General features: G+C 34.7%; 5 protein-coding genes across 5 annotated transcripts; 1 reads left to right on the plus strand and 4 right to left on the minus strand.

Moving 5' to 3' along the window:
- Nucleotides 1-21539: 21539 nt before the first annotated feature.
- LOC107609154 (uncharacterized) lies at nucleotides 21540-28114 on the plus strand. The gene is made up of 13 exons (XM_016311002.3): nucleotides 21540-21984; nucleotides 22078-22151; nucleotides 22366-22449; nucleotides 22623-22703; nucleotides 23015-23095; nucleotides 23588-23680; nucleotides 24649-24828; nucleotides 24972-25039; nucleotides 25140-25191; nucleotides 26954-27007; nucleotides 27094-27186; nucleotides 27350-27416; nucleotides 27540-28114. Exons 1-13 carry the CDS (start codon nucleotides 21843-21845, stop codon nucleotides 27629-27631), a joined length of 1161 nt encoding a protein of 386 aa, XP_016166488.1. The 5' UTR covers nucleotides 21540-21842; the 3' UTR covers nucleotides 27632-28114.
- Nucleotides 28115-29915: 1801 nt separating this feature from the next.
- Nucleotides 29916-31834, minus strand: LOC148552800 (uncharacterized). The gene is made up of 5 exons (XM_088492759.1): nucleotides 31806-31834; nucleotides 31307-31382; nucleotides 30337-30902; nucleotides 30167-30230; nucleotides 29916-30056 (listed from the first exon to the last, which is right to left on the minus strand). Exons 1-5 carry the CDS (start codon nucleotides 31832-31834, stop codon nucleotides 29916-29918), a joined length of 876 nt encoding a protein of 291 aa, XP_088348885.1.
- A 7444-nt stretch (nucleotides 31835-39278) lies between these two features.
- On the minus strand, nucleotides 39279-46352 carry LOC107607329 (uncharacterized). The gene is made up of 10 exons (XM_088494723.1): nucleotides 46096-46352; nucleotides 45694-45787; nucleotides 41392-41541; nucleotides 40829-41096; nucleotides 40601-40697; nucleotides 40358-40479; nucleotides 40155-40239; nucleotides 39740-39872; nucleotides 39464-39618; nucleotides 39279-39333 (listed from the first exon to the last, which is right to left on the minus strand). Exons 1-10 carry the CDS (start codon nucleotides 46350-46352, stop codon nucleotides 39279-39281), a joined length of 1416 nt encoding a protein of 471 aa, XP_088350849.1.
- A 1683-nt stretch (nucleotides 46353-48035) lies between these two features.
- LOC110265069 (uncharacterized) lies at nucleotides 48036-51840 on the minus strand. The gene is made up of 9 exons (XM_088494182.1): nucleotides 51254-51840; nucleotides 50787-51054; nucleotides 50587-50683; nucleotides 50331-50452; nucleotides 50134-50218; nucleotides 49639-49793; nucleotides 48595-48724; nucleotides 48278-48466; nucleotides 48036-48194 (listed from the first exon to the last, which is right to left on the minus strand). The coding sequence occupies exons 1-6, from the start codon at nucleotides 51410-51412 to the stop codon at nucleotides 49775-49777; spliced, it is 750 nt and encodes a 249-aa protein (XP_088350308.1). The 5' UTR covers nucleotides 51413-51840; the 3' UTR covers nucleotides 48036-48194; nucleotides 48278-48466; nucleotides 48595-48724; nucleotides 49639-49774.
- Nucleotides 51841-54765: 2925 nt separating this feature from the next.
- On the minus strand, nucleotides 54766-58219 carry LOC148552801 (uncharacterized). The gene is made up of 8 exons (XM_088494724.1): nucleotides 57856-58219; nucleotides 57234-57760; nucleotides 56505-57125; nucleotides 56135-56382; nucleotides 55758-56042; nucleotides 55644-55668; nucleotides 55279-55590; nucleotides 54766-55245 (listed from the first exon to the last, which is right to left on the minus strand). Exons 1-8 carry the CDS (start codon nucleotides 58217-58219, stop codon nucleotides 54766-54768), a joined length of 2862 nt encoding a protein of 953 aa, XP_088350850.1.
- Between the last annotated feature and the right edge of the window lie 2729 nt (nucleotides 58220-60948).

Consider the following 60948-nt stretch of genomic DNA (forward strand, 5'->3'; position numbering starts at 1 on the left):
TTTAAGTGCCTGAATTTCTTCCTGCATTGCTTACTGCCAATTTGGATTGGTAGAGGCTTCTCGGAATGACCAAGGTTCATGATGATGAAGAATAGTAGAAAAGCAGTGATAATCAAGAAGATGAGGAGGTGGATTTCTTACCCTAGAAGAACGAGTGGAGGAAGGAGGCATGACAGCAGGAGCAGGAGCATCGTCCGGTCTGGAATCATCGGGAGATAGAGAAGATGGGAGAGGAGGGGCTTCGAGGGATGGACTTGGGGTAGACCCTGTAGTATCATCACTAAGAAAGAGATCAACATCGGGGTTAGTAAAAAATGGTGATGGAGTAGAAGGGATAGACTCAAAAGAGGAAAAACGAGAGAACATGTGATGCTCCCATAAGACAACATGACGAGATATACGAATGCGTCGAGAGATAGGATCCAAACAACGATAACCCTTATGTTCAGAGCCATAACTAAGAAAACAACACATGCGAGCCCGAGGTTCAAGCTTATTGTGTTCATGAGGTTGAAGAAGGACAAAATAGACACAACCAAAAACACGGAGAGAACTGTAATCGAGAGACGTATGATAGAGATGCTCAAAGGGAGTAGTGTTACCAAGAACAGAAGAGGGGAGTCTATTGATAACATGAACAGTAGTGAGAACAGCTTCACCCCAAGCACGCTCAGGACAAGAAGAAGAAATAAGCATTGCACGAACTGAGTCAAGAATATGACGGTGTTTACGCTCAGCTTTGCCATTTTGTTGAGAGGTACCAGGACAAGAAAACTCAAACAAAGTGCCCTGTTCAGTGAGAAAATTTAAAAGTTTGGAGTTACGATATTCCATAGCATTATCCCGTCTAAAGATTTTAATGACCTTTGAAAATTGAGTTCGAATCATAGTGGCAAAGTTAATATAAATCTGAGGCAGCTCATGACGATTAGTCATCAAATAAACCCAAGTAAAACGTGAATAATCATCAATAAAGACTACAAAATATCAAGCCCCTCATAGAAGCGGTGGGAGCGGGGCCCTAAACATCAGAATGAATAGGATCAAAAGGAGAGCAAGCAATTGAGAAATTATTATAAAAGAATAAGGCAAGTTATTTTGTAGTTTGACAAGAAATACAATTAAAAGACTCATTTTGAACTTGACCTAAAACACCTGTAGACATAAGAGGATGCAATTTTCCTAAGGAACTGTGGGCAAGACGACGATGCCACAAATAAAGAGTAGATGGGAGGAAACAGTACAAAGATTTGACGTAGAGCAAACATGAAGGGTCTCGAGCTCAAAAAAATAGCCGACCTTACAACCACTCCCGATGATCTTTACTGTCCGACGATCCTGCACACGACAACCAGAAATAGAGAAAGTGACATCAAAACCGAGGTCAACGAGTTAACTGACAGAGATAAGATTAAAATTCAAATTTGAAATAAAGTAAGTATCGGGAAGATGAATATTGGATTGTCAAATAAACCCTTGATGTGTTGCATGCAGGAGGGAACCATTAGCAGTGTTGACAGAAGGTGCATTTGTGGTGGTAGACAATGATGAGAAAAGATGACGCAAATGAGACATATGACTAAAACAGCCAGAATCAAAATACCATTTAGAATTACCTAGAGGGGTGGAAAGAGCAGCAGTGGTATTACCAGAAAATGAGAGAAGTTGCTTAAGAAGAGATTCAATATCTAATGGAGAGACAGAAGGTGTATTGAGAGAGGTAGATGGGGTGGAGTCAGTAGCAGCAGTAGCAGTAGAAACAGGCACATGCGGAGAGCGGTTGGGACGAGGTTGATACTTGTTCTTATCTGAATGTGGTGATCTAGTAGGACAGGTAGTAATCAAGTGACCCGAAAGCTTACAATAATGGCAAAACAGTTTCGGGCAGTTGGACCCAATGTGACCCTTTGTTTGCACTTACGACATTCAATAGAGGGACAGTCGGAGAATGAGTGCCTAGGACGGTTACAGTTTCGACAGATTTTGCCCTTTCTGTCGGTAGCAGCAAAGACAGTTTCACTCTTAGAATGAGTCAATCCCAAGCATGTTTCTTCAGATTTAAGACGAGGAAGAGCATCCTCAAGGCTAGGCAAGGGATTCTGATGAAGCAGAGAAGCCCTGACTGGCTCATAGTCATCAGTAAATGCCATCAGAAATTGAATGAGACGTGTCCGGTTCCGATAATCCTCATATGCCTTAGCATCAGTGGGATTTTTAAGAACAGGCTCACAAGAGGTCAATTGATCCCAAATAATTTCTATCTGAGCAAGAAAATCAAAAACTGCTTGGCCACGTTCTTGCTTAAGGCTATAAAGCTCTTTTAGTAGTTGATATTGATGAGAGAGATCAGAAATAGTGTAACATTTTGCCAAATGATCCCATACCTCTTTAGCAGTTTCAAAACGTCCAAATTGTAAATGAATGCCAGGAGTAGAAGTGTTGCGGAACCAAGTGATAATATGGTGATTTTTACTATCCCAATCTTCTAATTTCTCTGCAAAGTCCTTCTCAGCATCCTCCTTGGATTTGGAGGTCCCATCTTTGGAGTTGTCAGTCACAGTTGGCTTAACAGGACAAACAATATCACCAGTCACATATCGCCATAATTTTCACCCTTTAAGAAATCCTCACATTGCTTCAACCCAATGAGTATAGTTGGAGCCATTAAGGATAACAGGAATAGGCTGAAAAACATCCGGTTTCTCCATAATAACAGAAACAAAGGCAAAAAGGAGAAAAAACTACAACTTCGGGGCAGAAAATGAGAAAACGGATGGCAAAAACGGAAAGAGCTCACAAAAAAACCTTAAGGGAGGGTCTCGCCGTCCGCCACGTCAGCAGCCACGTCGGATGACACGTCAGCTGCGTGATTGGACACAGATGACAGGTAGGCGCTGACTGGGCGGGGCGAACATGTGGGTTGGAGAAGCGGTTAGGGTCGGGCATGCGGGCCAAGCGCAGATCCGTCTGGCTGCTTGGTGACACGTGGCGCGTCTTGGAGTCGTTGATCGAGGCGCTGATCCAACGGCGCTGGAGGCGTCTGGAGGGAGGGCTGCTTCAACCGGACAGTCAACTTTGACCGGCGCGTGGCGGCACGTCTGGTGGCGTAAGGTGGTGATTCTGGTGGCATTCGAAACTTCGCAACAAGGAGAAGGCTAGGGTGGCGGCGGTGACGAACCAAAGCGTTAGGAAGGAGTCGAAAAGTGAGCACAAAGTACTGCCGGAGGAAACAAAATAAAAGGACTAGAAACCAATTGTTGCTGAAAAGAAAAATAACCTAAACTCTTGATACCATGTTAGAAACAAGAGACTAAACTAAAGAAAGTGTTTTTGTGTATTGTTCAGTGTGTATTAAAGTACAATGTACAAGGGGATATATATAGCTGCTAGAGGAATCAAAGTAATAAAAGTATAGAATCCTATAATTAATATACAGATACGTTATAGAAATACAAATGATACTAATTAATCTAATTTGATTCTAATTATGCTCTTAACAAGAAAAAGATAAAATTGAGGAAAAAATGGTTGAAAAATTAGAAATGGGATTCAAAATGTTGCTGCCAACAACATATATATATATATAGCTCGTGCTCAATTAAACGAAATAAAAGATGCTAAGTATTTTTATAATTATTTTTTAAATTATTTATTTTAATAAATAAAATATTTTTCATTTATTTAAAAAAATCTATGCTTAGTTAAATGTAAAACAATCATTAAATTTCTGACTCGTGATAGAAAATAGTAAAAAAGGTGATAGATAAATTTCGTGTATCACTAATTATAATGCATCTCCAAAGCAGCAAGAAGTTAGGAAGCATGAAATCTTTTGAGAAATGAGAAATGCAAGTTTAAGCTAAACTTTATGAATGAATGTATGCATGAACTCCATAAGCAGGATAAAGCTAGAAGAATGCACATAGCATGAACAATGACACCCTATTTGAGAGAATTCACATGCTAAAATTCCACTCACTTAAAATTCTTTATTAATATATATATATATATATATATAAAAGATAGAAAGATAAAAATATGTTTAAAGACATTAAATTAATATGTTTTATATTTATTTTAATAAAAAATATAAAAACATTAATAAAAACATAATTTATTTTTATTAAACTTTTATAATTATATTTTTTTTAAATTTTTTGAATAAAAAATAAATAGTTTTTCTGTAGATATAAGGTAGTCAAACAAGATCTACATATAAACAGTCTCTCTGTAAATATGATACATAACAGAGCTTAATAACATCGTTTGATTTATGTAGCCGATCCCACCTAGTAGAACAAGGCTTTATTGTTGTTGTATAATTTATTTTAATTTATCATCAAATAAATTATAATAAGGTGGTCAAACAAGATCTACATGTAAGTCTCTCTGTAAACATAATACATAACAGAGCTCAATAACGTCGTTTGATTCATGTAGCCGACCCCACCTAGTGGAACAAAGCTTTATTGTTGTTATTGTATAATTTATTTTAATTTATCATCAAATCTATAACAATATATAATGGGAATACATGGAGTTTAGTATCCAATTTTCTTTTCTATTTTAACCCTGCCAACATAATTTAAAACTAACTTTGCAGTTATGCATTCCACTAACTATTATAAAAAAAATTCATGCATAACTTCTTCAATCATTCACTCAAATAATGTACTTTTTTTTCACTATTTTTTTATTTTTATTTACTTCTCTTGTTCAACTCTAATATTTTTAACCTTTGAATAACTTTTTAGATAACTTTCTAGAATAGATGATGACTATACCAAATGTTGATTTTCGAACGGAAAAGAAGAAAAGAATAATTATGATAAAGGAAAGTGTTCAATCATCATGAGTGTGATAAGTAATTTTTGGTAGAACTTATTATATTTTGAGATATTCAATTAAATTATATTTTGTTTAGTTTTATGATTATTTTAGTTTGTATCATTTTATTCTGAGTACATTATATTCTGATCGGCCATTTAGTTTCACTCTAATTATTCTATTAAAGATTTTGTTGTAATTTCTTAAAAAAAATTTATCATTTTTGTATTTCGATGGATGTCTCTTTTCTCCTTTCTTTAACACTCTCAATTGAATTGCCTCCATCCTCTTCTATTACCTTCTTCCGCTACAGTTACAAATTTTCTTTTTCTTCAATTTAGTTATTCCATCTATATTTTCAGTCATTTCTCTATTTTTTTAAATTTATTTCCAATTTTTTACGTAAAAAATTAGCGCTATATCTTTTTTTCTCATCAATTTGATTTAACAAGAAAATAGTTTTTATATATATATATGACATGTCTATTTTTAACTATCTATTAACAATGGGATGAAGAAATTTTATAAATACTTTTTAAATATTATTTTTTTTAACTGTTTTGTATAGGATACTTTTTTTATTTTCTAAATTATTTATTATGTAGAGTATTGTATTTAAAATTTGAGTACATAAATATTTAATTTTAAATTAAATTAAATTAAATAAATCATATTACAAAAAAGATTTATTAATTTTGTCTTTTACAATATTATTTGTTTGGTATATTGACTAAGTTATTTAATTGGCATATAAAATATACAAGAAAATTCAAACCTATCAAGTGTTCCTTAAAACATTAGTATGCTAATTTTTTAAACTATTAATTATTTAGAGTACTGAATTTGACATTTAATTATGTAGAACATTGAATTTGCTATTTATTAATTTTTTAAAATATATTACAAAAATTTAAAAATTAATTAATTTAATATTATTCGTTTGACACATAACAAAAGATTATTTGATTGATATACAAAGGACACAAAAAAATATACACATACCAATGATAGAATGAACAAATTCTATATAACATTAAAATGTGACCAGATAAAAACTTTGTTAATAAATTTTGATTTTTTAAATAATCTGACAACCCAATAAATATCTATATATATTTTTCATTATTTCAACATTCATGATTATTTTTTTCTCTTTTTTTTATCTCATGGGACAGGTAAGTTTTAATTTATTATTTTTCTTATATATCTTTTATTTTTAATTTATTTTATTTTATTAGGCATTTTAATTTATTTTTTTTTACTTTGAAAATTTTAGGGTATAAAGATTTTCTGTTTAAACGATTCCAACTGTATGATTAAAAAGTGGTTCAAGAGAATAGATTTGAATTTGGGCAATTCAATATTTATTAATGAATAACTACTAAAAAAATTATTGCATAAATAACAGAAATGAGTTGATAATATATAGGCTAATTTGGACAACTAAAAGAAAGTAAAATATGTAACAAAATAAGATATAGACTTTTATATTTTATTATGTGGTACAAAGATAATATATAATATAATATAATAAACCATAATGTTCTCATATATAAGAACGTGAAACTTAATATTACCATTTTATATTATTCTAGATTTTTGTCTTAAAAAAAACTACCATCATTTAATTTTAAATTTTTAGGATAAATAAAAAGATGTGATATTTTATACACTAAATAATTTAAAAGATACTTATTATATAAAAAGTTAAAAATATTCTTATCTAAAATTGGAGAGAGTATGTATGTGTAACACCCTAATATTCAAATTCTTATGCTCGAGTCATAAGTCAATGATAATAAGGTGGATTTTTAATACATAGTTTATAAGTAAAATTGAAAGGAGTATTAAATGAGAAGCCTGAAAAGGAGTAAAAATAAAATCGCAAATTCGTAGCACTCATGTATCGACAACTAAAAGATAAAGCGTGAAGTCGAAAGCGATATACAGATAAAGGCTTAAAAGAGAGTAAGAGAAAGACGGTATGTAAATATATAACATAAGTAAATAGCCACTAGTCGCGACCCGCGAAATTTAGGCCGGCTAGGGTACAGTATAACAGTAGTTGACAATAGTATCTCCTAATCTCTCCCAAAAGAAACATAAAAACCTCTATAGGCAAGTTCAAAAGAGTTCAATACATAATATAGGCATTTCAAAATAAAGATGGAGAGATTCTAAGTAAAATATAAAGTGGAGAATATAAAGATCTTCGCCATCTCTCAGATGAACCACAACTCACTTCTGAGCATCTGGTCCTGTATCTGAAAAATAAGAGATATATACGGAATGAGAACCCCCGACCCATGGGTTCCCAGTACGGTAAAAGTGCCAAATAAATATAATGCATTGTAATAAAAACTCACTAAGCATCCTAAACATCCTTTCACCCAATATTCATCCTATGTTATCGCTAATCCATGAATATGCAACTGTCATAAGGGAATGCTAAACCTAATTCCTCTTCCTCATGCTTCCCAACTTTTTAACTCTCCAATAAATCAGAATCAGAATCATAAGCCAAACTATCACCAGTTATTTTGTCTCAGCAATTCTATATCAATACTTTATATCCTCACCTGGAGCAAGTGAAATCACTTCACTGCGTCTACCCAGGGAACTCAAATTACCTCATTAAAAAAAATCATCATTTTAAATTAATCACATCATTACTCCATCTCAACAAGAACAGCCCTCAGTGTCAACCGACACCAGCATGAGGGACCTCTCAGTTGTGCAAACACTAGCAATACAGACATGTAATACACAATTAAGGTACAAGTAAAGCAAGTAGCATTTAATCAGGTAGCATAGCATATATGTACAATTTAGCAATCCAAAACAAATAGGCAAACCCATACAAGTCAAACATATGAAAATGATGAATGTCTGCCCTATGACTGATGATATCATCTGTCGGTTACATAGCCAACCCAACATGTCCTGGTAGCTAAGCACTGGACAGTCCCTGCGAGCGCGCATCCCCAAACTCAAAATCATAATCGATCAAAATAAAATATCCATGGGGGAGAGCTCATCCGGAAAGGTCTAAGTGTCCGACCACATCTTACGACGCACGGTCAACAGAATCTCAGACCTCAACCTGGAGCAAGTAGAGCCGACCCACTGCATCTAACCAAGGAAATCCGAAACTCAGATAGTTTCACAAATCTCAAATCAACCTCGACTGGGAGCAAGTGGGGGCTAACCACTGCATCTACCCCAGGAATTGCAAACCAAACCCGAAGCAAGTGGAATCAATGCCACTGCATCAACCCAAGCAGGTATATCTCACTACATCCTGGAGCAAGTGGATCAATGCCACTGCATCTACCTAGGCAGGTGTTTAAAAGCTCAACCTGGAGCGAGTGGAATCACCACTACTACCGCTACTACCCAGGCGTCACCATCTCTAACCTGGAGCAAGTGGGACGAACTACAACCCTTGCTACTACCTAGGCATCTGAAACATACATTCATTCAAAATCCCATAGTTAAACCCATTTATCATAATCCTCCTTTCCCATCTCATATCCGGAGCAAGTGGACAACGCCACTGCCTACTACCCAGGGTCACACATCACATTCAACATTTTCCATCATTATTCATTTACCACATTTAATCATTAATCATATACATATACATACTTAGCCATAATTCAATTCTTATCACAGCCATTCGGCCCATACTATACACAACACTTTCACCATCATCCTCAACAACTCATACAATCATCATTACTCATCATTCACCATTGATTCTCACTTTACTTCATCTGCAAGTCACCACATGTTCTAACTTCTTTCCATTACTAGGTATACTATAAAAATTTAGGACTTAAAGGATGAAAATAGAGGCTTAGAAGTCTGAAATTTGGCTTTAAAAACTCAAAAATCAACTTTTACTGAAAACAGGGTCACGCGTGCGCGTCGCCCACGTGCACGCGTAAAAAGCGGAAAAAGGAAGTAACGCGTGAGCGTCATCCATGCGCACACATGGGAAGCAGAAATGTAGCTCGACGCGTGCGCGTCAGTCACGCGTGTGTGTGGGTGCGTTTTGTGCTCCTCGCACAAAACCAGCACAGTACCAGCGCAACTCTCTAGATTTTCTACTGAGCACTTGCATCAATACAGCAACGTGTACGTGTCGGCCAGGCACATGCGTGAGAGAGTAAAAATCGTAAGTGACGCGTGCGCGTCGGAGTATGTTTTCTTAAAAATTTTACTAAGTATGAAAAAGTTGCAGAATTTCATTTTTAACCTCAAACTTCCGCCGCACATAACTTCTTCTAATAAATTCCTTTTTCAACCATTTCTGAACCGTTGGAAAGATCGTTGAATAAACTTTCATAAAAATCTGGTTTTGAAGAATTCCTAACTCCGAGGACCGAGTTACGAACTGCCGAAGTTGTCTAAAAGTCAATTTTTACCCAAAAACAGAAATTACCATTTTTTTTCCAATGTTCACAAGCCGAATTCATTTCCACCCATCCAAATGACCACAAGCCAACCACATTCACATAATTACACTCAAATAAAACCAAAGCTACCTCATCTATACAATTCAATTCAACTTCGTCACCTTCCACTCCCAAATTCCTAATTTCTTATTATTCCACACTCGTCCCATTTATTCACACACTCAACATTCAATATCCATTCAATCTCATATGACATCACACAATACACACATTACTTACCTTCCTTACCTCTTTCCGGCCTCCGGCCCAAGATTCACGGCCTCCGGCCCAAATTCTCAATTTAAATGCATATTCCACAAATCAATATTCATTTTCCAATTCATCAAATTCTCAATACAACAAATATACAAATTCACACAATTCTCAACCCAATCATTAATTTATATTACATATCAACTATACATATTAGTACCAACCATTTACAGAATCCAAACTTAATCCTAGGGGCATCTAGCCTAGGAATTCTCATCACACCACACGATACTTAAATAAAACTTAAATCGTACCTCTTGGAGCCAATCCAATTGAGTCTCTTCTTTGCAAGTCTCTACCAACATTAACTCCAAGCCTCACCAAAGCTCCACAAGCAAAACCAACCTCCCAATCGTGCACCAAAATCAACGAATACTCTAACATAACCAATTTCACACTTACAATCAACCTAGGGTTCACGAAAATGATAAATCACAAGGGTTAGAGGGTTTTTTGCCTTAACCCATGGAATTGGTTGATGGAACTCACCAATGGCTCATACTAGAGCACTCTTAAACAACCAAAATTACAAGATTTCCTCATAACCCAAACCAAATTTGAATTTAAAGAGAAAAACAAAAACCGGGCAGAAGACAGTGGAATACTGACCATAAAACTTAGATAAAATTGTAGAGGATGAAAAAAGCGACGCGTGGTCGCAAACGGCTCGTCAATCAGAGTTCAGGAGAGAAAGTTATGGTGATTTGAAGTTTGAAAAGCTAGATTTTCTTTCTCTCTTCTCTCTATCCCCCCCCTCCCTTCTCATTTTTAGGGTAAATGAGTTGAAATACTCATAACTAATGTTTATATATGTTGGATCTTGGGTCCACTTGGGCCCGGTTCACTTGGTTTGGTCCGTTGGCTCAATTTTGGGCCAAAACCTCTAAGATTAGAGTTTTAAATCTTATTTTAAATATTTCTATCTTCCAAAATTATAAATTCTTATTTTTTAAAATTATTCACTTCTAATTAATTTTCTCAGCACAGTACCGAACAGATCGCAGCCGGTACTGCTGGTCAAATTTTCAGTGCGCATTTTTATTCAGAAAACTATGTTTTCTGACTCAGAAAAATTCACTGAGTCCAAATATCATATTTAAATCATCAAATTCTGATTGCTAAATTTTTTAACCATATTCACTCCTATTTAATTTATTATTAATTAATTACAGTTTGACCGGGTTTTACAGAGAGAGAGAGATGAAACTTTCTAACTAATTACAAAAAATTAGAATCATCAACCTATTAAATTTGAGTAATATCAAATGAGGATTAAAAAAGAAACTAGAACGATGAATATAAAAGTTTTCTGTTTCTCTTTATGTAATGTTTCACTTTAAGTAACTATTTTTTATGGATAATATTCAAATGACAAACAAAATATTAAGAAGGTTCACATTAGATTATGAAAATTTATCTCACCTTTATAATACGATGACATTATTTTAAAACATGCAAAACAGAATAATAAAGTACAGTTTAATTAATGTGTACAATAAAGTAAACATGAAATTTATATAGTAGTAATCAAATATGGATAGCAATGATTACCTTTTGTCCAAGGTACTATATTAAACTGCAACTTCAATTTATAATTATTAGTTAAAAAATTAAAATAATAAAAATATAATTTAATAATTTTAAAAAATAAAAAATTAAAGATAATTCTAAAAATTGAATAATAAAATTAGAAAATATTTTTTAGCAATTAAAATTAGGAAATTCACCAATATAAAATTTTTGAGTTTCAATATTACCAAAATACAACTTTTAATTCTTTGATACGAAAATGCAATTTTTCAGAACTCTATATAATCCGTGAAAGGGGTACCACAGATTATGAATGCATGTAAACCGTGCGTGGGTTCCACGGTTTACGTAGAAAAAGGAAATACATAGAAATCGTGGTAGGGGTTCCACAGTTTCTGTTGGATTGTGCAAATAGGCATAAACTGCGGTAGGGATTCAGCGGTTTATGCATGGACCTATTTTGCCTATAAATACCCATCCAGGAGAAGTAGCGTGAAAGGTGTGCGTCTCAGGACGCCACCTCTTAATGAATGCGCTGACGAGGGGTTCATCCAACCAGAACCACCTCGTGTTGAGCCTTGCCAGATGGTACAGATCTGCCCTCTCCAGATACGGTATGATCCTGTCATGCAGAGGCATGTTCTGTTGCCTCCGGACACTAGTGATGCACCTACTAGGTTGTAACAGGTGAGATGAATAACCAAAACCAAGTGAGATTGCATCACTCACAACCATTCTAGGTTCAAATTAATAACGCTATAATATAATAAACAAATCTTTAATTCAACATAAGCAAATACTAAACATAACATGATATAATCTAAATCTTACGTTCAAGAATGCTAAAAAACAACACTTATAATTTTTTAAATTTAAGAATGCAAATTTAACCATGACGTTCAAGTTACAAAATTTACTCTTTAAACCTACATGTTTAAAAGTTCAAATTTCAAAACTTTGTTTTCAAACATGAACGCTTAGGAACAACAAATTTGAGTTTCAACCCTATGTCTTAAACACGAGAAGAACATCACCCTACTTAAACATTTGGACCTATCTCCTAATTTTAAAATCCTAATCCAAATTAACAAATCCATATCATAAATAACCCTCATCCTATTCCTAAATAAGCCTAATCCTCTACTACATTTCTCTGTTATATAAAATAGAATGAATAAAAGATAGCAGGCTTACCTCTTCGTTGATGCTGCCTGCTACATGCGAAGTACCGTTCAGACGGTAAAAGCTGTATTCGTTTGCCATGATCCCGGTGATGCACGAAAAACTTGTCTCTCAACAAATCTCCCTTCGGCAAGTGTACCGAATTGTCGTCAAGTAAAACTCACAATAGAGTGAGGTCGAATCCCACAGAGATTAACGGATTAAGCAATCAATGGTTAATTGATTATCCTAGTTAGACGAATCATAATGGAGTGATAAGTAACAAGGAAATGTAAATTGACAGAAAAGTAAAGAAAGCAATAAAGTGCAGAAAAGTAAAATGACAAGAAAAGTAAATGTAAAAACTAAAAATAAAATGAACATTGTGATCAAGAGATATTGCAATCCTCCGGATCATGTTCATTCTCATCTCTTCCTCAATCAATGCACTCATTGATCTCCTTGGCAATCTTAAGTGATTGAATTACAATTTCTTGTAATTCAATCTCTCAAATCTTGATCAATAGCCAATTCCTTGGTCAATTGCTCATGAGAAGAGATGAAGTATGGTCACTGATTATACCACATGCATTTCCCAAATCAAGTATTGAGAGGATTATAGTCACATATCCATCCATACCCAATTTGGTCTAGTATGAGAAAGCATTTCTAGCTTGATCTCTTCATTCCTCTTCCAAGGTTCAGAAGAAATCCAAGTATGAATAGTTTCTTTTCCAAGATAACTACCCAATTGGATGAAGATCGAAAGCTTTCAAGTAAAATCAAGAGAAAAAAAAGAAGAAGAAGAATAAGAACTACAATTGATCCATTGAATCACAATAGAGCTCTCTAACCCAATGTAAAGAGTTAGTTGATCATTGCTCTACAAAAATAGAAAAGAAAGAAAGTGAAGAAAAGTAAAGATGAAGATTGAAACTGAAATTGAAACTTCAAAATTCATAAATGAAAATTACAACTAAAATGAAACTACTCCTAAAGAAGAAAAGAAGAGAAAAGGAAGAAGAGTGGTTGAGGGGAGGGGTCCGAAGACCCACTCCCCTTGGAGTGTGCCAATTCACAGAAGTTCGAATTGGTCTTCACTCTCTCCCCCTTCCTTCAATTCTCCAGAATTCCAGAATGCCTTGAATGTAAAAACTAAGGCCTTTATATAGGCTCTCCTAAATTACAAAATGAAAATAAAAGCAAATTACAATAAAATGAAAATTTCTATTCTAGATGCTTCTTGTGGTCTTGATTGGTTGACAATTGTGGGCTTGCTTGCTTGAGCTTTGAAGTGGACTTGAGAGAGAAGTGAGTTAAGTTGAGGCCCAGGTGCTAAAGTTAGTGCTAAAGTTAGCCACACTAACGCTACAAGTGTGGCGTTAGTGGTAAAGTTATTGTGGCTAACGTTGCACTTGCTGCCCAGTTCGTGTTTTTGAGGCTTAAAAGATGCCTCTTGTTTGTGCTCAAATTTCATGCCCACTATAGAGTATTATATATCGTTGGAAAGATCTGAATGTCAGCTTTCTAACGCAACTAGAATCACCTCAATTGGATCTCTGTAGCTGAAGTTATGCTCCTTTGAAGTGGACATGGTCGCTGGCATATATGCCAACGTTACTGGAAATGTTGATTGCCAATAACGCTAGCGATCAGGGCTTCATTATTGCCAGTTTCTGAAGCTCAAACTTAGTGTCCACCCCATACTATTATTCATTGTTGGAAAGCCCTGGATGTCTACTTTCCAATGCTTTTGGAAGCGCATCATTTGGAGCTCTACAACTCGAGTTATACTTCTTGGAAGGTGAAGAGGTCAGTTGGCCTTAATACAGGTTGATACCATGTTCATCATTGCACTTTCGGGGCAGGTTTTCTCCCTCAAATTTAGTATCAACCATGTAGTGTCATATATGCTTGGAAAGCTCTGGAATCCTACTTTCTAATGCCACTAGAATCACCTCATTTGGAGCTTTGTGGCTCAAGTTATGCGTGTTTGAAGAAGGCATGGTCAGGGTGCCAGGTGGGACTTTTGCCCACGTTAACTACCACGTTAACTAAGTTAACGTGGGAGTTAACGTGGCTCTTTGTGGCTTGTGTTGGCAACATTATCGACAACTTCTTCTTCTTCACGTTAACTTCCACATTAACTAGGTTAACGTGGGAGTTAACGTGGCTTCTTGGGGATAGTGTGTGTTCATCCCAACGTTAGTGACAATGTTCGGTATCACTAACGTTGTCGACCACTTTGTTTCCTCACATTAGCTTCCACGTTAACTAGGTTAACGTGGAGGTTAACGTGGCTTAATGTGACTTGGCCAACGTTAGTGATAATGTTGAATGTCGCTAACGTTGGCTTCCCCCCTTTCTTCTTAACGCTAGAGGCCATGTTAACTAAGTTAACGTGGTAACTAACGTGCCCACTTATGAGCTTGGTCCAACGTTAGTGATAATGTTAAGTGTCACTAACGTTGGCTCCATTTCCTTTCTTCAAAGTTAATGCCACTAACTTTTCCCACTAACGTTGGGGCTTTCCTTCCTTCCACGTTAGTGCCTACGTTAGTGTAACTAACGTAGCCACTAACGTGGCTCTTCTCTTCTTCTTTTGGCCTGAAATCAATCAAACAAAGTGCATCAAAGCCTTGCTCTTAATCATGGGATCATGCATCATCCAATTTATCATATAATTCATGCAAAATTCTCATGAAATCATGTAAAGTGCACAATGTATGCTTGAATCAAGATGTAAGTGAATATCCACCCAAAACTAGCTTATTTCCTAAGAAAATGCATGAAAGTACCTTAAAAACAGTAAAGAAAAGGTCAGTGAAACTGGCCAAAATGCCCTGGCATCACAACACCAAACTTAAAGCTTGCTTGTCCCTAAGCAAGTACTGGAACAAGAGAATGATGAATGAAATGCCAAGAGAAATGAGTCATTCTTGTGGAAGTCATTTCCCTGGTTTTATGGTGGTTTCATGCATAGCAACTTAGGTTCATTCCTGGCTTTCAGACCTTTATCATGTCCTAGAATACTCACTGTGATTGCATCCCATGAGACTTTTATTCATTGATCCTTTTATTGTCATTTCAGGGCTTATTTTTGTTCTTAGGCTAAGTGCTCTGTAAGGGGGCAACTCTTTAAAATAAGCTTTCAGCCAACACACCCGAACCAGTTGGTTCAAGGTGCTAGGTGTTGAAGCACCCCTAAGAACTTACTTGCTCAAGTCTCTCCCCCATACATACACACCACAGGCACATAGTTTATTTGTTTTCTTTTCTTGAGACCTTGGTGTCCAGCACCTCTTTGGGTTACTAAATGCTCTGTAGTGAGGGTTACTCTTGATAGTGGACTTTCAGCTGATAATCCCGGGTTAGTTAACCCAAGTTACCAAGTGATAAAGCACCCCAAAGAGCTTATTCATCCAAGTAGATCCCTCACACAGGAGCACCACAGGCACATGCTTCAAGATTAACACCATTGGTGCCTAGCCTTATTGCTTACTTTTTTTCTTTTATTCTTCCACTTTCATTGTTCTTTCCCTCTTTCTTATTAGGATCTTCTTATTTAGCTAGTCTCATGGGGTGTGTCTCAAGCATAGTATTCATGACAGATAGTTGTCTTCCCACCCTTGTGGTTGAACCAACTTAGCTAACTTATGACCACACCACAAACTCATGAACTCATTCCATAGTATGAACTCTACTCTGGTGTTTTAAAAACACTCATTCTCCTTTCATTTGATTCAAAAGGACAAGCATACAAGTAAGTAAGGAGATGATGCAGTAATGACATTCAGACTAGCAAACACAGCCCTAATCAACAAAAAGCTTTAAAAGACAGAATTGACATGCTTATTCACAAGGAGAAAGCACACATACATACAAAGAACATAGAAGACAATCATGCAAATTAAAGTGCTGGAAATAAGTAAGAGGAGAAAGGAACTTTACCACCTTGTATTTTGTCTTCCTTGTTGTTGCCCTTTTCCTCCTATTCTTCCCCTTCCCCCCACCAGACATAGAATGATTACTTATACTCAAGCAACAATTAAAACAGTGGTGACGGAGTTTATGATGGATCATGAATGTCTTAAAATAAAGTGTGAGTATGCATGTATTTTAGCAAGCAAGATTATGGATCACAACAAAAGCACAAGAAGTAAAACAGAGACAATGTGATTGCATTAATAAGTGGTATTGGCATGGTACTTTGCTTGAAAGTTAAGTGGTAACACCAAACTTAGTGTGTCACTGTCAATTTAGACTGTTGCAAGTACCCAGTGAAGATTGGAAATCAGATTGTTGCATGGCAACACCAAACTTAGAGTGCAATCATATGCCAAATTATTGAAAGTAAACTAAGCAAAGCAAGAAAATGTTACCTACGGTTGGGTTGCCTCCCAACAAGCGCTCTTTTAATGTCATTAGCTTGACAAGTTGTTCACGACTTTCTTCCTCTTCTTCCAGTTTGTTAAGAGGAATGTCCTCAAGAGGAAAGATGAGCCAGTTAATGCCCCTTGTTTTGAGTGCCTCTCCCCAGCAAGCCTTCTTCTGTTGTTAGCTTGAGTAAACTTGCTTGTTGGGGTAGGGGTGGGATGGCTTTTGGTTGACCTTTTCTTCTTCATGAATATTGTCCTTCTTTTCTTGGTCACCATCCTTTTGTTAGTGTTCATGTTGATTGCCTTTACCACCTTGATTTCAGGACTTGGGTATTGTATGATGGTCGGAGCATCCTCTTCATCAAGAACTTCTTGAATTGGTGGTTCAATGAACTCACCCTCTATGCAACTCTCTGTTTCATTGGAGTGTGGGCTCCCTTGATTGACTTCCTCCCTTTTTCTTGACCTTTGAATGAACTCCTCTGTTTCTGGAGAGAGTGAAGTGGTCTCTCTTTGTGCTCTCAGCTCTTCAATGAATTGTTCTTCAGAATAGAGTTGTGCATTCTGTCTCAATTTTTCTTCATGGTCCCTTCTTGCTATTTTCTCCTCTTCATTTGTCTTTATTATTTCTTCAAGGAGGAGCTCTATCCTAACGAGTCTCTCTTCTTCTCTACTTCTTTTGAGCTCTTCCATGAAGAGTTCCATCCTAGCAAGTCTATCTAAAGGTGGTTGGGTAGGTTGTAATGGTTGGGCGGGGTTGGTTTGTGAATGGAATTGGTTGTTTTGTGGTTGTGTGTTCTGAAAGTGGTATGACTCTTGTGGGTAGTGGATTGAGTTTTGTGGATGGTGAAATGAATTGTATTGATTTTGGATAGACTTTTGTGCTGAGGCATACTCAAATGATGAAGGATTTAGGCATGTGAAACTTGGAGGTGAGGTTGTATAATTGAGAGGTGATGGCTCTTGATGAATGGGGTATGAATGAGTGAAATCTCTTTGACTTTGATCTTCCCAGCCACAACTTGAGTAGTGATCAAAGTCATCAAAATATGGACCATTTTGTGACCCTGGGAAGCACCCCATTTCATGTTCTTGATACTTCCACCCACCATGAGCATAGTAAAGTGAATCATTCTGTGGTGGTGGAGAGTTTCCCATGAAATTTGATTGACTAGAATATGATGGATGCTCCTTTCTTTCCTGCAGAAAGCTCTGTCTCAAACAATAATCACCAAAAGAAATTGGAATCTCCATTGTCACAGATGAGGAAATTTCCAGTGAGGCAATATCACAAACAGTTAGTTAGCAAAAGAAAATAAAGAAATAAAAGAAAACAAAGACAAAAGAAAAGTGTCTAATCTAGTAAATCAATCAACCGGTAGTTTGTTAATCACAATTAATCCCCGGCAACGGTGCCATAAACTTGATGCACGGAAAACTTGTCTCTCAACAAATCTCCCTTCGGCAAGTGTACCGAATTGTCGTCAAGTAAAACTCACAATAGAGTGAGGTCGAATCCCACAGAGATTAACGGATTAAGCAATCAATGGTTAATTGATTATCCTAGTTAGACGAATCATAATGGAGTGATAAGTAACAAGGAAATGTAAATTGACAGAAAAGTAAAGAAAGCAATAAAGTGCAGAAAAGTAAAATGACAAGAAAAGTAAATGTAAAAACTAAAAATAAAATGAACATTGGGATCAAGAGATATTGCAATCCTCTGGATCATGTTCATTCTCATCTCTTCCTCAATCAATGCACTCATTGATCTCCTTGGCAATCTTAAGTGATTGACTTACAATTTCTTGTAATTCAATCTCTCAAATCTTGATCAATAGCCAATTCCTTGGTCAATTGCTCATGAGAAGAGATGAAGTATGGTCACTGATTATACCACATGCATTTCCCAAATCAAGCATTGAGAGGATTATAGTCACATATCCATCCATACCCAATTTGGTCCAGCATGAGAAAGCATTTCTAGTTTGATCTCTTCATTCCTCTTCCAAGGTTCAAAAGAAATCCAAGTATGAATAGTTTCTTTTCCAAGATAACTACCCAATTGGATGAAGATCGAAAGCTTTCAAGTAAAATCAAGAGAAAAGAAAGAAAAAGAAGAATAAGAACTACAATTGATCCATTGAATCACAATAGAGCTCTCTAACCCAATGTAAAGAGTTAGTTGATCATTGCTCTACAAAAATAGAAAAGAAAGAAAGTGCAGAAAAGTAAAGATGAAGATTGAAACTGAAATTGAAACTTCAAAATTCATAAATGAAAATTACAACTAAAATGAAACTACTCCTAAAGAAGAAAAGAAGAGAAAAGGAAGAAGAGTGGTTGAGGGGAGGGTTCCGAAGACCCACTCCCCTTGGAGTGTGCCAATTCACAGAAGTTCGAATTGGTCTTCACTCTCTCCCCCTTCCTTCAATTCTCCAGAATTCTAGAATGCCTTGAATGTAAAAACTAAGACCTTTATATAGGCTCTCCTAAATTACAAAATGAAAATAAAAGCAAATTACAATAAAATGAAAATTCCTATTCTAGATGCTTCTTGTGGTCTTGATTGGTTGACAATTGTGGGCTTGCTTGCTTGAGCTTTGAAGTGGACTTGAGAGAGAAGTGAGTTAAGTTGAGGCCCAGATGCTAAAGTTAGTGCTAAAGTTAGCCACACTAACGCTACAAGTGTGGCGTTAGTACTAAAGTTATTGTGGCTAACGTTGCACTTGCTGCCCAGTTGGTGTTTTTAGGGCTTAAAAGATGCCTCTTGTTTGTGCTCAAATTTCATGCCCACTATAGAGTATTATATATCGTTGGAAAGCTCTGAATGTCAGCTTTCTAACGCAACTAGAATCACCTCAATTGGACCTCTGTAGCTCAAGTTGTGCTCCTTTGAAGTGGACATGATCGCTGGCATATATGACAACGTTACTGGAAATGTTGATTGCCAATAATGCTAGCGATCAGGGCTTCATTATTGTCAGTTTCTGAAGCTCAAACTTAGTGTCCACCCCATACTATTATACATTTTTGGAAAGCCCTAGATGTCTACTTTCTAATGCCTTTGGAAGCGCATCATTTGGAGCTCTACAACTCGAGTTATACTTCTTGGAAGGTGAAGAGGTCAGTTGGCCTTAATACAGGTTGATACCATGTTCATCATTGCACTTTCGGGGAAGGTTTTCTCCCTCAAATTTAGTGTCAACCATGTAGTGCCATATATGCTTGGAAAGCTCTGGAATCTTACTTTCCAATGCCACTGGAATCACCTCATTTGGAGCTTTGTGGCTCCAGTTATGCGTGTTTGAAGAAGGCATGGTCAGGCTGCCAGGTGGGACTTTTGCCCACGTTAACTACCACGTTAACTAAGTTAACGTGGGAGTTAACGTGGCTTTTTGTGGCTTGTGTTGGCAACGTTAGTGACAATGTTTGGTGTCACTAACGTTGTCAACAACGTCTTCTTCTTCACGTTAACTTCCACGTTAACTAGGTTAACGTGGGAGTTAATGTGACTTCTTGGGGATAGTGTGTGTTCATCCCAACGTTAGTGACAATGTTTGGTGTCACTAACGTTGTCGACCACTTTGTTTCCTCACGTTAGCTTCCATGTTAACTAGGTTAACGTGGAAGTTAACGTGGCTTAATGTGACTTGGCCAACGTTAGTGATAATGTTGAATGTCGCTAACGTTGGCTTCCCCCCTTTCTTCTTAACGTTAGAGGCCACGTTAACTAAGTTAACGTGGCAACTAACGTGCCCACTTATGAGCTTGGTCCAACGTTAGTGATAATGTTAAGTGTCACTAACGTTGGCTCCATTTCCTTTCTTCAAAGTTAATGCCACTAACTTTTCCCACTAACGTTGGGGCTTTCCTTCCTTCCACGTTAGTGCCTACGTTAGTGTAACTAACGTAGCCACTAACGTGGCTCTTCTCTTCTTCTTTTGGCCTGAAATCAATCAAACAAAGTGCATCAAAGCCTTGCTCTTAATCATGGGATCATGCATCATCCAATTTATCATATAATTCATGCAAAATTCTCATGAAATCATGTAAAGTGCACAATGTATGCTTGAATCAAGATGTAAGTGAATATCCACCAAAAACTAGCTTATTTCCTAAGAAAATGCATGAAAGTACCTTAAAAACAGTAAAGAAAAGGTCAGTGAAACTGGCCAAAATGCCCTGGCATCACCCGGCCCAAGAAAATTTCAAATCACTCCACTTTTTCACCTCCTTCTCTCTTTAGAAACGCCACTTTCTCTCTCTAGAACTTGGAAGTGTTTGAAATGAATAATCCGCTGTACCACTTCCGCATATTTATAGTAGAGCATAAACCGCTGGATCCCTTCCACGGTTTATGCTCATTGTACACTCTAACAGAAACCGTGGAACCCCTACCACGATTTTTATGCATTTCCCTTTTTAACGTAAACCGTGGAATCCCACCCACGGTTTACATGCATTCATAATCCGTGGTACTCATTCCACGGATTATATAGAGTTATGAAAAATTGCATTTTCGTATCAAAGATTTAAAAGTTGTAATTTGGTAATATTAAAATTCTATTATTTTATTTTGGTGAATTGTCCTTAAAATTATGCATAAAAATAAAGAATACTTTAAATGTAATTTTTTTATTTCTGATTCAAATTAAATACTGTTAAAAATAAATAAATAAATTTAATAATATTTATAAATATTTAATTTATAAATAATATTTTTAAATTTTTATTTTGATTTTTTTTACATGTAATAATAACATAATAAAATTTTTAATATTTAAATTATTTTATTAATTTTATAAATTTAAAAATAAAAATATAAAAATTAATTTCTTAAAAATAATAAAAAAACGCTGGAACGCTAGTAAATTATAAAACGGCTCTATTTTTTATATCTTAAAAAAACCAAAATATCGTGTCATTTTCAAATGAAAACAAAAACATAAAAACCTCTCAGCACCTAATGAAAACAAGAGTCAGAGGTCATAGGTTCGTAGAAATTAGGGGAAAACATTGAGAAACTGATTCCGATTGAAGACGCCCCGAAACAAATCCGAAATCGGAAGAACATTGATTCAACGGGGTGTTTAACTCGGAACAAACAATCACCATTGTTTTCCTTTTCACACCTATGACCTTTGGATCTTAGATTTTTGGTACTTATTTCGAAAAAAAAGGAAAGAAAAAGTCGAAATTGGGATCAGCAATGGATAGCATAATGAGCAAGCTTCGTAATCTTGACGCTTACCCTAAAATCAATGAGGATTTCTACAGCAGAACACTTTCCGGCGGCGTCATTACCCTTGCTTCCTCCGTTCTCATGATCTTGCTCTTCATCTCCGAGCTTCGTACGCCGTTAATTCCTCCATTAATTTCTGTGTCCTTTTCTTTTTCTTTATTTAATGTCACTGGATTTTTGTTTTTATTGTTTTTGTGTTCAGGATTGTATCTGCATGCTTCAACTGAGACAAAGCTTATTGTGGATACTTCTAGAGGTGAAACGCTGCGTATCAATGTAACGTCCTTTATCTCTTTCTCAATACCCTTCATTTTTTTTAGGAATGTTTGTTCTCACAGGACTGTTATTCTTATCTTTTGTAAATTCAAGTGCTTTGTTCTTTTTGTTTAAATTTGACTTATTTGGTTGTGTAATGTGAACGTAGTGTTAGGTTTGTTTGTTGCATAGAGTAATTGGTCTCTTCGTTTTTTTTTTTTTTTTGGACGTGCAGTTTGATGTTACTTTTCCTGCCCTACCGTGCTCGATGCTCAGTGTTGATGCAATGGACATTAGTGGAGAGCAACATCTCGATGTAGTAAGTACCATGAAGAAAAGAAGTTGTTTTTAGTTTAGTTTGTTAGTGCTTGCGCAGTTAAGGTTTTTCACTAGACTAGAGTAACGAATGTTGGGTTATCAGTTGTTTAGATGTCATGCGCTGCCTCTTGCTTGATTTCTGACAACTTTATATGTCTTTGATGTAACTCACAGAGACATGATATAATCAAGAAAAGGTTAGATACTCAAGGCAATGTAATAGGTACAAGGCAAGATGGAATTGGTTCTCCCAAGGTAAGATGTTTTATTGTTCATATTTTGATATTGGGTTGTTGATAAACTTAGGGTCTTTCAGTTTTATTTTTGTGCTTTCTTATTAAACAACTTGCTAAGCTTAGCAAATTTTAACCATCCCATGTGGTCATGCCTTATCTCATGTTCGTTGTTGACTCCATAAGATACATTTTGCTTTTTAGGATTTTCACTTTTCTGGATTACATTAGTGGTGGTGCCTTTTGTTTTTCTTAATTTATAGTAGTTTATAAAAAAGATATAATTCTTGAATACATTTCTACTACGCTTTCGTATAATGTTTATTTGCGCAGATTGAAAATCCCTTGCAAAAGCATGGAGGCAGGCTAGAGCACAATGAGACTTATTGTGGTTCCTGCTATGGGGCAGAAGAGGTATGCCTGATTTAAAATTAGGTGTCCGAAGTTATGGTTTATAAGGATGTCGTGAATTTAATGCCTTGTTTTATGTATTGATTATTGGACTATAGAGTGGAGTTTTTGTTGGCTAGGTCGCATACCAAGGAATCTGTTTTTTTTATTTTATTTACTTTCAATACTGTATGCTCCCAAAAGTTTAGGGGCATCATATGTTTGTTCTGGAAAAACTGCTTTTAATTAGGCAGCTGAATTAAGGTCAAGTCCATGCAGTTTTCTTCCCATCTTATCCTAGGTTGCGAGGTAAGCCGTTACAAAACTTGGAAGGTTGTTGCCTAGAGACAGCCTTTCTATCATCTCTAGACCCTCACTCTACCGGGATAGAACCTCATGCACTAGGCTGCTATCTTAGCTTAGGTTTTTCCAGTTCAGGTTTCATATTGTTTCGAAATGTTCCTTGCATCACGAGTTTGATGATTCCTTAATCTTGGACTCTATTCGTATTTGCAGTCAGATGATGATTGTTGTAATTCCTGTGAGGATGTTCGTGAAGCATATCGGAAAAAAGGTTGGGCAGTCTCAAATCCAGATTTAATTGATCAGGTTTGTCTATATGAATGCATCAACCACAATTATGTTCGCCAACATCCATGTAAACGGCAAGTGGCATTGTTCATATTTTATATTTATTTGTATATATTAGAATCCCAAATTTCACATTTCTTCTGGCTGCTTGCATTATAGAACAGGCTTTGTAGTAATAAAATAATGGAACTCCAAAGCTGTGATCCATTTGTGATGTTGTGCTTATATATGTTGTATTTGGAAATTCCAATTAAAATAGTTTCTACAGCTTGTGTTGGAGGAAGTTAAGTTAACAGCATTTTTATGGAGATGGTTCACTACCTGGTATTCATCATCAAATAAACTGCATGTCCTAACAGATCTCTTCTCTCCATTGTAATTAGATGCTTACTGTGTTGTTTGGAATTAACTGGTAACTGAAAATTTATAAGATGAGCTTGTTCTTGAACCTTCCATAGTGCGGTAGTCATGTCTTTTATTGATCACTATACTTCGGTTTGGGTTGTAACTTGTAAAATATGTGGAAATGGTGAATATGATAACCAAAATGGTTATGTAAACATTCCTTGGCCACAGGCATAAAGCTGTTTGATAAAGATGATATCCAACAACTAGTTTTGCAGTTAACATCCTGTGGCATTTTGTTGGAATCTGCATTATTCCCTGATGTTTATACTCTCAGAACAAGGTCAAGGCACTAGTATACTTAAGGACAGATATTGTTTTCCTTGGTGACTTTCACCTTGAATTTGTGAATAAATGCCATGTGTTCATTCAAATTAACTTGCTCCATGGATGCTACATAGTTTTCCTTTTATTTTCCCCTTCTTCTAGTATTTAGCATAAATATTTTATTGTATTTCTCTAAGCTGTATCTTCAACAATGATCTGCATTTTATGAATTTTTTTTAGTTCAAATAACAATTCTAAAATTAAATTGTTAATTTAGTTTGGTGCTTATTTGTTGTATGTTGTACATTACATAGTGCAAAAGGGAAGGATTCTTGCAAAGAATCAAGGAAGAAGACGGTGAAGGATGCAACATATATGGCTTCTTGGAAGTAAATAAGGTGGCAGGTAATTTTCATTTTGCTCCGGGCAAAAGCTTTCAGCAATCTGGTGTACATGTACATGATCTGCTGGCTTTTCAAAAGGACTCGTTTAATGTAAGAGCTGATCTGTTTACCTTGCATACTTTTTGGTGAACTAATTGCAATTTATACTACGCATGATCTGGAAATATAATTTTTTTTAATCAATCATGACACTTCATATTTCAAGAGACTAAATAGTCTTACATGTGATACAGTTAAGTCACCACATCAACAGATTAGCTTTTGGTGATTATTTTCCTGGTGTGGTGAATCCTCTTGATCGGTGAGCTTCTTTTGTTCTGAAAAAAACCCTCAAATCCTATTAAAATTTTGTAAAAATTGACTTTTGAAATTATATAATTTGTCACCTTATGAATTTTCAGTGCACATTGGACTCAGAAAACACCAAGTGGGATGTATCAATATTTTATTAAGGTTAGATTATATATCTGCGTACTCCTAATTACTAACTTCGATTAAGATTAGGGTTAGAATAAATTGTCAAATTGCTATGTGGAGTAAATCAATATCCAATATACTTCATCATTGTATTTCCTTGTGTGCTTTATGAATGAATTAACTAATTATTTATTCCTGAATTCGTTAACTCTGGAACCTGGATAGCTTTTAAGTAATGTATACATGTGGACTTCCCGTGGTTCAAAATTATGCTTATCCCTCACGTTATGTGTGATGTGGCATGTTTGTAAAATAAAAATGAATGGAACAGAAATTCAAAGTTCAGAAGGCTGTTATCTGTTATGTTTATCAAAGAAAGATGGAAGTTTGGAGTTTTGTTTTTTTTATTTTTATTTTTCTTGGAGGGGAAGAAAAAGAAGGGGGGGGGGGAGAGGGGAGGTTTTTGTAGTTGAAGCTAAGGACAAGAAGATTTTCTCTGATAGCCTTGAAATTGTAATTTCTTGTTAAGTATCTAAAGAAAGTGGGAAACTGCACTTTAAAAAAGCTAGCTATTAAAGGAGAAGCACCACTTTCTTTAGATACAATATCAAGCATCCTACACTACTGAATGTGGGACTTTGGGCACCCATAATACCCAAGTTCCTAACAATACACTGCCCCTGGAGACTGGAGAGCCAACATCCACAACGTCTTCACTCTCAACGCTGACCCATTGGTAGCCACTTTGCTACCGGCTATTAGTATTTGGTATTCACCTTAATCCAGACTATAGGTAGCCCTCTCCATGGTGCCGACAACCTTGCTCTGTTACCATTGTTAAGTGCTTAAGAAAAGTGAGAAACCACACCTTAAAAAAAACTAGCTATTGAAAGGGAAGAACCACTCTTTAAATATAACATCAAGCATCTCATACTACCCGATGTAGGATTTTAGGCACCCCATAATACTCAAGTCCCTAACAGTTCGTCTTCTATCTCTGATTGGGGGGAAGGCATGCTATGTCCATTCCCACTTTTTTTCTCTACTACCTATTTCTTACCTACTTTCTAGTTCCATTCTATCAATTGGCAGCATTAGACCTCCCGATTTAGGAACCCTATACTACATGAATGAAAGCAGAGTATGTAGATGCAATTTATCGGATATTAAGATATTGTAGATTCTTGGACTGGACCAAGATAAAGCTTAGGGTTAATGAATGGACTCTATAAGATAGAACTGCTTTGAGGGGGTGTACTCACATTTGCTTTCTGGAAGTAGCATAATCCAAATGTTACTTGGGCAGGAACATTGATGTATGTGATCAAATCCATCCGATAAGAATATAAATGATGAACCTGTCCTTGTCCAATATAAGGAAGAAGAATATAATGCATGAATGAATCTTAGAAACCTCAACCAAGAGCAATTTATTCTTGCTTCTGTTTGGGAAAAAGAAAGCAGAATTGTAACATTCATTTTTACATCAGGATATGGTACAAATTGATCCCCCCCTTTTTTTTTTTTTTTTTGGGGGGGGGGGGGGGGGTGTTGATGCTGCTTATATTCTTACTTTCTTAGTATTTTCTCTTTAATTACATCAGCAAAATGGTGTACTTGCTGTATAATGGAATCAATGCACAGTTTATATGTTTTGTTTGCTGAATATTGTCTTTTAAAAGGGTACTTGATTTTGTTATTCTTGTTGCAACATGTGAAATATTGCATAACCAGTGTCTTTTTCGTTGGAAACTTACCAAATTTTGATTCTTGTCGTCCCTTTCATGCTGTCTCTCAGGTTGTGCCTACTGTTTACTCTGATGTGAGAGGACATACTATCCAAACAAACCAGGTTATTGAACTTATAAATACCACTTTTCACTGATTTTTGCATTCTAACAAGGAAAGCATAATGAAAACTAGAATTTCTTCATGTAGTTCTCTGTGACAGAACACTTCAAGACTGGGGATGTGGGCCGATTCCAGTCCCTTCCCGGAGTTTTCTTCTTCTATGACCTTTCTCCAATTAAGGTGGATTCATACAATATATTATAGTTAATATTAATATTATATCTGTTCAACTGAAGTTGAAATATGTTATATTAAAATCAGTGGTTGCAACTAGGCGCTCTGTTTTTCTCAGTACTCCTCACCCTCTCTGCATTCCTTTGTGTTATCTTTCGACATGTTGTAGGTTACCTTTACAGAAGAACCTGTCTCATTCTTGCATTTCCTTACTAATGTCTGTGCCATAGTTGGAGGTAAAAACAGATCTTCAGCTACTCTTCTCTACTCTTGTATTTTAAAATACGTTCAGGACATGAATAAAATAATTTGTCGGGATCTTGTCACATCAATGCTTTTTGTTCTCTTTTTCCATTCAGGTGTTTACACTGTATCTGGAATACTAGATTCGTTTATCTATCACGGTCAACGGGCTATCAAGAAGAAGATGGAACTTGGTAAATTTAACTGATAAGCACGTCCCTTAAATGTTGTATCACCACTTTGCAGTGCATGGTTCTTCCCAAGACAATCTATTGCAGAGAAGATCAACTGTTGAATAGAATTCCCCTCGGGGTTCCATGAGTACTCACTTTCAGCAAAAAGGATTTTGCACTTGGATCATGTCATCGGTTGAAATGCAATGCTTGAACATGACATGTGCGGCAAATGCCACATTGCCAATGAATTATGTCTTTCTTGAAACAGCTGTGATGATGTGAATAACTGAATATTGCATATTTTGTGGAAAGTATTGGGGTTTATACCCGGGTTGTTTTGAGTTTGGAGTTCCGAGGGAGGGGAAGGGAGGGAAATAGCCAAATAGGGGGGTTGGCATTCTTTTATCTCATTTTCCCAAAACAATCTAATTCAATCAACCGTCTTTGGAAAACTATTAATTCAGCATTGATGATCTAAAATGAGGAAGGCGGTGAAGCCTGTTCTTTCATGTGTACATCTGGACTTTCACCCCCCCCCCCCCTCTTTTCCTTTTCTCCTGTTTCCACCTTTATCTCTTTTCCCCGCTTCTCTCCTCCTCGTTCCCTCCGTCGATTAATGCATACAAGAGTTACCTTTCAAATGGGTTTAACGATTCAAAGTTGGAGGGAATCAGAGTTTTGTAAGTTTGAATGAAACTAGGGATATTAATGTCGTGACATTTATAAAAATTGTTTCAACCTATTCTTAGATATTAGAGAAAAGGGTAAATAGGTCGTTGATTTGGGTCTGTCAAACCCAACGAAAAAATCAAACGTGATTTTTGTTGTACTGACTTTGTTGATACAGATGTACATTGAGAGAATTTTTAAAATGGGACAAATTAGATTCAGAAATTGATATGTCTAGATTTTAAAGAGGTCTGAGACTTAAATGTTCACAGATCAAAAAGTTAGGTTCGATTTGTCTTTTTTTTTAGATATTAAGTTGGTCTATTTTAGTAAGTTTAAAATAGTTGGATTAATATTACTCCCTTAACTATCCTCTGTATTTTAGGGTTTTTTTTGTATGGTAAACCAATAAAAATGTTTTCAAATGATCAAATTGCCAACAACAGGTACAATATAAATTTACTAACAACAAAATTATTTTGCCAAAAAAAAATATTTACTTGTTAAATAATTCTCAAAAGAATTTTAGAGGTTTAATGTTGATACATTTTTTCGTAAATATTATTAGAAAAATACAAATTTTATTCTTAAAATTTGGTAATTTTATGTTAATTGAAAATTTTTGTGATTACTTTTGTTAATGAAAAAAATATTTTTGAGAAATAAAAAAAAATCTAAAAATAGATCCCTTAATCTCCAATCTAATCTCAATCTTATACCACCGTTATCTCAATTTTCAAGTCTTTACTGTTAACATTCAAATGTTTTTTCATCCAACTCTCATCTCAGTTACTACCATGATTACTGTCATTGTCGTTGCCACCATCACCGTCGCCCCCTTCTCTAACTGCATTTGTTTTCCTTTTCGACTACAATTTTTTTCTTTTTCTCTGAGTTGTTTCAGACAAAAAGTTGAGGTGTTCAAAAAAATTGAACGTGCATTTTTATGACTCAAATCCTAAACCAAGCATACCTTTAGTTATTCTCCAAGTTAGTCAAACTTGTGCACAAGAAAGGTTTAATCACTGGTAGCAACTCGGATGGAATGCTTTGGAGTATTACTAGCGTGATAACCCGTGTAATGCACGGGATTCACGAAATTTAAACCCTTTTAAAAGAAAAATACTAAGAATATAACTAAAATGTATTCTACAAAAATAGACATGTTGTATTAATTTTGAATAATTACAAAATTATCATTATACTAAAATAAAAAAAATAGAATACAACAATTATTCAATATGTCAATAAATGGCATAACATATTTTTTAAGATAATAAAAGATAATAAGATATCCAAACAATTGTTAGACACTTAAAAAACAGGAAAAAAAAAGTCCAACAAAGATGTAGTTTACTATTATGTATTATCTTAGAAACACATAATGTCAAGATACCTACTGATAACAAAACAAAATATATACAACATATATAAATTTGTTCATCAAACAAAAGATAAAATATGTCCAAGACAAATTAACATATAATTCAAAATATCCATCAAATAGAGTTATACATAGGAGGTCTAATGTCGCTGGATCGATAACTCTATCTGCCGTCTAGCTATCGAGCCGAGTTTCAAAGTAATGATATCACCCTCCTTTAAGTTGTATATTCTACAACATTTCCTCCACCCAACTCCAAATTTTCATTCTCCACCTCTTCCTCCACTTTTCAGTAAGTGGAAGAAGAAGACATTCTTCTCTACATTGGAATCTGGACCAGTGATTGTCCAAATTGAGCCATCTCCACACAGTTTAAGATACGCAGCAAATTTTGAAGCCAAATACTGCAAGGAATAATTCATAGTTAACACAAACATAAAAGATTTAGGAAGAACATCCAATCAGCTTGCAAGAAAAAAAAAGATAAGAAAAAACTCTTTTGAAATCAAGTTACCAATCTAGGTTGTGCAACATCCGAAGCTTTGATTTTCTTTTCATAAGAAACCTCTGGAGAGTATCTAATTCAGGATAATACGAATATGTTAGTCGCCACACTGAAAAATAGCAAGCTATCCCATGATATTAAAATCAGAAACACAAAGAAAAAGTTACATCTAGCATTACCTAGGATCAACCAACTCGTTTGCCGCGTGACTTTGTTCATTAACCTCCAATGATAAACTACTTCCACTAGACAAATCTATCGGATCATTGGGATTATCCCCTACCAGTGCCCCACCTTGATCATTGTCTTCATCAGCATCTGATGAAAACTGATCATCCGATGGTTCAGACCCGGAGAGAACAATCACATCAGCTGATGAGTCATCATCCATCCTGGTGTACTTTATGTGGAACAATCTTGATACATTATCAAGTGTCTCTGAGTCCATTAGCTCAGGAACATAGAAGTCAGGATCAAGGTGAACTCGGATGGGTTGGTTATCCTTATCCCACAATGAAATAAAAAAAATGCCAAAACCGACATACCTAAATTGAACAGATGTCCCTCTATCGATAAAATAGAAAGTTCTAATCTGTTCAAGTGAGGAGTCAGTTATGAGCAACTGATCATTCTTTCTTATCACCTCCAGCACTAAACAATTATCTAACTCGTCAATGACATAGAACATTGGCCCCAATCGTTCCCCATGAGTTGAAACAAAATTTGGGAGAAGAGCTCTGTCACCCTATATTCAAATTTCTTCCCAAAGTTAATTCATGTGTAACAAAACATGCTAAAAAAGCTTCACATAATTTTAACTAATTATTTAGCAAAGAGAGGTATTTTAAATCTACCATTATTACCAACTGAGCAACACAAGAGAACAATAATCACGTAACTGAACTAACATTATAATGAGAAGAAAGTTTTAGCATAAATAAATGAGAACATTGTAGTTCAGTAAATAGCTCAATGAATTTAAACAAAATATCCATAGAAAAGGGACAAAAGGGCAAAGCAATCACTCCCAGACATGTAGAAAAGAGTAGAAAATAACAAATTCAAGAACATATAGTCAAATCAGGAATCTAATTAATTGAGATTGATACCACTGCCCAAAACTACACATTGTCCATTATGTTTCGTTACCTGCTTATTGAAAACGCGAAATCTAAAAACCAGTTCTTTTCCGCTGGGCCAGTATACCTGGGTTGCTAAAAACCTCCTATTAGAACATAATGGTACAATTAGAATTTAAGACTGAGGCTTTTAATCAAGAAAACAACTAACTAAGTATACAAAAAAAAAATAAAAAAACAGTAACATACTAAAAGCACATTAATAAAAAATAACCAAGAGACAAAGTTGGAAAACTATTACACAACATATTTTACATATTACAACAACTTTTGAAATCTGGCCTACATATAGATGAGGAGCCAATAAAATTAAATTACAACATGAAAAATATCTTAGTAAAAATTAAAAAAAAAAAACTATACATGCCATAACATCAATATCAATATTTAATTGACATTAACATTTTCAAAAGTTAATCTGAAATATATTGAATGAAAAAATAAATGAGATTTCAATCAAATTGAAAATGAAACAAAGAAAACATCTTGTCTAATGCTCAGCACCATACCTGTTTGGATCTTCTCTATTGGCATCCATGGCCATTGAGACTTATCAAATAGATAGACTTGCTATAAAGATTCAAGAAGAAAGAATAGATATTGTCTCCTACTGCAAAAGAGAGTATCATAATAAAGTCAACCCTACTAGGAGATTTCAACAAATTCAACAAAAAACAGCTGATAAAAATGAATCGAGAAAAATAAAGAACAAATATAAAAAATGAACAGCAACCATTCATAAACAAAAGATGAAATAGACGAACAAAAATATTGTTATTAATTCTAGTAAATTAAATTTCTACTAATGCTAATTATAATATTGACAAGTTACAGAAAGGTTACCACTACTACTAATAATAATTAAATGAAACAATCATGAATTATGAATTTTTTAATTAGAATATGCATTACAAACGATATGAAAGAAAGAAAATATACAAAAATTATATCAATCAATATTAAAATATAAAAGACCAGAATCAATATTAAAAAATTATAAATACGATTTTATTCTTTTTACTCTTAAAAATGTTTTCAATTATCTGCTTAATATTTTTTCTTATTGCATACAATATAGCAATACCAAAATTACTGAATTTCACACGGCCAATACAACCTCACTGAAACTGAATTAATTAACTTGCTAAAAAAAATTAACAAAAAAAAAATAATAGCTTCCTCTTATTATCCTTCGAATTTCTCTCATGTTAATAACTTACATTATAGTATGTAACCTTAAATGTAGCTTCTAATCATGTTGATTAACAAAAGTAGCAGCTACCTACGTGTCACAACCTGCGAACAGGAAGCATTAAAAAAAAGGACTTAATAAGAATCAGATGTTGGAGATATCCAAGTATCACAGATCAGTAGTTTTGGAAATCAAAAATTTCTTTCTTTCTTTTTAAATCGGAGAAGAACGTCTCCTTGAATGATACATGCATGCCAGTAGCAAAAGAAAAAAAGTGAAGAGAAGATTATGTTGGGACTGCAACAGTTAGGGCAAAAGCTTAAATTGTTATTCTATTGTCAGAAAATTTACCTGTTCAAAGGAATGGAGACGCAGGGAGGATTGGAGCTGATGACAAACTTGTATCTTGTAGGATTATTTGAGGTTTAACGATGCAAAAAGTAGGAAGGTGTCTTTCTGGATTGAGTGAGCTGAGACCCCAGAGGGAGAGGATGCACAATGACGACGTTAGGTCATCTTTCTGACCTTTTTTTTCTTCGCGTGTGTTTTGTTTGTGAACTTTCTTTTTTATTGTGTGTCTGTGTGGGGGTAGGGAGGGGGGTGGGAGAAACCAGAGACACCCTTGGTCTTCTAATCTTACCTTCTTAACGTTAAAGAAGTAAAAATATTAATAGAAGATATAAGATTACAATTAAAATAATCTAGATAATTCATTAAAAATAAATGACACTAAAAGAACGGTTATGAGAAATGAATAATTAGACAATACAATTAATTTAACAATTAATAATCAGAAAATTTTTTAATACTTAAGAAAGCTAAAAATAACTAAATATTGAGAAAAATATATGGTAAATATAATTTTTTCTATTCATTTAAGAACTTTTGAAATCAATAAATTTTATGTGTCCCAAAGCTTAACTAATTTTCACAATTTTTTATATTTTTATTTTCCATTGATAATTAGAGAAAGAAATGATGGAAAATCACAGGAAAAAAAAAGAAAGAAATAATTACTTAACAAAAAATGTAAGCAATATAAAACAAATTAACATACAAATTAAGAAATATAAGTAAAAAAATAAGTAAGAATGTATTTTTTTTAATAAAAAAATATGGTTCTTCCTATTAAATATGAAACTTGTTAAAAGAAAAGTTAATTATTGTTAATAATGTTATGAGTAAAAAATTTTTTTAGTAATAAAATCTCCCAACCAATTTTTTAAAATAATATTTCCTTTTTTCTTATATCCACAGAATCAATCACTTTTATAACATTAAAAAAAAAGTCAACTTTCTGTAGATATTAATTGTTTATATGTACTGTAGAATAAAGTTTCTAATTAACCCACAAACCAAGAAAAAAAGAAGAAGAAAATTAAATATTAAATTTAAAAATTATCTTCAAGTACAAAATGAAATCTAAAACAGTTATCAAATTAAGATGACATTTGAAAACTTAAAATATCCATTTCTCCAAAAATAATTTTATAAATAAATTGAATCCTGTGAGAAGTAAAATTATAATTTAGCCTAAAGAAAATATATAGTTATAATAATAGTATAGGAATTAGGAATATAAAAAAAATTCATCAAACCATGTTAAACAAAATCATTAAGTACAAACCGGTTTAAAAGAAGCCTAACTTTCAAAATTATCTGAACATAAAATAAGAATGTTTCTTTTAATATCAGAAACGATAGCGAATACCCATTTCAGCATCCATAACAACGCAATCTTAAACTAACCTAAGGAATCGGTGAGAGTAAAGTTGCTCCAATCTTTTTGTATCATAAATTAGAATTTATAACTGAAACAGTTAACGGAAAAAGTAAAACAGTTCTGGTCATGAAAGGGGAAAAAGATCATCTAAAATGTGGAGCATCGGAAAACTGGAAAAGTAAATTTCTAATCACCTTTGAAATTGTAAGTTTTATTATTTGTGAGCCCTAGTATCTTATTTCAAGGTGATTAAAGACTTACTTCATCACTTTACCTCATTGTCACTCAGCTCTATAACATGCGGTTGATATGGTGCTGCTGGCTCGACCTGCTATGCTACAGAGATCCTAAATCCATTCGATTCAGCTGGCTTAGACACCCCATTACTCTTCAATGCAAACTTTAATAGTTGTTCTGCCTTAGACACACCATCATTCTTATGTACAAAGTCTATTAATTATTCTAGCTTAGACACAACACCATTTTTATATGGAAAGCCTATTAGTTGCTCTGGCTGCTGTTGATGATTTTCTGCGAAGACAGAAATACTACTGAAGTATACAATGAATAAAACTTAATCAATTCTAATAGGCAGAATTAGTTTGATATGAAATAGTTATTCATAAGCAAATTCACATAGAGCTACAAACTCATTTATTTCATTTTCTTCTTTTGCTGTCTAACCACACAAAAGCAACCTCATTTAGCCAGAAAATTAAATAGAGAGCATCATGGAACAGAACAAACCTGAACAAACTTAAAAAAATTCTAGATATCACCGGACTCAATGTAGCATCAGGAAGACTCAATCCATCATCAGAACACACAACTAACTCACAACCAGAAGGGGAAAAAAAGCATCAATCCAAAAAGGGAAATAATTTGCCACTTTGATAATATAAAAATAAAATTTTTTATTTTCTAAAATTAAAAAAACCATCTTACTTAACTTCGCCAAAAACCATCTTCTTTGAACCCAAAAGCTGCTGCACAGTTAAATAACGGGTAACTAAAAAAAGGCAACAAAACCAAATTTGACTCTCAATCACTTTGCATGTAAAATCTTTGGGGAAAAAATTAAATTAAATGTTAATGATAATTGCAAAATCAACATGGACCTCACATACAAATAAGAATCCCATTAGTTATCCCCACATAAACAAAAAAGGAAAAGAAAAAACCAATATTTGAAAACATTAATTAGGGGTGCATACTTGAGTTCATATTTGCTTCCTTCAAAGGACACAAGTCACAATAATGCAATTAAAAGGAAGCACAAATACAAAATACACTTTACCCTAATACACACACAACTTAGAAAATAACCACGAATAACATACAACAAAACAACAACCCACCCTACTTACCTGGATCGGGTATGTTCAACTGGCCTTTCCAATTTCTGACTTTGATAACATGAGCTGCAACGAACCACCAATGAAATTAGATTAGTTTCTTTGGCATTAAATTGAAGATAACAAAAATGAAGAAGTTGCAACCACTGAAAATAATATACAAACCATATTGTGGAGATCAGAGTTGAATCCCTAGGATTTGGGAAACATGGTGAGAGAAAAATTGTCCAAAAAGCTTTGCGTAAAATAATAATCTAATTGATTTTAATACAGTTATGAACTTTCCCATATCAGGAAAAAAATTTTTCAAAACCACACAAAACAACACACAAATATAATTTAAGTAAAAATATGCAAGAAAAAATATCACATAACTTCATCAAATAGCTCTTTCTTCCAAGCGAACAGCTCCTTGACAATTGAAAAAGACGGGATAAAAGATAAAAAAAGTATTTTAAACAGCTTCCAAATAAAACTCAAATGGTGTACACTTATATATAAAATAAGGCACAAAGGTAATTTTGACTCTCAAGACAAAAAAAGGGCACAAAGATGAATTTGACACTCAATTTGGTTGTGACAAATAACATCAGAAAAACATAAAAAAAGAAAATAAACAGTAGTAAGGAAACAGGTAACGACATCTCAACATACACAATGAGGAAGGCAGCAATTGAAATTGAACCGTATCAAGCCACAAGGTGAAAAATAAAATGAAAAATAACAAAAAACAGAATAATATGAATGAAGAGTCATACCTAGTAGTGCCACTGTCGCCACTGCAAACACCAGAGCAGACCATCAAAAGCAAATCGTCATCCATCATGCCTATCACTCATAAAAGAGGGAAACAAAATATGCATTGATACAATAAGTACCCAAGAAAATAAAAACAAAGATCAGAGAAACAACAACGAATAAAAGTAAACAAATCCTGTTAATTGAAAGGAAACTTGAGTATCAAAGTAAACAAATATTAAAGAATATGAAACAAGTCATAACCACTACATACCTACACCACATGATGGAAGGGGACAGAGAAAGACAGGACCGCCGGAAAAATTCCCACCTAAGTTGTTGTTTCCCAAGATAAGAGAGACGCAAAGTGACATGAACCCTAGGCTGATTTCCTCTTGAGAACTACCACCGATCTTTAAATGAATCTGACAAATCAGAACAAAAAAAATTTGTTCCCATGATCCTTTTCCATGAACCCTAATCACACAGGCAGTTATATCAAAGAGAGAGATCAAGAAATAGATGATAGGCATAATATTGAATAAAAAGATGGAAGAAGACACGGTTTGAATTCGAGGGATAGGGAGCCATTACCAATCGACAAAGAAGACGCTTGAAAAGATGATGATTGGACCTTTGTAGCTGCAACCACCGTTGCCGAGGAAGTGGGATGCGATTCCTCAGTTGCCTTGAAGCAAGCCGCCGGGATAACGCTCTTCGTGAGCATGTGAAGCCCACAACAGAGCTCTCAGTCTCTCAGCATCGCCGGCATCTCTCCGCTTATCTCAGTGGGTTAGGGTTTCCGGATGGAGGTTGACAAAAACGATGTTGAAGATACGGCATTCGGGAGAGAGAAATATGCATTACGAAAATGAGAATTTAAGAGACAGGGAGAGTGATAAACAGAGCGTGAATGGCCAGGGATTATCCGGAGCAGCAGAAGTGAGTTGGCTATCTATGAAAAAAAAGAATGGGAAGGTTGGATTTAGGGTTTCAAAAGAAAAACAGAGAGGACGGCAAGCGTTGAAGCGAAAGAGAGATAACAGAAGGAAAAGATGAGGGAAGAATGCAAGGATATACTTAAACTCAATTAAGAAGGTGCAAACATACAGTTTTGCATATCCTTTAAGTCCTTAAGCAAGTGCTCTATCATAAAACTTTTGCACACGCCTACGACTTATAAATCTGTCACCTATCTGCAAACATAAAACAGGTAATATGACATCTAGTTAAGATAGCATATCGGGAAAAACAAAAAATAATTTAAACTTTCAACAAAACCTCATCAATTATATCAAAGAGAAGAATATGCACAACAAAATTTCAAACCTGAAACACATATAACTTGTATGCTAAAGCCTAAAAGAACAACCTTAATACGAAGTTCAGAATAATTTCTATCATGTTCCAACGCTTCCATACCAAAAATATCTTTAACTTCACCCGAAACGGCTGTCTCCCTTTTCCCAATCATTTTCAATTCAATGTTAAAAGAATGAGAATAATTATATTGGGTCTAACTTCAGAAGGAGCCTAAATTACAGTGATTTTCCATGGCATGATATTAGTAGCAGCTCACACCATTAAGAGTCCGAGGTTAAGGAATCACTTTCAAATAAAAAAGTAATAACCAAAAGGTCCCAAGGAGAGCAAATAGCTACAGCCCCAGCTACAGGAAGATTCTGACCCTCCTCACCAAGATACTTTACTTGAAAATAATTTTTCAAATCAAACAGTGGAGTGCAGAAACTAGCTTCTTCCCACAAATAACACAATGTAGAATAAATCAATCATAATGTAAACTCCGACATGAATAGTAATTCAAAAGTAGATAGAGTATGTATCAATGATCATAGCATAGCATAACAACAATCTAAAATTTTGAGCATGATCACCCTAACCAATTTGATAAAGTAGGAATTATCAGGATAGGTCATAGTTTGGAAGAAATATGGACCAATCTGAAAAGCAAGAAATATCAACAGTAATTCAGTTGCTCCTAGATCTTTGGTATAAATGGCACTAGAAGATGCATGTCATTATTTGAAATTTCTACGTTTAGAAATGTTAACAACACTTTTTCACTTCCTCTACTGAGTAAACAGATATTTTTCTGATACCTAACCTCACCCCCATCACGATCGTCACTGCTGCCACAGTATCACATCTTGTTCGTCTTGTTCAAATGCTGCTTATGCTTCTCAGTCTGGTCCGCCAGCGCCACCGTAGACTTCTTCCTGTTCCGATCCGACTCTTTCTTCACCGGAATTACAGAGAGAGTGAGAAGAGATCTGTCATTGACAGGGCACCGAATCGAAGTCAGTTTCACAAAAAGGAAAGTAGGGAGAAACATTGATGCTTCACCAGTATGTGGAATGCCCTAACCTCAGCTCCACCACCACCATGGCTATTGCCACAGTACGACATCTTCTTCCTCTTGTTCAAATTCAGCTTATGCTTCTCCTTTTGCTCCGCCGGCACCACCGGAGACTTGTTCCTCTTCAGATTGGACTCTATCTTCGCCCGAATTCCAGAGAGAGTGAGAAGGGATATGTGACTGAGAAGGCTCCGAATGAGAATCGGCTTGACGAAGAAAACAGATAGTGAGCAAGAGATAATGTCTTCCCAATGGAACACCCCTATTCCCCAATCAGATTCATCCTAACTCCATCGTGCGGTCCACATCTATTGATCTAATCCATCCAGTATCAGAGAAATTTTTAACATTTTTTTATGAAAAATATCTATCTCTACACTATTAAAGTGTTAAGATACATAACCATGCTAATTAAATCAATAAACTAATAGAAGTACATTCATTGAGCCATTTAAAAAATGATTAGAAGTACCAGATCTAAGCCTTTAAAAAAAGGATGGATGAATGTAGTGGCTAATCATTTGTTACATTACCATTTAAAAAATGATTAGAAGTACCAGATCAATAACCAAGAAGTACATTCAATAAATATGCTAATTAAATCAATATTCCACAAGAAGTACCATCTTCAACAAGTATCTTAGTCCTGTAACTATAACCAAGAAAGTAAACATCAGATTAATCTATTTGTGAGTCTTACAAGAAGGTGATAAGTGAAGCTAACTTATATTATTGAATCAGAACAGATGGAAAAAATTTTCTAAATCATAAACTGGATTTACCTGGTCATAAAATGCTGGACCTCTCTGCCGCACAACTGACAATGAAACACATTATCATCACCAACAATTGGATGACCACAAACACAAGAAAAGACCCACCACTCTGGATCTTCAACAATCTCTTTAATTTTTTCAACCACAAAGAATTGTCCATCCTATTAAAATAAAAAATTTATGAATTGAATGCACAAGGCCTGTCTACAATATGGAAAAATCAATTAACATGAGTACTTCTTACATAGCACTAGAACATGTTAAAAACCTAATAGTACACACCTCATTGTTTCCCTTAAGATTAGCAATAGTCCGTATTAGCTTCCAGTCAAAAGATTCATCATCGATTACACATACTAAATCCCTATTCTCATTACTACACAGTCTACTGAAATGGTGGCTTGCGATATGGTATCTATGAAAAAAAATAATATTACAGTAAAACAATTTCAAGAAAACAGCTAGAGAGAAAGAGAAAGAGAGAGAGAGAGAGAGAGAGAGAGAGAGAGAGAGAGAGAGAGAGAGAGAGAGAGAGAGAGAAAGAGAGAGGAACAGAGTGAGTGAGTGAGCAATATAGAGAAAGAGAGAGAGTGAGAAACTGAGCAATAGAGAGAGAGTGAGCAAGTGAGGGATGGAGAGAAAGGCAGAAATTGTCAGTTCATTGGGACAAAATTTCATGAGTTTGAATGGAACTAACTCATTCAGAAAATTCACTGTTTCCTGCATATCACGGTTGATTGAAACCCGAGAAACATTGATCACATTTTGGAGACTAACTTTATCTACAAATCACGAAACACAATAAGAAGAAAGTAAGTCACAAAGAAACAATTCATTGGTAAACAAAAATATATAAACAAATCAAACTCAGACATATGTGCAACATGGACAACTTTTCACCTCCATTGACTTGGATCTTGAAAGATTCCAGAATAAGAACTGGTGCTCTCTGATACTTTTTCAAACTATTGATGTTCATAAGAGCAGAACAGTCACCAACAAGAATACAAGGGATTTTCTTCCTGGGTAATCATTATAAAAAATGAGCAACAACAATAGAATAATCCAACAATAATAAAAAATATGAAAAACAGGCATAACATAATTTAAAAATAGAATAAAAAACAGAAAGGGAAGGGATACCCATCAGCAAAAACTTCAAGGACAATAACTCTCAATATCTTTCCATTAAACTCAACATCAGTTTTCCTTTTCAATCCGCACAGGACCCCAACAAAATCTGTTTAGTCATAATATAGCAGAAAAGATTAAACCACGGGATACAATACCACAAGACATTTCATTCAGCTGTTATTAATCTCACTTTAAAACACCTTTATTCCAGGTCAAATTTGAAAAAGGGAAACTTACCTATTAAGTACTCATAATGAGTGCGCTTTTGAAGAATCTCGTCCATAGAGGTTAAACTTAAACCAGGATTAGGTACGTCTCTATTTGCAGCTGCAACAACAGAGGTACTACACTTGAAAAGGATGCGGAATCGATGTCTTGTAACTCTAACCAATCCACCATTAGGTATCACTTTGAAGTCAGAAATAATGAATACATCTCCTTTTTTTAACTGATGAATAAAAGTTGTGATCAAATCATGGTCAACAGTTGCTTGGACCTTGTCGTGCTGCAAATTAAAAAAGAGGAAAAAAATCATATCACCATTTCTAAATATCATACCATGACATATTACACCCTAAAACTGATCACATACACAATTTAGTTAAGTAAAAACTGAGTTTTTGATAGCACACACACACACACACACACACACACACACACACACACACACACACACACACACACACACACACACACACACACACACACACACACACACACACACACACACACACACACACACACACACACACACACACACACAGAGAGAGAGAGAGAGTTTTTAAAATACACATACTCACCTGCTTATCCATCAACACCACATGTAACAGTTTCTGCATATTTTCATTAACAATGCTAGCATCTTCCCAAATGGTCAAGATCTTAGCCTCAATACTCCAAGTTTCCTTCCATGGAGAGATTTTCTGAACAGGATCAATAGTAAGACTCATCTTATCTTATCAATAAATAAATAGTAAAGATCAAAGAATGTGGATGAAAAAAACAAATTAAAGAACAAAATAGCAGCAACAGAAAACTGTGTGGGATCTGAGATTTATCTCAAGAGAAAGGAATGCAAGAGAAAAAAGACAAGTAAGGAACAAGTGATAGCTCTTGAAAAATCAACACAATACTCCATCACCTCATTACTACTTATACCAGAGGAATGAGCAAGTTTGTAAGGGAAAGCTTGTAGAATACGTTTCTCTTAGACTCCTTGGCTAGATTGATTGATTGATTGACATATGACATTCAATGTGTCCATAGGTAATTAAATTAGATTTACCCATACCTCTATATAATATAGATATCTCATATCAACTTATCTAAGAATCTATATACATCTATCTATCTATCTATCTATAAATCTATAAATCTATAAAGAAACCATACCTAGTGATTGATCCTATCTTTGACTATATAATAATACTATTCCCAATAAGTATGACTGCTGAAATAGAAGACATGTAAACTTATTGCCCATCAGAAACATAGATTCCATTATTGAAACTGAAAATTGATAATCAACTCTTGAGCCGAATCATTAAATCAAGAAGAGCACAATAAGAAACTAAGAAGTTAGCTCAGATAAAGAACAGCAAAAATATTTTTTCCAAACCAAAAAATTAAACCTACAAAATGAAACCAAATTAGCACTGAATTAGATAATCTACAAAATTAACTAACAGATCCAAAGTACAACCATGAATAATTAATGACATCAAACACAAAAATAACACAAGAAAAAACCCTCTCCAAACTTAAAAATGAAACGAACAAAATTTTTTACCGCCGCACGGACATGCGGATGATTCAAATGGCAGCGAGAACCATAACCACAGAATCGAGTCCTCAAATAGTAGATACAATAAGACTCATCAAACCTTTGGCAAACCCATCAGCAACAGAAGAAGAAGCCTCACCTTTGCAAAGGAGCAAATTTTTTTCATTTTTGGAGAACCCATGATAAACGTTAGATTCTGCGGGAAACTGTAACACCCTAACTACCAAAGCTCACACTTCCGGCTGCGCGACTCTGATAGTTTGGACATTATGACGACTTTTATATTATTTAATACTAAAATATGAGCCTGTTTAAAACTTTAAACCGCAATACCGCTCCCAAAGATACTTTCGTTCGATAACGTACAACGTACATCCATAAATACCATTCAACTTACAACAACTCATAAAGAGTACGTCCATATATATACATAAATATATATAAATAATATTACAAACATAATCCAATACAATTCCTATCCCTCTTACAGATTATATCAAGATAAAGGCGAGGGTACGGTAAACCATAACTAAAACAATATAGAGCATCTCAACAACAATTAAATAAGCTCTTCGTAACTTCTGCGCCCATATCCTGAAAGGGGAAAAATGTAGGGGGGTGAGAACATCATCCTCGAAAGGGTTCTCAGTAGAGGGTTTTTGGGAATTACTGTAATAGGATACGTGAAGATAAACCGTACTAGTGATTAATAACCGTCTTATGCCTCCTTTTCAAAAACAACGGTTTACAGTAAAAGTAAAGTCTAAAAATCTTTTCTGAAGAAAGAACCGTTCAATTCTCAAAAACTCAAAAGCCTTTCAAAACAGTTTATCTATGCTGAACCAAAACAGCCTTTCATATTTTATTCCAAACCAGAAACACAAAACCGAAAGCAACCATCGGTTCATCTCATTTCAACCACGGCCCTAGGCCCAAACAATCCAACCATCAACCAATCACCACAGTCCAATAGAGTCCCAGTAGCAAACACAAATAGGAAGATGCAAGCACAAACAAACAGTTATTGCAAGTAGAACAATTAGCAATTATTCACATAGGCAAACCAGGTATAATATGCACACACAAACAATGTCACATAGATGCATATGATGCATGCCTGTCCCTAGTGGCTGATGATATCTTCTGTCGGTTATATAGCCAACCCGACACGTTCTGGTAGCTAACCATGGACAGAAACACCCATCGCGGAGCAAGTAGGTTTGAGCTACAACCCCATTGCTACTACCTGCTCAACTCAGAGCCAGTGGAATAACCACTACTGCGGCTACTACCCAGGCGAGTGTTTAAAAGCTCAACCTGGAGCGAGTGGAATCACCACTACTACCACTACTACCCAGGCGTCACAGTCTCTGACCTGGAGCAAGTGGGACGAACCACAACCCTTGCTACTACCCAGGTATCTCAAGCATATATTCATTCAGTCCCAGCCATGGATCAACATCCATCTCAGCCATCCGACTTAAATTCATAATTCATAGTCAGCCATACGGCACATAACTCATTCGGCAATCAGCCATAAATCAATATCATACACAGCCATTCTGGCTCAGGTTCAATCCAGAACCAGCCAATATTCATAATCATACACAGCCATTCCGGCCCATAACAAAACAACACTTCCACCATTCAACATCATCAAATTCATAAAACCGGCATTTAAGCCACAAATCACTTTTCTCAAGTCATTTCACTTTGAAATCAAATTTCAACTCTTTTTAGCCTTGGCTTCAGAAATCTCATTTCTCAAATCATCTCAGGCTCATAAGCCAAGTTTACTCAAAGTGAGTTCCCTTTTTAAAACAAAGCCACTCTCGGCATTCTCTTTCCAAAACTTCCAAAACCATGGCAAGTTAAGGATTTATTTCACAGTATTCAAAATCACCCATACAACAATGGGATTTTATAACAAAAGTTTCTCGGCAGAGTCCCAAGTCTTTAGGGGAGAATAACATAACTCATTTCGCCAAATTCATTTAAAATCATTAAAACCTTGGCTTTCCGATTTGAGTACTAAAATAGGATCTAAGCCAAACCGAGTCACGTAATCATTTACTTCTTTCAAAGCCGTTTCCTTTACTTAGGCCAAAAACCAACTTCAACCCCCATGATAAATTCTAGAACGTTTCAACTGTTCAAAATTGTTTTAGTCTTGCAAGAATTCAGAATTCAAAGAGTACTTAAACCTTTCCAAAACATTTCAAAATGAAACTTGTCAATAGACATTCAGGTTCTTTCAAAATCATTGAAACTCCTCTAATTAAAACCCTCAAGTCAAATTCAAAGGCATTGCACTTGTCACATTTAAAACAGCTTTAAAACATAAGTTTCATCTAAATAGCTTTCTCCTAAAAGAGATACAATGCCTTTCTTAAGAAGCAAGACTAAATCACAATTTCCTCTTTAGTAATTCATTTCAAAAGCATGAATCATCCTTTTCTTGATAATTCAAATAAAATAGTCGAAATCTTTAACTCGCCATTTTTCTAGACAACATTTCAATAAAGACTCGGATTTTAAAGAAATTTCGGCAGCACCTCCCCTAAAAGTTGGACTTTGCCACCTGGTTCGGGTCCCAACTAAACCGTTTCTCATTCCTTTTCAACAGCTCAAAACCAAAAATCAATTCAAAGCAAGCTAAATCCAACAGCTGCCTCAGTGGCATATCTCAAGAAAACCATTTCAAAATCAACCGATTTAACTCATTTTCAAAGCTTTAAAGAATCAGTTCAGCAATAAATCATTTATCAAAACCAAATCAATTAAAGCAACCCAGACTGAATTTCAAGAGTATTATATCTTTCACATCATCAAAATAATCGACTCAATTCAAATCAATCCTCAACGGATTAAACTCAGATTTCAAATATTTAAAGAATCAGCTTCAAAACATTACATTTCACAAAGCTGCACAATAATTCAGCCAAACAAACATCCATAATCATTCGAGTCAATCAAATAATACATAAGGCAGATACAATCACTAAATACACCATATCTCACATCAGTATCCATATTTAATAATTCCAATAATAAACTATAGTTTTTGGAAAGCGTCCCTACCTCAAAACGCAAAACCATAGCCCAAACGCGTCACAGAATCCTTTCCGCCTTGACCCGAGGTCAACAATCAAAATCCCGATAGCCAAAACCTCGGTTCCAAGCCACTTTCGCAATGGTCTCAACAACTCTAATCGCAACATACAAAAATCAAAACTCAATCGTATAGCAATTAACGCCACAAACCTCAGCGTATGATAACAGAACAATAACAAAAGGACTTTCAAATCGAAACGCTTACCGAACTGAAGAAGGAACGGTTGAACCGAAGCAGCAGCAGTCTCCGAACCGGTTCGGCGACAACCCGGCAGTCAGCTCCAAGCAGCAGCGGCGATCTGAACCACACGCAACGACAATGAAGTTCCAGGAAACTCAACTTAAAAGCCTTACCGGCAGTGGAGCTCGGTGGCGGTAGCGGCGTTCCCGGCGGTTAAGGCTCGGCTAGAAGCTCCGGCAGCGGCGGATCTGAACCCTCTCCTGACTGCGGTTCAACTAACCATCACCAGCAACGGCGAGCTCAGATGGTGGCAGTGGCGATGGCCGTTCTGACGGAGGCAGTGGTGTCCACGACGACGGTGCAGCAGTGGCGCTGGTTCTTCCCAGCTCGTCGAGGCTCAGGCCCGGTCTCTCCTTTCATCTGGACTCGACGGCGACACGGGCTTCAGGGAACGGCGACGGTTTCCCCCTGCGGCGGTGAGGACACAGCTGGCTTCGAGACTCCCACTCCCTCTTCGCGTCTGTCTCTGGCAGTGGACTGAGCGGCAACGACACGGCTCCATAGGACGGCGACACTCCTCCTCGCACGATTCTGGCAGCGACTCGCTGATAGACTGAATGACAGCGGCACCGAGACAGTGGCGTGGCGGCGAGACGTGGGTCGACGGCAAGGCGTGGGTCCATCTCTCCCTGTCTCGCGAGCTCTCTCTTCTCGTTCAGAGCTCCCCTCCCCTCAGTCAGCGACGGCGGCGACGGTGGCAGTGGCACCCACCACGCCGCCTCCCTCTTCTCCCCTCTATTTCGTTTTTCTTTTGCTTCTGTTCCTTTCTTTCATGAAGAAAGAACAAAAGGAAACTGTGCGTGCTATAGCTATTGGGCTCAGGGGGAAAAAGGGTAGCTAGGTTAGGGTTTAGGCAAAATTAGGTTTAGGGGTAATTTGGCAATTTCAAATAAAATTGGGTATAATATAATAATTGAAACCCAAATTAAATCCAACACTAATTATATATATAGAAAATACCATTTGTTCCTCACTTTCACAAATTATTTCCAATGAAATGCCCAAATCTAAAAATTAGGAATAATATAATTATTTTCTCTATTTTTCCAAAATAGTAGTAGTAATATTTAAAATATTAATTATTCAATCCAAATCATATAAATTCCTTATTATTTCATAACTGCCAACTTTATAATTTAAATATAGAAAATAATCCAATAATTATAAAATTAGATAATAACTATAACTTATTTCAAATTCAATAAATCAAAACTTGCTCTAATTATCTTTAATAAGATAATTTTTGAAATTAAAGCTATAGAAATACTGAATTTGAAATTAGCTAATGATAGCCCTTTTTCAAAGGTTTTGGGTTTTACAGAAACCCATTAATCAGTTTGGGAAATAATAACCCATGATAAATGTTAGGTAACGTGCTTCAAACTTTGTGACAAGTATGAAAACCTGATTTTGGATAATTAGAAGAGACAGAAGCCCCTTGATTGATGAACAGCATCCATCGCGACTCTCATCGAATCATACAACCAACAAACAAAATCGATTACCTCAAGAGAACGGTTCCGAGCTCTGGGTACTTGGCTTTCTGATTCTGGAGAGGACGAGTGCGAGGGAGTGATTGTTCAGCTGACGGAAACGAATTCCGGTTTCATAGTGAGAAAGAAAAGGAGAGGAAGGGACCCGTAAATTAACAAAATTAAGAAAAGGGACAACATGACTTATGTGTTAATGGGAGTATGGCACCCTTGAATTGACATTTTTTTGCCAAAAAAGAAAATTAAAAAAACTGATAAGATATATATCTTTTAATAACAATTAAATTTAATGTTAGGTTGAATATATTTAAAAATAGTCATGAAAACCACTTTATTAACCAGTATCTATCTTTTTTTTTCATTTATCATTTCTTTTAATATTGATTAATAATAAATTAATTATTTCATGGGTTTATTTGAAACTGGTAAAATAAACGCATATTATTTTTTTGTAATTAAAAAGGGATTTGATTAAATACATAAAAAAAATAAAGAGATATATATTTTTTAATAACAATTAAATTTAACTTTAGGTTGAATACATTTAAAAATCGTAATGAAAACCAATGTATTAAAAAGTATCTATATTTTTTTTCACAATTATCATTTCTTTTTTAATACTAATTAATAATTGATTAATTATTGCACCAGTTTATTTGAAACTCATAAAATAAACAGATATTTTTTTGCTGTAATTAAAAAAGGAATTTCATTAAATATATAAATATCACAGATATATCGACATTAGAATTGAGAAAAGACTAACATTATATTACAAATCAAACAACAATTTAAAGTAGTATCTGAGCATATTACACTAAAAAGCATCAAGATGATGCACAACAACAACTTAAAGTACTATCTTAACATATTAAACTAAAAAGCATCTAAATCTTCCACAGCCTCATGATCGCTTCCACATTGGCTAAAAGCATCTTCAACTTCAGGCATAGAATCAACCAAAACATGAATCTGAACAAAATTGAAATCATCTCAGTTATTGATATTTTTAAATACTAATAATTGAACAAATTACAAAAACTATGCAACCAAACCTTATGCTCATTCATCTCAGTAGCAGCCTCAAAAACATTAATAACAGAGGCATCATCCCAAATTTGTTGAACAATATATACAGATCGATTCATCTCATAACCCACAGGCCTAGCATCAACCATGAATACAACTTTTTTGTGCAAAAGACTTGAAATGAGTTTCAATGGAACAACTTTGCAATAAGATCCCTAAAAACAAGAAAAAAAAGTTAAAAAATAGCATAATAATAATTTAGGCTTTCGTTAGGAATGTCAATAAATACAAACTAACTATATCTATATCTATATACTAATTAAAATCACAGCTGGATAACAACCTGATTCAACTCTGGGTGATTATCCAAAAAGGTGGAGCATCTTGTCTTTATCAGTTGCACAACCTCACGATCTTTAAGAACAAATATATTGTTGCCATTTGCATGAGAAACTACAATCTTCAAGCAGAATCTTGAAAACCAGGAAAAAACAAAAAAATTTTGAGTTAACATGAAATAATAATCAGTTAGGAAAACAGAATAAAACTGAAGAACAAAACACCTTGGGACAGCATCAATGCATTGAAGCTGACATAGATCACAGGATAAAATTTATTTATTAGCTGACACAAGAGAACCACACAAACAAGTTGAGAACCACCACTTATGATTCTTGAAAACAGATGATATAGTTCCCAGAATAAAAACAAAACCACCTTGCCAGCAAAGAAAAAATTAATACAACATTTCAAATTTCAAATAATTTACAAAACTATCAATTACTGACTTTTTAGCATATCATGTAACAAGAATAACAAAAAGAAAGAACCAAGAGATTTTATCAGTTGTAGCTGGTTCGGAATTATCACTAAAGACATTTACAATTTTAAAGGACTCGGAGTAATCTGGATCAACTGTAGAAAGGATTTTAACCTTGAAAACTTTATCCTCTCCAACAACATCACCAAACATTTGTGGAGAATATGACCGACAGACCTTGGGAGTTTAATATAAAAGAATCAATAAACTTGAACAAAAAAATATAATAAATATTAAATGAGGTTCAATATGAAAGAGTTCGTACTGCAAGCACACTAGGATCAACAGGGAATTCTTCGTCTATCCTGAGAAATGCTTCAGAACAGGTTTTTCCAAATAGTTTTGTTGCCGCATTATCAAGCAGAACAAACAAAACATCACACCCAGCATGGTGAATCTTTACCCGAATCCTATACCTAACACAATTAACAATCAAGAATGATAACTAAAACCAAGAAATTAAACCTGCTTAACAACACATAGAGTGAAGCATAATAGAGAACCAACAAAAAATCCAAAAGATTGAGAATTAATCTATTACATAGTAGAGTTACATATGAACCTTACTTGAGCATAACATGTTCAACACATGAACCACAAGCATCACAAAGGTAGAGATCCTCATGGTCAACAACAGCATGACCACATACACATGAGTAGTACCACCAATCTGGTTCATCCATAACTTCCTTAATTGTCCCAATTACAAAGTAATGAGCATCCTGTAAAATTATAAAAACAATGATATAAACCCAACACACATGTTTAAGAAATTGAAGTTTAAGTATTAAATGGAGAGTTTGCCAATCTAAAATAGTTCCCCGTTATCTACATCAAGATCTTGAATATTACTGATCTCTTTGGGATTGAAATAATCACCATCAACTTTAGAAATTAAGTATCCAAGGTCATTGGTCACAAGTCTTGAGAATCCATAACTGGCTACACTAAATCTACATAAAAGACACAATAACTAATCTTCATAACACAAAACATATACATGAATACCAACAAAATAATCAAAGCAGCTTGTAGCTCTACAATACTCTTATCAAAACCAACCTGCTTAGGAACTCAACAGACTCAGGAATGTCTGGATTAATGAATAACCTAGAGACATTGATCACATTCTGTAGAATTACTCCACCTGCATACAAGAATCCTACTCTATTAGCCTCAAACCATATTAAAATTAAAAGATCATATATCAGAAAAGTAAATATTAGAGTAAAAATTCCCTGAATATGCCTGAAACTAACCTTCAATTGGTTTGATTTTAAAAGACTCAAGGACAATCATCGGAGATCTTGGATATTTTTGTAAGTTTTCATATTCCAAGAGATCACAAGCATTTCCAAACACATTGCATTGGACCTTTTTCCTAGAGAAATAATTTTCAAAAGATCAAAAGGATCTAACTATATATTTATTGTTATAAACATAAAGCCTGGAACAAAAAAAATTGAATGAATAGAAGATAACTACTGATATGGGAGAAAGTAAAAGACATATTACCCATGAGTAAAAACTTCTAGCACAACTGCTTTGATGAGCTTCCCATATGATGCTACATCTCTTTCTTTTCGAACACCAGTAATGATCCCAACAAAGTCTAATAATTAGATTGAAATATATACAAATTTGAATCAGAAAGCACACTTGTTAAAACAGAATACTATGATCCTAAAAGGGTAGAGCAAGAAACTTGTACAAACCAATGAGGAAATTATGGTCCTTTGTCATTTGATCAATTTCATCTATTGATGTAAAACACAACCCGGAATGAGGTATCCTTGGAGAGACCACAGAAACAACAGAGGTCTTGTATTGGAACAAAAGTCTGAACCGATGTTTGGTCACTCTGTTCAAACCAGTGTTTGGCAAAACTGTAAAATGGGTCATCAAATACAGATCACCTTCATTTAGAGACACAGCAAACTTTGATATAAGCTGATCTCTAATCGTAGCTTGGATCTTGTGTAACTGCAATTGAAAAAAAATGGTTAATATTTTGAATTTATTAACAAATTTCAGTATCCAAACAGCATAAAAACAATTCATTAAAAAATTAAAACAACAAAAACACATCACTTTGCAACCAAGAATGAAAATTCCCTTCAGCATACTTTAAAAAAAAAAGTGGCAACAACTTAAGGAAATACTAACATAAAATAAAACTGACCTTCTCATCCATTAAGACCATATGCAACAGATTTTGAGAAGGATCCAAAGCAGGATTTTTGTGGTACCACAACTTCACAACTTTAACATGCACTTTCCATGATTCCCTCCAGGGAGTGATTTTCTCCACCAAATCAACACGATTATTCATTCCCAACATATATAGAACAACAACACCAAAAGACGAAAATATACAGAGAAAATTTCAGAACCAATAAGAGAAGATAAACAGAGGAGTTGGAGTTATAAACTCCCAATGTTAACAAACACTAAAGCTTACAATGAAAGCTTCACATATGGGACAGAGATAGACTAATAGGCATATATAGATTGATATCCCTACACACATCATTTAGGAAGATATCACAAGTAACCAAATACTGATGGAAAAAGAGCAAAAACAATGTGGAAAGAGACCTGTTACAAATTACCAAGTACCTACCACATATAGTTGATTTGACAATTCACAATAAAGCAAGAACAGAATTTCATGAGTCAAGTATACCTAACACTACAGTAAACTTCAGTCCAATAGCAGAAAGAACATGATATAAATTATAATCAGCAAAACCCCCAAGAAGAAAATTATTTTCCCGAAACACCAAAAGCACAAACATATGAGAGAACCATTGATTTAGAAAAAAAAAGTAACAATCACCATGATTAGATTAGAAACCAAACAACTAAAAATTAAACGATGTATAAAGAAAACAGTAACAATTATCAGGAAAAAAAAATTGAAACTGGAGAAGGAAACTAGAACGATTCAAAAGGAGGAGAATGGAACATAGACCACATATACCTCTTGAACCGCGGTGGCGACATCTGCTATCCAAATCACAGAAATGGAGATGGAGAAATGCCGTATGCACGAGAGAGAGACAGAAAGAGGAACCTTGGGGGAGAGATAATAGACGCAACCGACAGAACAACACCTTCATGGTAGAATCGAATGGAATCACAGAGATACCCATACCTTCTCTGCATGTGGCCAAAACCCAGGAGAGAAGAAGAAACATCAGCCGACGAAGCCCACACGGAAATGGTGCGACGGATGCACTCAGCTTAGGGATGAAGAAGATGCGGTGAGCTCCAAAGGTCTTTTAGGGAGAAAGTGATGAATTTGGGAAAACAAAATTAATTAAACTCACATTATCTAACTTTAGTTAGGGTTATGGCTAAATTGAGAGGATTATATTAATAAAAACAAAATTCTGCAAGCAAGTATGTTAAGAGGTGCCAAGAAAAAATTGACATATGACATTATAAAAAATTCACTACTAATAATATATTTATTACTTAAATATATATGTTAGAAATAGCAAAAATAAAATAAAATAGTGTGCATAGAGTTTAATTTAGATTTTCATGAAATTTCTGTATGACAAATTAAGATCAAATTTGCACTGGGATGACGTGACTATTCTTTGTATAAAAAGATAAATAATTATTTTTCATTAATAAAATTATGATATTTTTTTATTGATATATTAACAATATAGTTTCTTTCAATTTATTTGGAAAAGACAATATTAGATTTCAAAAAATAAATAATCAAGTTTTTTAATAAATTTTAATACCATCAAAACCACATAATAAATTAAGAAGAGGATATCTTTTAAATGAGCACAACAATTATCTGCTAATAGAATATCTCATATTTATATAGACCATTTTATTATATTATATAGAAATCAAAGTTTAATATAAAAGAAGAATATTGATAAACTCTAATAAATGTATAACATTTTAGTGCAACACTTACTACTTTAAATTTCAATAGCCTAATACAAAATATTTCCTAATACAAATAATTTGTATAAAATTTAAGAGTGAAATAATATTAAACTCGGGCAAAATTATTCTACACTAAAATAAAATATTTAAAATATCAAACATCAAATTAAAATTTGACCTAAATATTAGAACCAAAATAATAATAAAAAATAGAAGACAGAAGGCACCAAGAAATTTTTATTCTAACAAAAGATATAATCTACATTAAAATCAAATTTTATTGACAATTTAAAATCAAATTTGCATTGATATGATTTGACTTTTTCTTATAAGAAAAGATAAATAATTGTTTTTATTAATAAAATGCTCATATCTTATTCTTATTAATATATTAAGAATATACTTTGCTTATCTTTTTCTTCCGAAAAAACAATATCAAAATAAAAAAAGTAAATAAGTAAGTTTTTTAATAAAATTGAATATTTTCAAAAGCATGTAATGAAATAACTTTTTCATATAAAAAAAATAATTGTATTTTAAAAAATGGCTTTTTAAACTAAAAAAAAATCAAAATAAAATATGAAGATATGAATCATCAAAGTTATCCACTAAAGAGGAGAGTATCTTTTAAATGAGCAGAACAATTATCTACTTATACAGTATCCCATATTTATATAGACCATTTGATTACATTATATAGAAATCAAAGGTTAATATAAAAAAAGAACCTTGATAGACTCTAACAAATACATAACATTTTGGTGCATAATTAAGTACTTTAAATCTCAATAGTCTAATACAAAATATTTTCTGATACAAAGAATTTGTATCAACTTTAAAAGTGAACAAATATTAAACTCATGCAAAATTATTCAGCACTGAAATAAACTATTTAAAATATCAAACATCAAATTAGAATCTAACCTAAATATTAGAACCAAAATAATAATAAAAAAATAGAACACAGAAGGCACTAAGAAATTCTTTTTCTAACAAAACATATAATTTAGATTAAAATCAAATTTGCATTGATATCATCTGACTTTTCTTTCTAACAAAAGATAAATAATAATTTTTTATTAATAAAATGCCCATATTTTATTATTATATTTTTTTATCTAGTTATATCAACAAACTAACCCAACAAGTTTAACCCATTTATTTCGATACTGATGATTAGTCGGGTGAAATTTATTGATTCGGAGTATTCTTTCTTTTTTTTCTTTTAAATACAGTATATATTGTGCAATTTATTTATTTATATATTTATTGGTAACGTATACTTCATTTTCTCCCCCTATACCGTCTTACATCATCATCGTCATTAATAGATTTGTGTGTTTCAATTTTCAAAGTTTCAATCACATTCACATCCAGTCTCAGTAGTCAGTGGTTATATAACATGTAAAATTGTAAACAAAATCTGAATTTTCAGTGGTTACATTACATGTATTGATATGTTTTATATTCATTTTAAAGTAAAAGATTATACTTCTCATTTTTAAAATATTATGCATTAAAATGGTGTTAATGTATATATATACTAATATATTCTATATTTATAAAACGTATGAATACTCTTCTTTCACAACATCCTTTAATTTTCACTTAATAGAAACGAATGGTTCATAAAGAATGATGCATCTAGTGCACACAAAATGCTTGAGACAATTTTAAACATACCCCAAAGAAGATGTCCCTCTATAAAGAAGATATACACGAAATCAAAACTATAAATTACACAGATAAGACTGAAACATATAACAAAAAAATACATTATATCTTATCAAAAACTTCCTTAAATACAACGTTTTTAGTCCTGGCAGCATCAACTAATCCTTCATCACAAAGTAAAATCTTAAGACCATTTCTATTCCTAACTCGGGAAAGAGCTACATAAAGCTGACCGTGAGAAAACACAGGACGACGCAAGAACAAACTGACTGTTGATAATGTCTGATCCTGGCTTTTGTTGATTGTCATTGCAAACGACAGAGAAACCAGAAATTGACGATGTTGGAATTTAAACGGTATAACCGTATCACTAGGAATCATATTCATTCTAGTGATAAAAACTTTATCCCCAACATTGCTACCAGAAACAATATCGGCACCGATCACATTTGTCCCTAGATCTCGCACAACAAGTCGAGTCCCATTACACAAACCCCCAGCCGGATAAATATTCCTCAACAAAATAATAGGCACGCCTATTTTCAACTTCAACAAATGATTAGGTAGACCAGAACACCTAATCTGATTCAAGAATTCAACAGTTATTCAATCAACATCAACATCAGAATAGGCATCACTACCACATATCGAATCAGCACGGAGATAATTTTTCTCCTCACCGGGCAACAAGTCAACTATATAATTGTTTATCTCTTCAACATTGTCGACAGTCGGAGCGAGTATTGCCCTATCTTGGAAAAAACTTGGATCACAAAAATTCTGAACCAAATTCAGATAGATTGTATTTATAATATCTTCCACTGGATTTTCCAAGACAGGAATGATTAGATCAGAAGGAATATCAACAAAAAAGTTTATCGTTGACCACTGTTCCACATCGACCTTCACCGATTTGAAGTATCCAATCTGAAAACGACCTTAACTCCTGAGCAGTTGATTGTTCTGATCCGATTGCTAACCTCATATTTTTTGTCAATCGCAAAACTTCGCAATATTTCCAAATGATAGAAGAATTTATGGAAGCCATGACAATCTCAGCACACGAACCTTTTGGAATAACTGGCAAGACCTACCTGAAATCACCACCCAGAACGACCAGCTTCCCACCAAAAGGTAAATCTTTATTCCTATCAGAGACTGAAACCATTATATCACGCAACGTCCTATCAAGCGCTTCAAATGCTAATTTGTTAGTCATCGGTGCCTCATCCCAAATAATCAAATCGGCTAATCGAAATACCTCAGCTTTTGGACTGTCCTTCTTAATCCGGCAAACAGTGTCTTCAGTCAGGTCAACAGGAATATTGAACATAGAATGCGCCGTCTTACCACCAGGTAACAACAGAGAAGCAATACCACTATAGAAGCAACATTTATAACAATCTTTTTCTCAGATCGCAATCTAGCTGACAAAACTCTGTATAAAAAAGTTTTTCCAGTGCCACCAAACCCGTACACAAAAAAGAATCCATCCCTCTTATTCAAAACACAGTCAATAATTTTATCGTAGACCACCATCTGTTCTTCATTTAACTTTAAGATATTTGCATCGTGCTCACGAGACAAAGAAACAGTATCATACTGCAACTCACACAGCAGCATCAAATTGCTAAATTGGGAGACTAAAGAGTTATTAGGAACCGGCATGCCAGCATAATTTCTCAATGATTTTCCATTACTCTGCAATAGTCTCTCAATCTCCAACAAACAAAATGTTTGTAACTCGTCTTAACTCATAGTTAGATCTACGTTTAACAATAATTAATAAATATTAGCACCATAATATAACTTCTCTACTGTGTGCATGCGTGTGTGCCTACCTGTCTTGTAATAAATTCACGACGAACAAAAATCTTACAAGGATATTGCAGCTCGTGTCTTCTGCGGTAAAGAATATCATCAGACAAATAAGTCCAAGTTTGCTCCCAAACTAACAGAGGTCTTCCCATGGAACCAGATAACAGCAACATCACAAAAAGCCTCCTTAGCTGTGCAGCTGACGCTAACTCGGTGACTTCCTTAATAGCAGAAACATACTCCTTATCATCTATCAAGAATCCCATGGCGGAACATGCCTCTTGAAATGTATCATAAGTAACACCATTAACGGTTCTTATGCTTCGAAAGCTGGTACAACCTCTCTGCACATTCAAAAGCATCCGCATGTAGAAAAGTTCACCAGATGAGGGATGAGCAAAACTCAATCTTCCAATTGAGAATCCCCTTTGTCTTGGCTTCCACTCCCTGCTCCTCAAACAATAAACAAATTTGTCTGGATATTCAACATATGTTAGAGACCGCCCTTCCGAGAACCGCCTGTTGGCCATCATCCAACCCGTAAACATCGTCAGCAAATCTTTGTTACGCAAATAAACATGAGTAGTGATATCAGCATCATCGAATACAACATGTTGCTGGTTGGGCAAGTGAAAAGTCAACCTCTGTACCGACGGTCATCTTTGATGAATATCGTAAGCAAAAATTCTCCACATGGATTCAGACAGTGACAAATAACGACAATCGTAATACTGTTTGATCTCATCAACCACCTGAGAAGATTCACCAACATCATATCTTTCTCCAGCAGTTGTGGTCACCCAATCCGGACCCTTGTTAACATACTTAAATAGATACTTAATCACGTTTGACTTGTTACAGAACTCGAGATTTATGTGAGATTGATATTTCATTAACAACAGTGGATTATAGGGCACAACAAATCTGTTGTCAATATCGACATCGTTGATCTTCACTGTGACACCCATATTACGACGTCTATATATTGGATAGCCATCTTCATCAAAGCTCGTTTGGTCAACAAATCTTTTCGGATAAAATTTTGAGCACTTACCATCTTTCATGCAAGGAGAACTCGGTCTAAGTGGACCACAGGGACCATGGATCATGTACTTGGTGACGACATTATAAAGAGATGGAAATTTCTGGGGATTGGGTAGCTCGGCACAGATGAATTCATCAACAATTTCAACACTTTGTAAGTTGCTTTCCCCGTTAAGCCAGAGTAACATGTGTGCATGCGGTAGATCTCTTTTTTGGAACTCAATAGTATACATACCTAAAAAATACAAAAAACATCCTGAAGAAGCCAGACAACTACATGTCCGAAGACGACTGACAGAAATTGAAATGCTAACTGAGAAAAGAACTTACCTGCATTAAGTGGACCAAAAAACACACCTTTCTTGAGATCACTAAGGAGGCACTTCAACTTGGCATGAAAGACACGACAAGAGATATTAGGACGATCAGCGATCGGAATTCGCTCTCGCTCCGTGAACCGCTGAAACTCAGGCCAATTTGGATTACACGTAATAGTGAGGAATAAATCTGGATACCCAAAATGTTTGCAAATCGCCATGGCATCCTGACAACGGTTAAACATATAACGTCTACCACCAGTGAAGGAGGAAGGCAAAATGATTCGTGTCCCAATTGAAGAAGCCTCGTCATCGCCACGACGCATAGCCTCCTCTATTCCTTGAAGGACTTCTCCTCTAATTGTACTTTGCTTCATTCTAATCTCTACAACCTCTGGGACTCAATCATGGTGAAACAATCAACAACAAATTGTTGAAACAACCGCCTACACTTGTGAATAATTCCATCTTCGTGCTCCCTAATCTGGAGACGAAAACATATGAATTCCCTGAAGGAAACTCTTGTTCTCCTTCCAGGAACATATCCAAGCTGTTGACCTTGATAACCAATGTTCAGCTGATAACCATCCTCGCCATATGGAAACAACAGAGGATACTGTAAGGGCCAATACAGAGCATGGGTTTCATATATATGTTGCAACCGACCACCAGTAGATCGAACAATAATGTCACGACCATGGTCCGACAAATCAAAATCTCCAACAATCAAAGCAGCAACTTCATCGCAAGAGGGAGCACTGTACATTCTTCGATCAATGTTCCGTTGCGAATACAACTTCAATGAGAAAATCTCAGATGGATGACACTCATAGAATTCTCTAACTCTTCGAAAAGACTGTGCTATGACATTATGAGTATCGATCATTTGCAACAACTCAGTTATCAATTCTTTATCTATCTCAGATGTTTGCCTAAAACAAAAATATATTAACCACAGAAAATATATTTAAAAACCACACAGAATATAATTGTAACATATTTTCATATTAAAAATCTTTTATTAGCAAAAAATAACTAATAGCATATTATAACAGGAACAAAATACAGTATAACTATGAAGTCACATCTATAAACCTATTTTCCAATACAGATAACAATAAAACATCAGGAAAATACAACAAAAACGCTAAACAACAAAGTTTCAAACACACATACCCAAAAATTCGCTGCCTATGCATTATCTCATGCTGAGTGTCGTATACATATAACTGCACAAATTTAGGCTTCTCACCAGCATCTAGGAGCAAACTTCCAATCCGATGATAATTTTGACCACTTATTATAAACTGCGGTGGACCTCTCCCATCATTCACTGAATCCAATACCTTACCGCCAAGAGACGTGAAGGCAAACATACTGTTATAAGATCGAATATTTTTTTGGAAGTACAAACTCTTGCTATCATGTCCATTGATCAAATCATATAACAGATCTGGGGGCTTTTGGAGATAAGGTAACTGAATTTTTTCCTTTGAGCAACAAACAGTAAAAATAGGACAATTAACTGTAGAATCTCTTTCAACACGTTCTAATAACCAGAAACACGCGCCACAAATTGAACATTCATAGTTAGGGTCACCAACATCAAGGCAACCTGCTAGACATAAAATCGAGAAAAATATACACAACAATAAAAGAACTTCATCTGAATTATATGACACGAAATAGATTCAACACAACATGAATAAACCATTAGCATAAAGATATTATATAGACTAAATACTTGACTCATTTGAATGTTGTGAGGAGAATATATCACAAAACACTATTTTTATTTTACACTAACTGAATAACATCTCATGACATAATCACAGTCGGATGTTTTAACACTAAATAAATAAGGAGTCTATTTTACTATTCTTCAATAATATATGATTTAAGAAAGAGAGCGTACCTTGTATCTCACTTTGCAAGAACAGAGGATGATCAATAACAGAACCAACTTGACTGAATGAATTTATGGAAGGATCATATATTTCTGATTGGTCTATATTATCCATTTTGATTTAAAATAAGACAAACTTATGTAAAGATATATTCGACAACCAAATATAAAAAAGAAAATATTCATGTAATAAAAAATCAATTAATTATCTAATAATGAACATGTAAGGTAAACATTACAAATATAATAAAGTATGAAAATGAATAAAAATTAAAGATTTATTTATCAAATAAGTAAATATAAATAAATCTAAATGCATATTCAAGAACAATTTCATTTTTGTTAACATTAGAATAGACTTTGTTTTATTATTTTAATCAATGATCCTAACTATGAACGTCCAAATTAAATAATCTAAATTACTATTAAAATCAATTTGTATTTTTTTAGACACTAATGGCTCAATCGGTCCTTAGAGTTTTCTAACATTTTAGAACAAGTGCATATATTGTTGTTTTTAATGTAGAACTACTGATTATGACAGAAAACCATAGCTATAAGAATCAGACCGGATCTGCCGGTTCGGCCGGAAAACCGATGAACCATTCAAACCGGTAGTCTAGCCGGGTCAAGTTTAGGTTTGAACCGAGGAAGGATGTGAACCGCTTAAAACTGGCCGGTTCTTCAAAAAGCGGACAAAACCAGCCAATTCGATCCAATCCGTGAACAGGCCAGTCCTATGGTGTTGACAACAAATGCAACTCTTGGGTGGTCCAGTAGCATTTGAATATTGGATCGAATATTAAAAAATGCTTGCAATTGGTATTGAACCCACTTGTGCTTGCTAGGCAACCATAAGGGATACCACCAACCTGCTGTGTTAAGAATAGACTTAATTGTCACTTTATTCAATTTTTGACTATTTTATATCTTTTATTGACGTACAACCGGTTCTATCGGTTCAACAAACGACTCACCGGTTGAACCAATGGACCAGTGACACAGTAACCTGACTGGTTCGATAACCAATTCAATTATGAGAAATACACATAAAACTAAAAAACTTTCAACAAATACCCTTGGTCTATTATTTAGCTAAAAAAGTTAACTAATTAACTAATTACGTGATTCCAATCACATAACCAACAAACTTTTCATATTGTTGAAGACAAAAATAAACACTAATTAAACAATTTAATA

This window comes from Arachis ipaensis, chromosome B7, assembly GCF_059453495.1.
Source record: "Arachis ipaensis isolate K30076 ecotype BB chromosome B7, ASM5945349v1, whole genome shotgun sequence".
Lineage (NCBI taxonomy): Eukaryota > Viridiplantae > Streptophyta > Magnoliopsida > Fabales > Fabaceae > Arachis > Arachis ipaensis.

Coding starts and splice junctions, on each gene's coding strand:
- LOC110265069 (XM_088494182.1), bottom strand. CDS start 51,412: ATGTTGGGAATGAATAATCGTGTTGATTTGGTGGAGAAAATCACTCCC. Junction 50,453..50,586: donor CTAGAAGTTTTTACTCATGG/GTAATATGTCTT, acceptor TTATTTCTCTAG/GAAAAAGGTCCAATGCAATG. Junction 50,219..50,330: donor TAAAATCAAACCAATTGAAG/GTTAGTTTCAGG, acceptor TCTTGTATGCAG/GTGGAGTAATTCTACAGAAT.
- LOC148552800 (XM_088492759.1), bottom strand. CDS start 31,834: ATGGATGCCAATAGAGAAGATCCAAACAG. Junction 31,383..31,805: donor AATAGAGAAGATCCAAACAG/GTATGGTGCTGA, acceptor ATGTTCTAATAG/GAGGTTTTTAGCAACCCAGG. Junction 30,231..30,336: donor AACGAGTTGGTTGATCCTAG/GTAATGCTAGAT, acceptor ATCCTGAATTAG/ATACTCTCCAGAGGTTTCTT.
- LOC148552801 (XM_088494724.1), bottom strand. CDS start 58,219: ATGAAGCAAAGTACAATTAGAGGAGAAGTCCTTCAAGGAATAGAGGAG. Junction 56,043..56,134: donor GGATTCTTTTTTGTGTACGG/GTTTGGTGGCAC, acceptor TTGCTTCTATAG/TGGTATTGCTTCTCTGTTGT. Junction 55,591..55,643: donor CGATTGACAAAAAATATGAG/GTTAGCAATCGG, acceptor GGTCGTTTTCAG/ATTGGATACTTCAAATCGGT.
- LOC107607329 (XM_088494723.1), bottom strand. CDS start 46,352: ATGGACCCACGCCTTGCCGTCGACCCACGTCTCGCCGCCACGCCACTG. Junction 45,788..46,095: donor GAAGCCCGTGTCGCCGTCGA/GTCCAGATGAAA, acceptor CGTGTGGTTCAG/ATCGCCGCTGCTGCTTGGAG. Junction 40,240..40,357: donor CAAGATCCAAGTCAATGGAG/GTGAAAAGTTGT, acceptor CGTGATTTGTAG/ATAAAGTTAGTCTCCAAAAT.
- LOC107609154 (XM_016311002.3), top strand. CDS start 21,843: ATGGATAGCATAATGAGCAAGCTTCGTAATCTTGACGCTTACCCTAAA. Junction 22,704..23,014: donor ATGGAATTGGTTCTCCCAAG/GTAAGATGTTTT, acceptor TTATTTGCGCAG/ATTGAAAATCCCTTGCAAAA. Junction 23,681..24,648: donor ATCCAGATTTAATTGATCAG/GTTTGTCTATAT, acceptor TACATTACATAG/TGCAAAAGGGAAGGATTCTT.